The 72089-nt window shown below is 45.5% G+C and overlaps 1 protein-coding gene and 8 non-coding genes across 9 annotated transcripts; 5 read left to right on the top strand and 4 right to left on the bottom strand.

Annotated features, from left to right (window-relative positions):
* The first annotated feature begins 18693 nt into the window (after nt 1–18693).
* Nucleotides 18694–18787, top strand: trnak-cuu (transfer RNA lysine (anticodon CUU)). Its single transcript has 2 exons — nt 18694–18730; nt 18751–18787. It is a non-coding gene; the product is annotated as a tRNA-Lys (tRNA).
* A 4408-nt stretch (nt 18788–23195) lies between these two features.
* trnak-cuu (transfer RNA lysine (anticodon CUU)) lies at nt 23196–23268 on the top strand. Its single transcript has one exon. It is a non-coding gene; the product is annotated as a tRNA-Lys (tRNA).
* Nucleotides 23269–26360: 3092 nt separating this feature from the next.
* On the bottom strand, nt 26361–26434 carry trnan-auu (transfer RNA asparagine (anticodon AUU)). Its single transcript has one exon. It is a non-coding gene; the product is annotated as a tRNA-Asn (tRNA).
* A 2883-nt stretch (nt 26435–29317) lies between these two features.
* On the top strand, nt 29318–29405 carry trnap-cgg (transfer RNA proline (anticodon CGG)). Its single transcript is given in 2 exon segments — nt 29318–29353; nt 29370–29405. It is a non-coding gene; the product is annotated as a tRNA-Pro (tRNA).
* Nucleotides 29406–31313: 1908 nt separating this feature from the next.
* On the top strand, nt 31314–31387 carry trnas-aga (transfer RNA serine (anticodon AGA)). Its single transcript has one exon. It is a non-coding gene; the product is annotated as a tRNA-Ser (tRNA).
* Nucleotides 31388–34065: 2678 nt separating this feature from the next.
* trnal-caa (transfer RNA leucine (anticodon CAA)) lies at nt 34066–34152 on the bottom strand. Its single transcript has one exon. It is a non-coding gene; the product is annotated as a tRNA-Leu (tRNA).
* Nucleotides 34153–35436: 1284 nt separating this feature from the next.
* Nucleotides 35437–35509, top strand: trnav-uac (transfer RNA valine (anticodon UAC)). The gene has a single exon. It is a non-coding gene; the product is annotated as a tRNA-Val (tRNA).
* An 8856-nt stretch (nt 35510–44365) lies between these two features.
* Nucleotides 44366–44462, bottom strand: trnal-cag (transfer RNA leucine (anticodon CAG)). Its single transcript has one exon. It is a non-coding gene; the product is annotated as a tRNA-Leu (tRNA).
* A 9831-nt stretch (nt 44463–54293) lies between these two features.
* LOC137308703 (atypical chemokine receptor 3-like) lies at nt 54294–55148 on the bottom strand. Its single transcript, XM_067977265.1, has one exon. It carries the CDS (start codon nt 55146–55148, stop codon nt 54294–54296), a length of 855 nt encoding a protein of 284 aa, XP_067833366.1.
* Between the last annotated feature and the right edge of the window lie 16941 nt (nt 55149–72089).

The following is a 72089-nucleotide window of genomic DNA, read 5'->3' as shown; positions in this document are numbered from 1 at the left end:
AGAGAGGCGATCGTTTTGTCGGCGTCCATTTGAAAGCTGGTCCGTGTCTGCAGACTGCGTCACCAAAGGGCAGCATGCAAATGAGGAAGGGGAGGGAGCCAAGGATTGAACCTTTAGAAACATCAGAGATAACGGTTATAGGGTGGGAAGAGAAGATTCTCCTGACTCTGATCAGATAGGTGAGTGGAACCAAGTGAGGGTAGTCCCAGCAAAATAGCTCCGTACCGATGAATGAGGAGATCATTGGTAGTTTTACTGTGTGTCTGAAGAGGGGAGCGTTGGGCCATGGGGAGGGTTTTAAACCCAAGGATGAGAATTTTAAATTTAAGTGATATGGAACTGTGAGCCAGTGAGGGTCAGTGAGGCCGAGCAGGACCTGGTGCTGGTTGGACACGGACTACAGAGTTTTGGACGAGCTCACGTTTATGGAAGGTGGATGTTGGGTGGCCGGCCAGGAGTGCATTGCAGGAATGGAGTCTGGGGGAGACAGAGGCATTGATGAGGGTTTCAATGGAAATGGGCTGAGGAAGGAATGAAGGCGGGTAATGGAATCACGCAGCCTTGGTGATGGAGGTCAAATCGGGTCATGAGCTCAGCTCAGTGTTACACGGGACGAATTTTACTGGAGCCGTTAACCAATGTAGAATAAACGGGTAAACATCTGCAGTGAAATAGCGGAGAGAGGAATGTCAATGGGACACGTTCAGTGTCCGTCCCCTAATATCACCCACTGTCATTTCTAGGCTGCAGTCCTCAACCTGCCCTTTAACTGTTCTCGTGTCAGAGACTCACAATTCATATTTTAACTGGAAAACTGCAGGAACAGAGTGAAACGGGTCTGCTTGTGTCCCTGGATTCACTCTACACTGAGGAGAATCGATAACGTTTATAAATGAATCACCATGAGTGAACATGGTCAATACAATTATATAAAAACTGTAAATGGCGCCGCACATTATTATTGGATCAGTCCTGTATGAGAACACATTTAACTTTTATTCCTGAGAGAGGTCTGATCAAGATAATGACCTGGGCTTTGAGATGTTTGTATTATATCCACCACATTATTTACATCGGAGTCAAAGCTGCAGATGTAATATGTTTGTTAAACTGACTGTAACTAAGAGCAATGATCAGGAGTATAACCGTGTCAGTGGAGACTTATCCCCTGTATAAATCAGGGCTTGTTGGAATGGATCAGCTCAGAGTTCCTGCTGGAGCTGCGGTTTCCAGGGTAACAGAAGTCACTGCTTCTCACAGAAATGGGATATCCAGTAATATTTTGGGTGGAAGACATTTATTATCCTGTTCTTGCAGCAGTTGGAGTTCCAGGTAAGCCGTTATCTCAGCTGTTAATGGTGTAAATCAGTGTTGAATCTGCTGCTGTACTTGGGATATGATTTTTTCTCCTACCATGTTTAATACAGTCACCTGTTCCGTTCTATTGGTTGAATGATGGAATGTGTTAAGTCTCTGCTCTTTCTGTCTTGTAGGAGCTGCATTTTATCCATAATGACCCTTTTATATCCAACCCTGGCATTGTTACTGGTTTATTTCCTGTATTGAATCTATTGTTGAATAATGATATCACTTTAACTTCCAAACTTTCGATATTGTAGGAGTTACATTATATCTGTAATGACTTTGTATATACAAAGCTGGCATTGTCACTGGATTATTCTCTGTGTGGAATGTATTGGAATCAGGTGTCTGGACTAAGAGCTGGTATCAGACCATCAGGAGCTGTTAACAGTTTCATTTTGTGGAACTGACCTGTCCTGGAATATGTTTTCATCAATATGTTTTCAGTGATTGTATAAGAAGACAGCTCACGGTCTCAGTGTTACAAGGAGGCAGTGTAGCGTCCTCCCTTCCCAATAACATGCTTCAGTTTAACTGAGATTTCAATGTATTTATTGATTATCACTGTTGTGAAACATTATTTCATCATGTGTGTATCTGACGCCGCTTCAGATGTCTGGTTACTGAACTGAGTTTGCGATTGATTCTTTCACATCTCCTTCTCTGCTTCACTGTGGATGAATTCACTGACTGTCTATTACTGGACTTCATTGTAAAATGAAATGTTTGGTTGTTATGTTGTCTCAATTTGCACCGTATCTGTTGGAACCAGGAGCCCTTCTGTGTATCTGTGGATTATAGGTGTGATTTTGGCGTTTTGTTAACAGAACAATCCTGCCATCTATCACTTTAATTTACAATTACAGGTGAAGGGATCTCAATTATTGTGAGATCTGTCTGGAAGAGGCAATTCATTCTGTTTATTTGATGATTTGTACATGAAGTGTAAGTGAACAGGTGGAGAATGAGACGATCTGTCGAAACATTAACCTGTCCGACAGAGGGTTCACTATTTAACAAACGAACACTGAGAATAGGATCGGTGGAACACGGGGCTGGTGAACAGAATGCAGGCACAGGATGATAGGATTTAATTCGATATGAAACTGGACTTGAGAAAGAGAGTAGATTGAGCGATAGAGAGGGCGACTGAGAGGGAAAGCGAGAGGCTGTGGTGTGAATAATTCTTCAGAATGAACCGCTTAAACTTCCAGTACAATTAAACATAGAAAATGTGATTTGAAGGTGTTATTATGATGTGGTCAGATTGGGTGAGTTTTTATTGTGGGACTCGCTCCTCATGTTTATATCCCTGTCAGGTCCTCAGGCTGTTTTTGTGAATGTTCCTTTTCTTGCAACTTGACACGAAACATAATTACAATTTTCTTCAAGAATAGAATCAGAAATTTCTTGATCATAATGAATTATTCGGATACTGTAGTTTTAAAGCTCGGTTGAGTTCAATAACAACGGATTTGATTTTAATAATACTTTTCAGTTTAAATTTAATTTAATGTTCAACTTAAATTTATTAAAGACATTTTATACCCAACACGGGTTCCCTGACACCAATAACCACAGAAATGATCTGTTGAATGTATACGTTGGATTGTGTTCATGGGACCTCGAGATCAGATTTTCTCTAACACACCGCTGCAGTCTCTCCCTGTGAATCCCAGCCTCTCCTCACACTGCAATGAAACCTCGGTCTCTTTGTCGGTTGCTTCAGTTTGTCCGTTTTCCCAAACCAACTGCTCATGACTCCCCAACAGCTCCGACACGTTCATGTACACTACTCTATTCCTTGACTCCCTCCCAATCTCACTCACTGTCAGCTCTCTTAACCCAGAGCAACACACAAGCTGCTCCTCCCCCTCTCCCCTCTCCCCTCACCTTCCCCATTCTTCGATCTCTTTCTCTGTCCGTCTGGATCCCAAATGCGGCTTTAATCCACTGGATTCCCGATGTGTAAAACCCCTTCTCCCTTCCCCACCGACACTGCTCCCTCACTCAGCCCTTCCAGTGGATCCAGTGCTAACTTTATTCATTTTCTGTATCCATCTCCCAATTCATTATTGATCATTGTGTTTAAAAACATCTCTCTGCCCAAAAGCGCTGCCCAGGTCAATGAAACACATTCCTTGGATGCATCAACAAAGCTGGAAATTTCACCCCAGATCCTCTCAAACTGCTGCTTTGTCTCCAGGTCTGATCAGTAATTTCTCTGCTTCCTTTTCTCTCTCTTACAGTTAACTTGGTGGCGATTGTGATCCTGTCCCGAGGAAAGTGCGGTCTCTCCAAATGTATCAGTCGCTACCTGGTGGGAATGGCAGTGGCCGATCTCATGGTCGTTATTCTTCGTGTCATACTGGTGTGGATTAATGCGACGTATAAGCCATGGCCATTCCTGGACATGACTCCTGTGTGTAGTTCTATTATCGTCTTGAGTGGTGCAGGCATCGTGGTTTCGGTCTGGCTCACCGTCGCTTTCACCTTTGATCGATTTGTGGCCATTTGTTGTGAGAAGCTGAAAACTAAATATTGCACCGAGAGAACGGCGGCTGTGGTTCTGGGAACAGTGAGTGTGCTGGGCTGTTTGGTGAATGTCCCCTGGTACTTTACATTGAAACCTGAATATATAATTGATAATGTTCCCTGGGGTTGTGAGACGATACTGAGCTTCCGCACTTCCCCCGCATGGGCCGCATTTGAGATGTTTGACGTCATTTTAACACCTTGTGTCCCGTTCTGTCTGATTTTGCTGCTCAATGTTCTGACGGTCAGGCGTATTTTAATGTCCAGTCGAGTCCGCAGGGGACTCCGGGGCCTCAGCAATGGAGAGAATCAGAGTGATCCAGAGATGGAGAACCGAAAGAAATCCATCATTTTACTCTTCAGTATATCGGGCAGTTTTATACTGTTGTGGCTGACATATGTTGTATTTTACATTTATGTGCGAATTGCAGACATTCGGTCTTTTTACTCCTACACTGACCCTGGTTATATTACAGATCACACAGCAAAGATGCTGCAGCTTCTCAGTTCCTGCACAAACACGTGTATTTATGTCCTGACCCAAAATAAATTCAGAGAGGAGCTGAAGAACGCGGTGAAATACCCATTCAATCTAATTGTTAAATTAGTGAAAACATAGAAAGCGCTGAAGGGTTTCAAGCACTAGAACTAAATCCCATTTCATACTCCATCCCCTACACTTCCCAGGGGATGGAAAGTACATTTTATATTAACAGCACAGAGCCCTGAAATGATCTTAAATCTGATTCTGAGATTATATTTTATTGATAATCTGACCTATTGAGGCAGCATTTGCTTTGCAGACAACAATTGAATTTATTGCTCAAAATGGCGGCACTAAAGAGCTCAGCTGGACTTTAATTAACTGACCGCAAGACAAAATGGTCAAAGCTGGAAATCAAAGTCACTTCTGTGGACCTGATCAGGATGTGTGTACTTCACATAACTGGTGGGAGAGAGGGAGAGAGGAAGGGAGAGAGGGAGAGAGAGAGGGGAGACAGAGAGAGGGACAGAGAGAGAGAGGGGAGGGGGAGAACGGGAGACAGAGAGAGAGTGAGAAAGAGGGAGTGAGGGAGCGAGAAAGAGGAAGAGAAAGGGAGAGGAAATTAGAGAGAGACAGAGACAGAGAGAGGGAGACAGAGAGAATGAGAGAGGGAGAGTCAGAGACAAAGAGAGAGTTGGAGAGAGTCAGAGAGAGAGAGACAGAGAAAGAGAGACAAAGGGGAAGAGAGAGGGAAAGTGCGAGAGAGGGAGAGAGAGTGGGATAGAGAGAGGGAGAGAAAGAAGGAGAGGCAGAGAGACAGAGAGGGAGATATAGAGATGGGAAAGCGAGGGGTAGAGAGAGACAGAGAGAGAGAGACAGCGAAAGTGGGACATAGAGAGACCAAGTGAGAGACAGAGAGAGAGACCAGGAGAAAGACAAAGAGAGAGGCAGGGAGAGAGAGACACAGAGAGATTGAGAGACAGAGAGGGTAGAGAGAGGGGGAGAAAGAGATAGATAGAGAGGCAGAGGGAGAGAGACGAGAGACAGAGAGAAGGACAGACAGAGAGAGAACATAAGGACAAAATAAATGTACCAATTAGAAAAGTGCAGAAATAAAGAAGGGTAGAGACAGAGTTATTCAGAGACGGAGAGATATAAAGAGTAAGTTATTAAGACAAGAGAGGAACATAAAGTGAGAAACAATTCAATATATATATACATATATATATATATATATATATATATATATATATATGTATATATGTGTGCATATATACATAAAAAAGAGAGAGAGACACTGCCAAATAATTACAAAGTGAGAGGAGAGGAGAGGTAAACAGACAGAAGAAATCAATTCAAAATAACGAGAGACTGAGAGAGAGTCAGAGCAGGAGAGTGTCAGAAATAAAACGACAAAGAGAAAGAGAAAAAGAGGAACAGAAAGCAGGGAGAAAATAGAAAACAAAGACTGAGTGAGATGGAATGAAATACAGAAACAGATGCAAAGAAGAGTTCGAGAAGTCAAATAGAAACAGAGAGAAAGAAGTGGACAGAAGTAAAGCTGGAGAGAGTGAGAAGCAAACAGAATGAAATAAAGACAGATGGAAAGGGAAGGAACAAGAGACAGATAGAAAGAAGGAAAAGGGAAAAGTAGATCCACAGAGGGAAACAGAGAGGTGATTCCTGGAGGCTGCACAATAAAGTCACTCAGCCTTGTGTACCTGACCCTGACCATTACATACTGCAGGGGTTTCCCAGCTTCTCTGTGTAGTAAACATTCATCTGATAAACGAAAGCCTGAGACTAAATCGGCTTCAGCATGTCTGAAGTAAAAGGACGATTAAAAGGAGGAAGGGCTGTTAGAAGGAATGTTAATGTCACCTTGTGAAAGACCACACAGCAGAAGATAGATCACCATCGCAATAATAACGATTCCAGGAGGGCTGGAGATGGTTTGAACACCTGCCGGCTTGACTTGGCTACGAAGTGGACACTGAGAGAAATCAAGTGACGTGTCAATCAATCGTGGGTTATATTTGCAGGAACTATTTTTGATAAGCTAACGCCCCGGAGGTGTGGTTCTATGTTACAAAGAAGCTGGGCATAAGTTGAGTGGAGATAGACACAGAACCACCACTGCCGCTCCAAACTCACCTTTCACTTCCTGGCAGCACCATCTCACCTGGAATCATCATGACTGCTCGCTATCTCCCAGCTTGATGCCTCGGTGCTGGTTTACAGATTGTCTGTGAAGCAGATGACCTGGATACAAGAGAAATACAGGCTACACGACAACGGTATCCATCAAAACGCCTGGAATCTTCCAGGCAAGCTTGAGTCAACCATAAGGATATAACTTTCGTTATCAGCTTAGTCGAAGATGGACATTGGATTTCCTAACGGTTATGCATTTTGGGAATTCAGACTGTGTCGTTTTATTGGTGTTAAAGCAATTCTAAATCGGGTATAATCCCAAGATGTTGATTAAATTCTAATGTAAATTTTTCTAATGTATTAAGAATAATAAATGCTTGTTTTGTTCATAAAGCCATGGTTTGTGCCTCAGGTTTCTTTTGGATAAAGAGCCCATTATTTAAACATAAATTTTAACCTTTTGGAGATAAAAAGTCATTGCCCCAAATTAAAGTGTAAAATCACTTTGCACCTTTTTGCTCCTCCATCTAGACCATGTGTAACTTTCCCAGTGAGCTGCTGGATTCTGTAATAAATCACAATGTACTCTTACCCCTTCTGCTGTGTTACTAAACTGGAGAGGGTCCCGCAGCACTCTCCTGTTCTGTTACTGTTACAAATACTGTTATTGTTTCAGATTAACGAAAAATATGATTAATAGAGAAATGAACCAAATCCGAGATCAGAACTACATTCAGATTGAGTCCAATTTTACTCTGATTTATTTAATAGAAGCTATAATTGTAAACACTACACAAAATGGCTCATTTGACATTTCCTCCGAATGTCTGTTCTTTCCTTCTCCAGGAGCATTCCGTCCAAATAACCAAATGTTAATCGATTTTTTTGCAGATGTTCACATTTTGGTCCTTGATTTCCGTTTGTATCTTTAACTATAGTTCAACAGTGGTTTAACAGGAACAGCAAATGAACCCTCTCCGTATCTCACACCACAACAAGCTTCATCTTGCCCCTCAGTAAGATGGCTGCCTTCATGGTGGCCGTTGGGTTTCAGGATCAAGGCGGCTATTTTGTTTAAGCTTCATGGCGGCCAATTTGTTCAATATGACCATCTTGTCCCCCAGTAATTTGGCCGCCTTGCCCCTCAGTTAAATGGCAGCCTTGTCCCTCAGTAAGATGACTGCCTTACTAGTGTCCATTTTGTTTCAGGTTCATGACATTGAAGTTGTTGTTCATGGATTTAAGGTTTCATGGTAACTATGGCAAAAGAGGAGGCCTTTCGCCCCACTATGCCTGTGCGAGCTCTTTGAAAGGGCTGTCGAATTCGTCCCATTTCCCCCTTTGCTTTTCCCCACATCCTTTATGGAGGCTTTGTAATAGTAGTTGTATTATGCAAGTACATATATATATATGTATATATGCAAATTGATGTTGTCGTATGTTGCTGTAAGATTTCAATACAAGTTGTTGTCGATAAAGATTGTCTCTCAATCTTTTACCACTTAGATTCTTCTCCTTTATAAACTGGGCTTTGTTTCTGTGTAAATTAATGTTGCTGAGAGATTGTCCCTGTAACGGATGAGGGATCTTGCTGTGTGTTAGGTTTTTTAAAAAAACTTTTTGCTTTGGCTCTTTTAAATGTCAGGATTTTTTAAAAATCTTTTGCTGATTGGATAAAGCCACAAATTGTAAGTTGACCACAAACTACAGGCTTTCTCTCCACAGGGCACTGACCGAGGCCTTTAACAGAGGCTGCACAGAATGGGACTCACGTGAGATTTGTCTGGGTCACTGTGGGATCAATGGAAGCACTGTGGGGTCACAGGTTGCTGTGGGATCACTGGGACACTGCAGGTTCACTGGGATATTTTGGGATCACGGGGACACTGTGGGATCAGTGGGACACTGTGGAATCATTGGGTTAATGTGGGAGCACTGGGACACTGGCGACCACTTTATTTAAGATGACCGCCTTAATGGCCGCCATTTCGTTACAGGAGGAATTTCATTACCCATTCCATGTAATATGTTATGTATATATATATATATATATATATATATATATATATATATATATATAAAACACGTTATTTTATATGCACAAATTGTTCAGTAAAAAGAAAGTCTCTCAAACGTTTACACAAATGCAGTTTGGATACTGGTACCTCTGGGTGCACCGTGGAATCACCAGGTGCATGGTGGGAACACTGGTGGCACTGTGGGATCACTGGGATCACTTTGAGAGAACTGGGACACTTTGGGATCACTGAGACACTTTGGATCACTGCGGCAATATCACTCGGTCACGCTGCGATTACTGTGGGAACACTGGGTGCACTGTGGATCATTGGGACACTGTGCATGACTGGGGCATTATCACGAATGCATTGTGGCATCAATGGTTCACTCTGCAATCATTGTGGGATCACTGGGTGCACTGTGGATCACTGGGACACTGTGGATCAATGGGGCACTCTCACTGGGTGCACTGTGGGATCACTTGGTCACTGTGGGAACACTGTGGGATATTTAATTACCCAGATGGGCCGAATGGCCTGTTTCTGTGACGTGCTGAATTCTATGTAATATTTATACCAAGATATATTGTATTGTAGTTTACATAAAAGAAGTAGCTGTTGTAAAACAGAAATAGTAGTCGGGCCGAATGGACACTGTACTGTGCTGTACTATACATTCGATGTTAAATATATATAAATATATTATTAAATTACATATTGTATTCTTTTTTCTACTTCAGAAGTTGTTGTCAAATAAGAAATTCAGGGGAACTTCTTTACACGGATGGGCTGAATGGCCTGCTGTATTCTATGTAAATATATGTAAACATATGTACGGGATTAAATTCGATAACCCCCGAATCCGGGCGCGGGGGTCGATTAGGCCCACGTGATTAACCTGCACCCGGTCATTGAGATGCGGACAGCCCGTAAGATTGGTGCTGCCTGGTGATTTACCTGATTCCTGCGAGCAGTTAAGCCTGGCTGCGCTGTTGAGCAGCTTCGCACCAGCGGGAGGGGTGGGGGACGATTTTGCGTGAGTGGTGAGCACCTCTTAAAGGCAGCCTGCGCCTCACAAAGTCAAACATTTGATTCAGATACAAACCTCCGGGGTCATTTCTTCTCGTACAGTTTAGATTGGCAGCTTCTTCTGAATTAAACAGACCATTGCTTAAAATGACTGGCTCCCAGTCACTGGTTTGAAGGCATTTTTCAGCCTGTCTTTTTCAAACTGGTGAGTCTGTTTGGAATCTCTGAGAATGTTAATCAAGTCGACAGCTTCCATAGTTTGTGAGAAAAAGACAACAAAGAACCAGGATGTTCGAAAGTTCGGTCACAGTTTCGTATCGTATTTATGAGTTATTTATTATTTTCTTTTCCAATAAGGATCCGGTTGAGCTTTACAGTAAAACTGTTGTCTTATTGATACTATTTGTTTGTTCTCTTAATATTTCATCAATTTGTTTGGCAGTTAAAGTCTAAAACAAGCTCTCGTTTAGTGTGAATCTGTCACCCTCTGAAGAGCAGGCACTATTAGGCACTGGATAGAACGAGTGGGCTGAGATAATCTGAAGGGGTTTCACTGTTCATTACCTGGAGCCCTTCACATGTTACATTGATATCAGAACAAGTGGAAACACTGAGACAGTGGGAGTGAGGCTTCAGTTAACAGAGGAACTGCTTTTTCAAGCTTATAAATACAGGTGGTTTTAAATCTGCAAAATTTCACTTCATTAAAGTGGGCAAAAAGGCAGCTATCTCTGAACTGTCGCAACTATCTGAAAAATACAGACATTTTACTGATCGGGGAATAATGAACTTGTTCAAACTGTAAAAATATAAAAAACAATTGTAATCTTTTTAAAATAACGATCTGATATAAAACATTCTCCAACCAAACAAAAGCAGCAAGCATTCCCAGGACATTGAGAGATTGTGTGAGTGGGCAAAACTATGGCAAATGGAGTTCAATGTGGGAAAATGTGAGGTCATCCACTTCGGATCTAAGAAAGATAGATCAGAGAGTTTTCTAAATGGTGAGGAGCTCGGAACTGTGGAGGAGCAGAGAGATTTAGGGGTCCAAGTACAGAAATCATTAAAAGCTAGTGGACAGTTACAAAAATAATTTTAAAAGGCTAATAGAATTTCGGCCTTTATTTGAAGAGGGCTAGAATATAAAGGGGTGGAAGTTATGTTCCAGCTGTACAGAGCTCTGGTTAGAACCCACCTGGAGGATTGGATTCAGTTCTGGGCACTGCACCTCAGGAAGGATATATTGGCCTTGGAAGGGCTGCAGCGCAGATTCACCAGAATGATATGTGGACTAAAAGGGTTAAATGATGAGGACAGGTTGAATTGCCAAGGCTTGTATTCCCCTGAATATAGAAGATTAAGGCGTGATTGAATTGAGGTGTTTAAGATGATGAAAGGAGTTGATAGGGTAGATAGAGAGAAACTACTTCCTCTGTTGGGGGAGTCTGGAACAAAGGGGCATAACCTTAAAATTATCGCTCGGCCGTCCATGAGTGATGTCACGAATGACTTCTACACAAAAAGGGTCGTGGAAATCTGGAACTCTCTCCCACAAAAGTCTGTTGAGTCGGGTGGTCAATCCGAAATTTCAAAACTGAGATTGATAGACTTTTGTTAGGCAAGGGTATTAAGGATTATGGAACCAAGGCGGGTAGATGGAGTTAAGATACAGATCAGCCATGATCTAATTGAATAGCGGAACAGGTTGAGGAGCTGAATTGTCTACTCCTGTTCCTATATAACAGGCTCGTGTGGCTGAATGGACTTCCCTTGTTCCTATGTAACATGCTCGAGGGGCTGAATGGACTCATCTTGTTCCTTTGTAACATGCGTGATTGGCTGAATGGCGTCCAGATCCTGTATAACAGTCTCGAAGGGCTGAATGGCCTCCTCCTGTTCCAGTGCAACAAGCTCGAGGGGCTTAATGGCCGAGTCTTATTCCAGTGTAATAGGATCGAGGTGCTGAATGGCCTTCAGTTCCAGTATAACACGCTTGACGGGCTGAATTGCCTGCTGCTGTTCCGATGTAACAGGCTTAAGGGGCTGATTGGCCTCCAGGTCTTGTGTAACGGGCTCGAGGGGCTGAATGGCCTTCAGTTCCAGTATAACGAGCTCGAGGATCTGAGTGGCCTCCTCCTGTTCCTATGTAACAGGCTTGAGGGGCTGATTGGCCACCAGATCTGGTGTAGAGGGCTCGAGGGGCTGGATGGCCTCCTCCTGTTGCTATCTGACAGGCTTGAAGGGTTGATTGGCGTCCAGTTCTTGTATAACATGCTCGAAGTGCTCAATGGCCTTCAATTCCCAGATAACAGGCTCGAGGGGTTGAATGGCCTCCTCTTTTTGCTATTTGACAGGCTTGAGGGGTTGATTGGCCTCAAGTTCCTGTATAATAGGCTCGAAGGGCTGAATGGCCTCCTCCTGACTTTTTGTAACACGCTTGAGGAGATGATCGGCCTCCAGTAACGATGTAACGGGCTTGAGGGGCTGAATGGCCAACTCCTTTTCCTGTGCAACAGCCTTCAGAGGCTGAATGGCCTTCAGTTCCCATATAAGAGGCTTGAGGAGCTCAATGGCCTCCTTCTATTCCTGTCGAACACCCGTGAAGGGCTTGCTGCCATTTTGTCCAAGATGATCGCCTCACTTGCCGCCATTTTGAACAAGATGTCGGGCGAACTTGCCACCATTTTGTCTAAAAATTAGAGCCGGACCTTTCAGGATCGAGATTAGAAAACATTTCTCCACACAAAGGGTGGTAGAAGTTTGAAACTCTCTTCCAGAAACGGCAATTGATACCAGCTCAATTGCTAAATTCAGATCTGAGATAGATAGCTTTTTGGCAATCAAATGATTTAAGGGATATGGGCCAAAGGCGAATATATTGAGTTAGATCACAGATCAGCCATAATCTTATCAAATGGCGGAGCAGGGACGAGGGGCTGAATGGCCTACTCCTGTTCCGATGTTCCTACGATATTATTTATATGGAATTCCGACAGGCATTTGATAAGGTTCCACACAAGAGACTTTTGGCAAAAATGAAAGCGCATGGAACTTGAGGCAATGTATTGACATGTGTAGAGAATTGGTTCGGAGATGGGAGACAGAGAGTAGGGATAATGGATACATACTCCAATTGGCAGGATGCGACTAGTGGTGTCCCCCAGGGATCTGTAACTAGGGTCTCAGCTGTCACCATATTTATCATTGACTTAGATGAAGGAACAGAGAGTCGTATATCCAAGTTTGCTGATGACACGAAGTTAGGTGGTACAGTAAGTAGTGTGGATGCGAGTGGAAAGTTGCAAAGGGACATTGATAGATTAAGTGAGTGGGCAAAACTATGGCAGATGGAGTTCAATTTGGGGTAATCCACTTTGTACCTATGGTCAGGGTATTATGCAAAAGGTAAGAAGCTAGGAACTGTGGAGAAGCAGAGAGAATTAACGGTTCATTTCCATAAATCAGTAAAAGCTAACGGATGGGTGCAAAAACGGAGTGTTAGCCTTTATCTCAGGGGGCTGGAATATAAAGAAGTGGAAGTTATGTTCCAGTTATATAAAGCTCTGGTTGGACTGCGTCTGGAGTAACTGCGTTCAGTTTTGGACACTGCACCTCAGGAAGGATAGATTGGCCTTGGAGGGGGTGCAGAGCAGATTCACCAGAATGTTACCGGGGCTAAGAAGGTTAAATTATGAGGACAGGCTGCAGAGACTGGGCTCATATTCGCTCGAGTACAGAAGATTGAGTGTCGGTCTGAGCGAAGTGTTTAACATGTTTAAATGATTCGATAGAATAGAGAGAGAGAATCAATTTCCTCTGGGGAATCAAGAACGAGGGGGGAAAAACCTTAAAATTAGAACCATGCCATTCAGATTCGAAATCAGGGAGCACTTTTTCACACAAAGGGCAGTAGAAGTCTGAAACTCTGTCCCCCAAAAGGCTGTGGATGCTGGGGGTCAATTGAAGCTTTCAAGACAGAGATCGATAGAGTTTTGTTGGGTAAGGGTATCGAGGGATATGGAGCAAAGGCGGGTAAATGGATTTGAGGTCCAGATAATCTCTGATCTAATTGAAGGGTGGAACAGGTTCAAGGGGCTGAATGGCCTCCTCCTGTTCCCAATCGAAATGTTGAGAATACGTTTTGTTGAGGCTGTGACGTCAGGGTCAACCCCTGTCCAAACAAGGCAGGTCACATTTGGGAGTTTAATAACTTTGAAATGAACATTTTTCTTTTGTGATTCGTGCAACTTCGATCAATTGAATAGTTATGAAAGAGAGTCAATGCAGTCATTCGAACTTCTGGCTGACGATTAGAGCAGAAGTTTCTTTCGTGTTGCGGTTATCATGTTTTCTTTCCACGTGAAAGGTCCCTGGTTCAATCCCAGGCAGAAACATTATGTTGGGCAAATTTATTTTTTCTCTGTGAAATAGCCGGTCCTGTTAAATTTAACACAAATTCGTGGTCTCACGAGCACTGAACATTTTAAACCGAGCCCTTAAAAATACAGTGTGTAAAATGAGAAGGGATAAAAAGTTCATCGCACAAAAGAAATTATTAAAGTTTTCCAACTTCCCTCAGTTGCCTTTCATTCTGCAAAATAACGTTATCGGTTAATTAATGGTGATGAAAACAATGATTGTTTTTTTTCCTTCCCATAGAGTTTGAGTAAGTTCATGCGATTAATATCACAAGGGTTCAAAAGTTGCTTCTCTGACTTGGAATCCAACCCGCGCCGCGGCAATGAGAGCGCCGAATCCTAACCACTGGACCACCAGGGAACGCTGTTTGCATGATTATCAGGTGTAACGTGGATTTCCCTTTCTCTGTGATTCAGCTTTTTATTCTGTTTAGCTCCTGATTGCGGATATTGCCGAGATTAAATAGGAATAATGCACAATAGGCTCAGGAAAACCCGGGGAGGTGGCATCCCGCTCACCGAGCCTTTCCAGCAGCATTTATCTTACCAAGCACTGGAGTGAGTGAAACTTTCTCCGGGGGGGTCTCAGTGTGGAAAGGATGGCGAGTGAACGAGACATTTGTCAGTCAGGGTAGCCGAGCGGTCTAAGGAGCTGCGTTCAGGTCCCCTGAATATCGGAGATTAAGGGGTGATCTAATTGAGCTGTTTAAGATGAATAAGGGAGTTGATTGGGTCGATAGCGAGAAACTACTTCCTCTGGTGGGGAGAGTCCAGAACAAGGGGGCACAACCTTAAAATTAGAGCTCGGCCGTTCAGGGTGATGTCTGGAAGCACTTCTTCACACAAAGGGTCGTGGGAATCTGGAACTCTCTCCCACAAAAGTCAGTTGAGGCGGTGGGTCAATACGAAATTTCAAAACGGACATTGATCGATTTTTGTTCGGCAAGGGTATTAAGGATTCTGGAACCAAGGCGGATAGATGGAGTTAAGATACAGATCAGCCATGATCTAATTGAATGGCGGAACAGGTTGAGGAACTGAATTGTCTACTCCTGTTCCTATGCAACAGGTTCGTGTAGCTGAATGGACTTCTCTTGTTCCTATGTAACATGCTCGAGGGGCTGAATGGACTTCTCTTGTTCCTATGTAACATGCTCGAGAGGCTGAATGGACTCCTCTTGTTCCTTGGTAACATGCGCGAGGGGCTTATTGGCGTCCAGATCCTTTATAACAGTCTCGAATGGCAAAATGGCCTCCTCCTGTTCTCAGTGCAACAAGCTCGAGGGGCTTAATGGCCGAGTCCTGTTCCAGTGTAATAGGATCGAGGTGCTGAATGGCCTTCAGTTCCGGTATAACACGCTCGAGGGGCTGAGTGGCCTCCTCCTGTTCCTATGTAACAGGCTTGAGGAGCTGATTGGCCACCAGATCTGGTGTAAGGTGCTCCAGGTGCTGAATGGCATCCTCCTGTTGCTATCTGACAGGCTTGAAGGGTTGAATGGCGTCTAGTTCCTGTATAACAGGCTCAAAGGGCTGAATGGCCTTCAGTTCAAAGATAACAGGCTCGAGGGGCTGAATGACCTCTTCCATTTGATATTTGACAGGCTTGAGGGGTTGATTGGCCTACAGTAGCTGTATAACAGGCTCGAAGGGCTGAATGGCCTCCTCCTGATTATATGTAACAGGCTTGAGGGAATGATCGGCCTCCAGTAACAATGAAACGGGCTGGAGGGGCTGAATGGCCTCCTCCTTTTCCCGTGTAACAGCCTTCAGAGGCTGAATGGCCTTCAGTTTCCATATAAGAGGCTTGAGGAGCTCAATGGCCTCCTTCTGTTCCTGTCGAACAGCCGTGAAGGACTTGCCGCCATTTTGTCCAAGATGGCCGCCGTGCTTACAGCAATTTTGTCCAAAATGTCCGGCGAACTTGCCACCATTTTGTCTAAAAACTAGAGCCGGACCTTTCAGGAGAAAGATTAGAAAACATTTCTACAAACAAAGGGTGGTAGAAGTTTGGAACTCTCTTCTACAAACGGCAATTGATACTAGCTCAATTGCTAAATTTAGATCTGAGATAGATAGCTTTTTGGCAATCAAATGTATTAAGGGATATGGGCCAAAGGCGGGTATATGGAGTTAGTTCACAGATCTTATCAAATGGCGGAGCAGGCACGAGGGGCTGAATGGCCTACTCCTGTTCCTATGTTCCTCTGGTATTATTAATATGGAACTCCGACAGGCATTTGATAAGGTTCCACACAAGAGACCGTTGGAAAAAATGAAAGCGCATGGAACTTGAGGCAATGTATTGACATGGGTAGAGAATTGGTTCGGAGATAGGAGACAGAGAGTAGGGATAATGGGTACATACTCCAATTGGCAGCATGGGACAAGTGGTGTCCCCCAGGGATCTGTAACTGGGGTCTCAGCTTGTCACTATATTTATCAATGACTTAGATGAAGGAACAGAGAGTCGTATATCCAAGTTTGCTGATGACACTAAGTTAGGTGTTACAGTAAGTAGTGTGGATGCGAGTGGAAAGTTGCAAAGGGACATTGATAGATTAAGTGAGTGGGCAAAACTATGGCAGATGGAGTTCAATGTGGGGTAATCCACTTTGGACCGATGGTCAGGGTATTTTCCAAATGGTAAGCAGCGAGGAACTGTGGAGAAGCAGAGAGAATTAACGGTTCATTCACATAAATCAGTGAAAGCAAACGGGCGGGTCCAAAAATAATTTAAAAGGCTAACGGAATGTTAGCCTTTATCTCAGGGGGCTGGAATATAATGAAGTGGAAGTTATGTTCCAGTTATATAAAGCTCTGGTTAGGCTGAGTCTGGAGTAACTGCAGTCAGTTTTGGACACTGCACCTCAGGAAGGATAGATTGGCCTTGGAGGGGGTGCAGGGCAGATTCACCAGAATGTTACCGGGGCTAAAAAGGTTAAATTATGAGGACAGGCTGCATAGACTGGGCTCGTATTCCCTCGAGTACAGAAGATTGAGGGGCGGTCTGAGCGAGCTGTTTAACATGTTTAAATGATTCGATAGAATAGAGAGAGAGTATCAATTTCCTCTGGGGAATCAAGAACGAGGGGAACAGGACCTTAAAATTAGAACCATGCCATTCAAGTTCGAAATCAGGAAGCACTTTTTTACACAAAGGGCAGTAGAAGTCTCGAACTCTCTCCCCCAAAAGGCTGTGGATGCTGGGGGTCAATTGAAGCTTTCAAGACTGAGCTCGATAGATTTTTGTTGGGTCAGGGTATCGCGGGATAGGAAGCAAAGACGGGTCAATGGATTTGAGGTACAGATCATCTGTGATCTAATTGAAAGGCGGAACAGGTTCAAGGGGCTGAATGGCCTCCTCCTGTTCCCAATGGACATCTTGAGAATATGCTTTGTTGAGGCTGTGACGTCTGGATCAACCCCTGTCCAAACAAGGCAGGTTACATTTGGGAGTTTAATAACTTTGAAATGAACATTTTTCTTTTGTGACTTGTGCAACTTCGATCAATTGAATAGTTATGAAAGAGAATCAATGCAGTCATTCTAATTTCTGTCTGGTTAGCAGCGCAGAGGTTTCCGGAGTGTTGTGGTTATCACGTAAACCTCACACGCGAAAAGTTCCCGGTTTAATGCCGGCTGGAAACATTATGTTGCAGCAAAAAAAAATCTCTGTGAATTTGCCGGTCCTGTTAAATTTAACACAAATTCGTGGTCTCACGAGCACTGAACATTTTAACCCGAGTCCTTAAAAATACAGTGTGTAAAATGAGAAGGGACAAAAAGTTCATCACACAAAAGAAATTATTAAAGTTTTCCAACTTCCCTCAGTGGCCTTTCATTGTGCAAAATAACGTTATCGGTTAATTAATGGTGATTCAAACAATGATTGTTTTTCCCCCCACAGAGTTTGAGTAAGTTCATGCGATTAAAAAAAAACAAGAGTTCAAAAGTTGCTCTCCTAACCGGGAATCGAACCTAGGCCGCAGCGGTGAGAGCGCCGAATCCGAACCACGAGGGAGTAAGATTTGGAACATTACCAAATGTAACATGGATTTCCCTTTCTCTGTGATTCATCTTTTGATTCGATTTTGCTCCTGATTGCGGATATTCCCGTGATTAAATAGGAAGAAAGTACAATAGGCTCCAGATCAGAAGGCTGCGTATTCAAATCACGTCGGGGTCACACTTGCATTTAGCGCTGGTCGGAGTCTGAATAATTCCGGAATTCATATTGCATTCCCTTTTTCACAATAAACAGAACCCTGCTCTGAATTCTGCCTCACTAGTTCCCCAGTGTTATTGAGAGAAGCGTCTGATTCACTCATTTATTTATTGCAAGAAACATACACAAACACACTTATGAATTCAAAATCAACCTGCAGCTCCACACGCAAAGAGATAAACACAGCCAGAGAGATAGGCAAACACCGGGAAATAGACAAACCGGTTTCTCAGAGAATTGCCTGTACCTCCACGGTCGAATGGAAGGGCTTTTGTTGTTCGCTTTCGTTCCACACCTTGAAATTCAGGATAATCTGGTTCATGGTTTATTGGACAAGGCACGGACGCAATGGCCCGAATGGCCTGCTTCTGAGCTGTGTCCTTCCACGATTCGAAACTCAGCCCCTGGGGCGGAGCCAGCAGCTGCCTCGCTGCAATAACAGACCAAATGGAGACATTTCTACAGGTCCGGCTAGCTCAGTCGGTAGAGCATGAGCCTCTTAGTTTCAGGGTCGTGTGTTCGAGTCTCAGGGTCGTGGGTTCGAGCCCCAAGTTGGACGACTTCTGCTTTAAACTTTACACTGCTTTCTCAAGTGAACCCTCCGCCTTGCTTGACTGTCAGTGCAAGAGACGAGTCTGTCAGTGCCGCGTCGTGTGCAATGATCACAAGTTTAAAAGGAGCAGAAGGTTATTCGGGGTTCAGATACACAAACGTCTCTGATGAGCCTGAGATTTTGTCAGAGGTTGCTGCCTCCCGGACATCTCTTGCTCTCTGACGAGGCAATTGCTCCGGTTTCAATTTACAAACTGGGTGAGTTGGTGATCGGGTGTCGGAGAGCTGGTTTGTGATCTGAGTCGGCCTGGTCCCAATCTGAGAATGTGGAAGAAAACACGGTAGGAGGTCCCTGTCAAACCAACTGCCCGAACAAAGCTGGCCACAGTCACAGAATCAGAATGGCTACTTCCTGAGGGGGGAGGCCGGTTCATGTGGAAAAGGATCCGGACGAGAATGATCTGATTCATAAGGTTAGGAGAGGGAAATTAGGGAGCCCCTTCGGAACGTTAATTACTTGAAAAAGAAGTATTTTTCCTCTGTAACTTGTGTGGTTTTGATGAATGAAATGTTTGTAAAAAGGCATCCGTGGGGAAGGATTGAGAGCTTTTAGGACTAGAGGGGAAATGAGGAGATTTTTTTTCACACAGAGGGTTGTTACGATCTGATAGCCACTCCCTGAAAGGCTGGTGGAAGAAGCTTTCATAGGAACTTTCAAAAGGCAATTGCACAGGTACTTGAAGAGGACTGATTTGCAAGGTTACGGGGAAAAGGCTGGGTTTTTTGGATTAAATTGGACAGCTCTTTCAAAGAGTAGGCCGGGCAACACGGCCGAATGGCCTCCTTCTGTCCTGCAACAGTCTATGATTCTATTCCATGACTTTAGTGTGGGACAGGAGAGAAGTTGTTTAAAGAGAGGTAAAACTGTCCCAATCAGAGCAGAGAGAGATGACTGGTCAGTTCCCCTCTGTCCAGTATAAGTCACCAGCGGTTTTTTTGTGGTGTCGTGGTTACCAGTTCGCTTTACACGCGAACGGCCCTGCTTTCGATCCTCGGTGGACAATTTATGTTGCAATTGCTGTTTACATTCTATATTAATGACTTGGATGAGGGGACCGAGTGTAATGTATCCAAGTTTGCTAAGGATACAAAGGTAGGTGGGAAAGTAAGCCATGAGCAGGACGCAAAGGGAGGTGGACAGGTTAAGTTATTGGGTAAGAAGGTGGCAGTGGGAGTATAAGGTGGGAAAATGTGAAATTGTCCACTTTGGTCGGAAGAACAGAAAAGCAGAATAGTTTTTAAAAGGTGAGAGTCCAATAAATGTTGATATTCAGAGGGAGTTGGGTGTCCTTGTAAACAAATCACAGAAATTTAACATGCAGGTACAGCAAGCAATTAGGAAGAAAAATGGTATGTTGGCCTTTTTGAAAGGAGGTTGGAGTATAAGAGTAAGGAAGTCTTGCTGCAATTAAATAGGGCTTTGGTGAGAACACACCTGGAGTACTTTGATGTCGTCAACATGGATTTTAGCAAGACTTTTTGACAAGGTCCCAATTGGCAGACTGGCCAAAAAAGCTGTGGAGAATTTTTTTCACCCAGAGGGTGGTTGGGGTCTGTAACTCACTGCGTGAAAAGATGGCAGAGGCAGAAACCCTTGTTATATATAAATAATGCTTGGATATGCACCTGAAGTGGTGTCACCAGCAAGGCGACGGAGCGATTGCTGGAAAGTGGGATGAGGCTGGGTGGCTCATTTTCGGCCGTCAATTTGCGATGATTCTGCAAAAATGACAAGTGCTTTTTGTAAGAGCAAATTCCCTGACCGGGAATCGAAGCCACGCCGCAGCGGTGAGAGCGCCGAATCCTAACCACGAGACCACCAGGGAAGGCGTGGAAAGTTTCTAAATATATCTGGGAGTGTTTGTATTAGGTACAAATACTATTTATGGTTTAGTGACTCTGTTAGTTGCAAATGTATTTACATGAATCTGTATTATTTATTTATTTATTGGGGTGTATATATTGTAAATCTACTTCTGGCGCTGATAAGAGTCCATATAATTCCGCAATTAATGTTTCATTTGCGTTTTCACAATAACAGGTCTGTCTCACTGGTTCCCCAGTGTCAGGGAGGGAAGTGTCTGATGCCCTCTTTTATTTGATGTTACAAACAGAAGACAAACACTCGTATTCGTTCAAAATCAACCTGAAGGTGGACACACACACAGAGATGAACACAGCCAATGATATGGTCGTAATGTTGGGACTGCTGCACATGCATACCCAGGGGCGAGTTTACTGCAATGATAGACAAGAGCGGTTGAGTTTTTCAGGCCCGGTTAGCTCAGTCGCTAGAGTGTGAGACTCTCAATCTTAGGGGCGTGGGCTCAAGCCTCATGTTGGGCGTATTCTGATTTAAACTTGTGATGTTTCTTTCAGGGGTGACCCCAAGCTCTGACTCCCCCCGACATCCCTTGCAGTGTCACCGCGCACATTGTGGCCGCGCCCGGGCTGATTTCTCTCTCTCTCTCACCCGGGACCGCTGAGTCTGGTGTACCGTGATCACCAACTCACCCAGTTTGTAAATTTAAACCGGAACAGGTGTCTCCCAAAGGGCAAGAGAAGTAGGGAAGGCTGCAACCTCTGACAAAATCTCATTCCCATTAAAGGTTTGTGAAACTGAATCCCGAACACTTTTAAAAGTTTTGACATTCACTGTACAGGACGCGGCACCGAGAGACTCGTCTCTGACACTCACAGTGATGCGTTGGGCTGTTTTCACTCGTAAAACAGCTTTTGTTTATATTGTGATATTGTCTTTGACTCCCTCACCAGCGGAAAGGGTTTTTCTATCTCCCTTTCAAAATCCTAAAAAGCCTTCTATATTCCAGGCAATACAAGTATGTAACCGCTCCTCATAATTTAACCCTTCGAGCCCTGCTAACATTCTGGTAAATCTGGGCTGCGCTCCTTCCAAGGCCAAAAAACCCTTTTGGAGTAAAAGGGAATAAAATTTAAAATGAGCGTCACTGAGGATCAGTTTTCTCTCACTCAAAGTTATCTGCTTAATGAAGTAAAAGATGCAGCTTACAAAGAATAATGGAACAGCCACTGTCTCCCTTTTTGGCAGGAGAAACAAATCAACCTGGATGTTTGTGGAGACCAAGTTCCAACATAATGTTTCCGCCCGGGATCGAATCGAGGACTTTTCGCGTGTAAAGCAAATGTGATAACCGCTCCACTACAAAAACCGATGGCACCCTAGTCAACACAATGGGCAACTGAATGCTGTCCTCTCTCTGCTTGTACTTGGAATGTGTTGTTTCAAGTACAGCAAGAGATTCAGACAGTGGCTGCTCCCCCTTTCCTTTAAAAACTCTCAGGGTAGTGGGTTTGAGCCCCACGTTGGGCGAGTACCGTTTTAAACTTTTATGCTGCATCCAACGGTGAGCCCCAGCTCTGACACTTCCCCAACCCCCTCCGTCTCACCGCGCACGATGGGGCCAAGCCCGGGCTGAATCTCTCCAATTTGGTTTCCGCCCCAGTCGCAGCATGAAATGGTCCTTATCAAAGTCACAAATGATACTCCATGTGACTACCACCATGATAAACTATCCCTCCTCATCCTTCTCAAATACAATATCTCACCGTGCTGTTATGCTGTTGGACTAGTTTCCTCTCTCTGCTCTTATTTGCAATGTGTTGCTTTTCCGACTGATAACACTTAGTATCATCGTATTATGTTAGTCCACAAGAGGAGATCATTCGGCCCATCGTGCCTGTGCTGGGTCAAACACACGTATTCGTTCAAAATTCGTTCAGGGATGGATTGAGTGCCTTGTTATCAGAAAATTGCCTGAACCCCCACAGTCTGCAGCTTTTCTCCTCGCTATCAACCACACGGCCTATTTTTGTGTCACCCGCAAATTTCTTAATCATGCCCCCTAAGTTTAAGTCCAAATCGTTAATGTATACCACAAAAAGCAAAGGACCAAGTACCGAGCCCTGCAGCACCCCACTGGAAACAGCCTTCCAACCACAAAAACACCCGTCGACCATTACCCTTTGCTTCCTGCCACTGAGCCAATTTTGGATCCAATAAGCCACATTCCCTTGGATCCCATGGGCCTTTACTTTTTCGACCAATCTGCCAAGTGGGAACTTTTCAAAAGCCTTGCTAAAATCGATGTAGACTACATCAATTACTCTACGCTCATCGATCGTCCTTGTCACCTCCTCGAAAGATTCAATCAGGTTAGTCAGACACGACCTCCCCTTAACAAATCCATGCTGACTGTCCTTGATCAGTCCGTGCCTTTCGAAGTGACAGTCCCTCAGAATTGATTCCAATAATTTGAAATGGAGTCCGTCTCCTGCTTGCTGCAATAACAGATAAGGCGATTAAAAAAACCCAGGCTCGGCTCACTCAGTCGGTCGAGCATGAGACTCTTAATCTCAGGGTCGTGGGTTCGAGCCCCACGTTGAGCGAGTATCATTTTAAACTTTTATGTTGCTTTCACTGGCCAACAGTGCAGAAATTATGCAGAATGAAATGGGAAATCGGTCGTCAGCGTGGCCGAGTGGTCTGAGACGCTCCGTTCAGATCGCAGTTTCTTCTCGAGGCGTGGGTTAGAATCCCACTTCTGACATAACGTATTTTTACTAAGACGTGGAAATATTTTATTTGTGGATTGGGCTGCAGCTGATTATTCTGCCAAGTTGATTCAGTCCTCCCACAAAAGCAACTGGCTTTGTCATGGATACGTGACTTGAGAAGTTTCCAACGGTGAAATGTTTGACATATTAATGACCTGGACAAAGAAATAGAACAGCAGTGGGAAACATTTAAAACGGTGATCAATAGAGTCCAGGAGAAATATATCCCACTAAAAAGCAAGAACAGACTAGCCAGAAATGACACACCAGGGGTGAATAAAGAAATAAGGGCAAAATTGAAACTAAAGAAAAAGGCACACACTGGACAATAAAGGGGAGAGGGGAATGTGAAAAGACTGGGAAAGAAGTCTAAAGAACTATTAGAAAGGCAAAAAGGAATATAAAAAAACAAAGAATTCTAGACACATCAACAGCCAAAGAAAGTTTAGGATAGGAATAGGGTCACTAAGGGATACACACGACAAACTCACAGGCAATGACAGCGAAATGGCAGAAATATTAAATAATCACTTTGCTTCAGTATTTACCAGGGAGACTGGTATTGTGGGCGTGAGAGTAGAAGAAGAGATCAAAAAATATGTAAAGACATTTAAGATGGAAAGGGGGGAGATAATGGATAAGCTAATCAAACTTAGAGAGGAAATTTCCTGTTCGGAGCCTAACCAGAGTTTCAAACCGCTCAGCCACGCTAATTTCCGTATTACTGTTCAGGAGCTCATTTCACAGGGACACGATTACTGTGCTCCATTTCGGGAGGCTCAGTGAAAGGCACAAATTGACCTATTAATTGAATCATAGAATAAGACAGCGCCATTCGGATGCCATTCGGCCCATCGTGCCTGTGCCAGCTCTCTGAAAGTGCTGTCCAGTTCGTCCCACTCGCCTGCTGTTTCCCCATAGACCAGAAAAAGTTTCCATCCAAGCGTTTATCCAATTCCCTTTTGAAAACTGTGAGTTAAGAAAAACAATATTGAAAGTGGTGCTGGGGCCTCTGCAGCGTCGATGTAGAGTGTGTGATGATTGAAGTTATCAAGATGGTTGCTTTACACATGGTATGTTGTGCAATCATCCTGAAATATCTTCAATATCCAATACAAATTGAATTGCAAACCTGACGGACAAACACTGGAAAACAAGTCACGAGTGAATGCAAATCATCTGGGACCCGTTTTCAGCCTCGCGGCACTTCAAATAAAGTGAAATAACTTTGCATTGAAAAGATTTGGAACTTGCATCTTTGCCTTTATCTGTTCCATTTCTTAAAGTTGCTGGCGTCTGATGATGTACACGCCTCTGCTCCCTCGATTGAACAAGAAAGGAGGTGTTTGACGTGGACGGGACCTGTTGGTTATGAGCTCATCCTACACATTGAGTGGGTTCGCGTTCTATAAACGTCAACTTTAGCCCAGCGGTGAACCTCGCAGCAAACAAGTTCGTCACCGTCTCACCGCGGGCGCTGACTGCCATGTTTATTGTTATTTCTTTCAGACCTAAATAAATAGTAACCGTGATTTTAAATTTGCGCTAAGTGATTTTTAGGTCGTCGCCTTTCAATGTTTCAAAGGCGACCCCTAATTTATGATAGTCCGGCCATTTCACCAGCCGTGTTGAAAACAAAACATGTCTCTGCTTTTCGCGTCTTTTTTCTAAAGGCAAAAAATATATTTCCCGTGACCTCTGAAGGATGGACAAGTACATTTCAGAAAGCTGAAGCAAGTTCACCGAGCTTAAATCGTCTGACCACGTTAAAGGCGCTATGCACAGATATATATATATATGTATATATATATATATGCATGTAGTTGCTGTCTGTTTCTGTGGTTGTCTTTTTTCTGTGTGTGTCCATCTGCAGGTCGATTGTGAATCAACACCAGTGTTCGTGTCAGTTTGTTGCATGAAATAAATGAGGTTATCAGGCGCTCCCCTCCCTGCCACTGGGTAGGTACTGAGTCAGGGTTTAGACCCAACTTCTGTTTTTTTTGTGAAAAAGCAATTAAAATCTTCATTCGGGAATTATCCAGTCTCATGTGAGTGGTGAAAGAAACAGTGACCCCGATGTGATGTGAACACGCAGCCTTTTGATCTGGAGTCAGACCTTTGCGCCACGCACTCTGAAGACAGGGTCCTGGATGTTATTATGCATATGAATGTTTCTCAAACACCGTTTCATTTATTGGTTGAATAGATAGGGCTTATCAAATCTCCGCCAGGTCCCACCGGGTGTGAGACAGTATTGGAAGCAGCCTTCACCCCCAATATCACCCTCGCTTCCATCGCCTGCTCCCAGCGGACTTCAACAACAGGGCTGGGAGATATGGACTTTGTTCACATTGAATCAGCTGTGTGAATCATTAAATATTTACTCATTGTTAATGGGAGCAACGTTTCAAAATGTTTTTCGCCGGTTTTGGACCGGGGACTTCTCGCGTGTTATGTGAACATGATAACCACTACACTCCGGAAACCGAACACCTGATACTCCGTGTTCGGGACAGAACCCCTCAGCCAAACTAATTTCCTTATTGCTGTCCAGGAGCTCATTTCACAGTGATACTTTTACTGCGCTGTATTTCGGAAGGCTGCAGAGAAGGACAGGTGGCGATGGTCAGGCAGGGAATCCCAGAGCATCGCGCCGAAACAAACATTTCACTGTGTTTTTTCATGTGCCTGATATCCGACGGCAGTGTAAATTATGGCGAATCAGGCATGCTCAGATCACATTGTTCACAGAGTGTTTTCTTGCAGCCAAATCACACATTAGAAAACTTGAAAAGAGATTCGGAGATCGGAGTCATATAAAGTGCTCCCATTTACTGCAGATCAGGAATTAAAACCTGACACCGGCTTGAGGGCTTCCAGAATGAGGCAATGAATCCGAAAGTGGGAAAAAAAGATGCAATTTTCGTCTTTGGGTGGGCTCGAACTACCAACTTTTCGGTTAATAACCGAACGCGCTGACCGATTGCGCCACAGAGACCATGCGGTTCTTTTTCTTGCAAGATACACTAAAGCAGCGTGTCACCGAGCCAAAGTTACATGTTGCAGCCACAGAAATGAAATTGACCACGATCAGTGTTACTTTCCCAGAAATAAAGGATGGGACATTGTTTGTGGAAACATGGAAACGGTCTGGTCTCACTCACAGCATCGATATCACCGCCAACCAGCTCTCCTGCAACCGGCGCGCCCACCGGTGCTTTGTCTGTTACTGAGTAGCACTGTGGGAGAACCTTCGTCACACTGACTGCAGCGGTTCAAGGAGGCGGCTCACCACCACCTTCTCAAGGGCAATTAGGGATGGGCAATAAATGCCGGCCTCGCCAGCGACGCCCACATCCCATGAACAAATAAAGAAAAATCATTCTGAGCGTCCGGACGCTGATGTCAGGTTTTGATCGTTGATGTCAGGTTTTGATCCCTGATCTGCAGTAACTGGGAGCGCTTTAAATGGCTCCGACCTCTTAATTTCACCCAGAACATCAGAGTAACTGTTCCAGGGGGACATGCCGACTCAGCTGCGTCTTGGCCGCCTGTCTGGTCAGTCTTTTATTCGCCTCCAATTCCGTTTCCCAAAGCGTATCTATAGATTCACAAAGCTGTTTGTCATTTCGGTTCCTTTCGATTTGTCCAGCTCCCGACTGGCAATAATTTGCAAACCTGGTTGCAAACCTCCGCCTTGCATCGTGTCCAGGGATGGGTTATGTGGAGAGACTGGACAATCTGGGATTGTTCTCCTTCGAGCAAAAAAATGTTAAGGGGAGATTTAATGGAGGTATTCAAAATTATGAGGGGATTTTGATAGAATGGATGGGGAGAAGCTGTTTCCATTGGCAGGAGGGTCGATAACCAGAGGACACAGCCTGCATTTGTCTAGCGCCTTTAACGTAGTAAAACGTCACAAGGTGCTTCACGGGAGCGTTATTAAACACAATTTGACACTAAGCCACATAAGGAGATATTGGGACAGGTGACCAAAAGCTTAGTCGAAGAGGTAGGTTTTAAGGTATGTGTTAAAGGAGAGTGAGGCGGAGAGGTTTAAGGAGGCATTTCCAGAGCTTAGGTAGCTGAAGGCACAGCCGCCAATGGTGGAGCGATTTAAATCGGGGATGCGCAAGAGGCCAGAATTGGAGGAGCACAGAGATTTTTTTTATTCGTTCATGGGATGTGGGTGTCGCTGGCAAGGCCAGAATTTATTGCCCAAACCTAATTGCCCTTGAGAAGGTGGTGGTGAGCCGTCTTCTTGAACCGCTGCAGTCCGTGTGGTGAAGGTTCTCCCTCAGTGTTGTTAGGTAGGGAGTTCCAGGATCCAACGGCGATGAAGGAACGGCCGATATATTTCCAAGTCGGGATGGTGTGTGACTTGGAGGGGAACGTGCAGGTGGTGTTATTCCCATGTACTTGCTGCCTTTGTCCTTCGAGGTGGTTGAGGTCACGGGTTTGTGAGGTGCTGTGCAAGAAGGCAATCGAGTAACAAGTCGAGCAATGTATTCCGCTCAATCATTGATCATTCCATTCAGATCTTCTGCTTTTCAGCTGCACTTCCCCCCAAACATTGCAAATAATTTTGCACAGTATTTGTTTCGCTTGTTTAATATTTTGTTCTCCGGCTTAGCTAGATTAATATTTCATTTCAATTATCAATGACAGAGAGCAATGAACAATGAACTAGTGAGCAAAGTTTCGTTTATTATTAAAAAGCAGTGATTCCGAAATTATCCAGGCTGATATGAATGGTATAAGAAGTAGTGATTTCGACATGATTTAAATACGCAGCCTTCAGAATCCAGAGTCAGACGCGCTACCGTTTCACCACGAGGTCTACTGATGGCATAGATTATATATATATATATATATATATTATATATACTTATTATATACTTAAATATATATGTTTGATGCAGTGTTCCCTTGTGGTTGGGAATAGTTCATTGCACAAAAATAATTCAAGTCTGTGAGACATTTAATGTTTTTTTAATCGCCATTAATACGTTCTGTTGCACACTGAAGGAAATGCCAACTTGTTTGCCAAGTGACAATTAAAACGTCAATAAATCTTTGTGTTTTGTATGTCATGAACTTTTATCCCTTCCCGTTTTACATACTGTATTTTAGGAGTCTGCTTAAAAGTGTTTTGTGCTTATTATACCAGGAATCTGGTGTAGCCGTTGTTAAATTTAAAAAGGTTTGTAGCCCCTTTCATGCATGAACAAACTCGACCCTGGAGGTTTATGGGGAGCAAGTCCCAACAACATGCTTCCCTCCGAGGTTAAATCGGGGACTTTCTGCGTGTAACTGGTGAACATGATAACCGCTGCACTATGGAAATGAGAAACTTTTCGTTCTTAGCTCTGAAGGAAGTGTCTCGGGAAAACATGAACTGTTGACTCTCTTTGCACTGACTCTTTTCACGAATATTTCATCGATCGAAACTGTCCAAGTCACAGGGAAAAAATGTCAAAGTCATTAAACTCCCGAATTAGCCCCAAAATCTATCAATCTCAGTTTTTAAATTTTCAATTGACCCCCAGCCTCAACTGCTTTTTGAGGGAGAGAGTTCCAGAATTCCACTCCCCTTTGTGTGAAGAAGTGCTTCCTGACATCACCCCTGAACGGCCCAGCTCTAATTTTAAGGTTATGCCCCCTTGTTCTGGACTCTCCCCACCAGAGGAAATAGTCTCTATCTGCCCTGTCAAATCCTTTAATAATCCAAACACCTCAATTAGACCACCCCTTAATATTCTGCACTCAAGGGAATGCAAGTCTGGTCTTTGCAACCTGTCCTCATAATTGCTGATCAAGGATAGCCAACAAAAAGGGTTTTACGACGGCTGGCTCTTGAATGCATTGGGTTTTGTCAACGGGCTCGTTGGTCTAGGGGTATGATTCTCGCTTCGGGGTTGTTTATCCAAATATGTGAGAGGTCCCGGGTTCAAATCCCGGACGAGCCCTTATTTTACTCTTCAACTTCCAAAGACAGAAAAGTACCCAAATCACCCCACATGAGTGAAACAATTCCAATGTTTCATACTATTACCAAACACAACTGCCCAACGTGGTTCTGATGAAAGGTCATTGACCTGAAACATTCACTCTGTTCCTCTCTCCACAGATTCTGCCTGACCTGCTGAGGGTTTCCAGCATTTCCGATGTTCTCAGAGTATCACTTCCCTCATCACCTAACTTCACTCCTCCACTAGATGTCGCCTTGTGGTGAAAACAGGCTCCTTCCGCACAGCCAGGTGTTCTGCTTTAGGCATTAATTATAACTATAACTTTTGAACTTGTTAGTTGAAACATATGGCCTTGCCCATTGACCAGAGAGCAGAATGGTGTTTATCTCTCACCAGTACAGCCCTTTCCCGCTGCGTCAGCTTGGAATGATACGGATCAATCATACATATCTCACACCTCTCCTGCTTCCCTGTGAAGCTGGTAAGACGAATAGCACACAATGCTGTCTGACACACATACACACCAGCTCTGAATGATTTAAAGGCCTTGTTATGATTGTCAGAGAATTGTTTATATCAAAAGGATAAATAAACTTATGAGTATTATGGTATCAGCTCCGATCCAAGAGTTTCTGGACTTCAGAATCTACTCGTCTCTATATTAAACATATGCATGCATATAAAATGAAGCAAATCTGACTTATGATTGTAGTTTCATTATCCCAACAGAGATTTATACTTCCTTACTTAAGAGGCAAATGGTAAAGGTTAATATTAATTCAATATAAAGACTAACTCTTTCCTTACAATACAGATACCCCAAACTAATATAACACCTCCAACTGATAGAGCTTCTCAAATTAAAACAGTACCTCAAACTAATACGCTACCTCAAGCTAAAACAATACCTGAAACGGATAGAGAATCTAAAACTAATATAATACCTCAAGCTAATACATCATCTCAAACTAATAAAGTACCTCAAACTAATACAGTACCTCAATCAAATACAACACCTTAAACTAATACAGTACCTCAAACCGATACAGAACCTGAAACATAAATTAATACCTCAAACTCATACAGCATCTCAATCTAATACAGTATCTCAAAGCAATAAAGTACCTCAAACAAATACAACAGCTTAATCCAATACAGCACCTCAAACTGATGCAGAATCTGAAATTAATATTTTTTTTAATTCGTTAATGGGATGTGGGTGTCGCTGGCGAGGCCGGTATTTATTGCCCATCCCTAATTACCCTTGAGAAGGTGGTGGTGAGCCGCCTTGTTGAACCGCTGCAATCCGTGTGACGAAGGCTCTCCCGCAGTGCTAATAAGTAACAGACAAAGCAGCGATTAGCGCGCCGGTTGCAGGAGAGCTGGTTGGCGGTGATATCGATGCTGTGAGCGAGATCAGACCGTTTCCATGTTTCCACAAACAATGTTCCTTCCTTTATTTCTGGAAAAGTAACACTGATAATGGACAACGACATTTCTGTGGCTGCAACATGAAACTTTGGCCAGGTGACACGCTGCTTTCGTGTATCTTGCAAGAAACCGCACCGGTTGGTCTCTGTGGCGCAATCGGTTAGCGCGTTCGGCTGTTAACCGTAAAGGCTGATGTTTCGAGCAAGAAAACACTCAATGAACAATATCATCTGCGCATGCCATTCGCAATAGTTAAACTGCGGTCGGATAACAGGTACATGAAAAAAACAGTGAAATGTTTGTGTGGGCGCGATGCTCTGGGATTCCCTGCCTGACCATCTCCACCGATCCTTCTCTGCAGCCTTCCTGAATACAGCGCAGTAAATGTATCTCTGTGAAATGAGCTCCTGGACAGTAATACGGAAATTAGTTTGGCTGAGGGGTGATATCCATATCACAGAGCTTGAAGTATCAGTTTTCTGTAGTGTAGTGGTTATCACGTTTGCCGAGAAAGCGAAAGGTCCCCGGTTCGAAACCGGGCGGAAGCATTTTGAAACCTTGTCCCCATTAAAAATGATGAAATATTTAACGATTCACACTGCTGAATAATGTGAACAAAGTCCACATCTCCCAGCCCTGTTCATGCAGTCCGTTGGGAGCAGGCAATGAATGCCAGCGTGATATTGGGGGTGAAGGCTGCTTCCAAGACTGTCTCACACCCGGTGGGATCTGGCGGAGATTTGATAAGCCCGATCCATTTAACCAATATATGAAACGGTGTTTGAGAAACATTCAAAAAATATAATAACATCCAGGATCCTGTCTTCAGAGTGCGTGGCGCAAAGGTCTGACTCCAGATCAAAAGGCTGCGTGTTCACCTCACATCGGGGTCACTGTTTCTTTCACCGCTCACATGAGACTGGATAATTCCCGAATGAAGGTTTCAATTGCTTTTTCACACAAAACAAAACAGAAGTTTAGTCTAAACCCTGACTCAGTACCGACCCAGTGGCAGGGAGGGGAGCGCCTGATACCCTCATTTATTTCATGCAACAAACTGACACGAATACTGGTATTGATTCAAAATCGACCTGCAGATGGACACACACAGAAAAAAGACAACCACAGAAACAGACAGCAACTACTTGTATATATATATATATATATATATATATATGTATATATCGCCTTGAACGTGGTCAGACGATTTAAGCTCGGTGAACTTGCTTCTGCTTTCTGAACTGTACTTGTCCATCCTTCAGAGGTCACGGGAAATATATTTTTTGCCTTTGGAAAAAAGACGCGAAAAGCAGAGACATGTTTGTTTTCAACACGGCTGGTGAAATGGCCGGACTATCATAAATTAGGGGTCGCCTTTGAAACACTGAAAGGAGACTACCTAAAAATCACTGAGTGCAAATTATTTAAAATCACGGTCACTATTTATTTAGGTCTGAAAGAAATAACAATCAACATGGCATGATGTGGAGATGCCGGTGATGGACTGGGGTTGACAATTGTAAACAATTTTACAACACCAAGTTATAGTCCAGCAATTTTATTTTAAATTCACAAGCTTTCGGAGGCTTCTTCCTTCCTCAGGTGAACGTTTGTTGGAAACGTTTGTCATTTCCAACAAACGTTCACGTGAGGAAGGAGGAAGCCTCCGAAAGCTTGTGAATTTAAAATAAAATTGCTGGACTATAACTTGGTGTTGTAAAATTGTTTACAATGAACATGGCAGTCAGCGTCCGCGGTGAGACGGTGTCGAACTTGTTTGCTGCGAAGTTCACCGCTGGGCTAAAGTTGAAGGACGCGAACCCACTCAATGTAAAGAATGAGCTCAGAACCAACAGGTCCCGTCAACGTCAAACACCTCCTTTCTTGTTCAATGGAGGGAGTAGAGGCGTGTTCATCATCAGACGCCAGCAACTTTAAGAACTGGAACAGATAAAGGCACAGATGCAAGTTCCAAATCTTTTCAATGCAAAGTTATTTCACTTTATTTAAAGTGCGGTGAGGCTGAAAACGGGTCCCAGATGATTTGCGTTCACTCGTGACTTGTTTTCCAGTGTTTGTCCGTCAGATTTGCAATTCAATTTGTATTGGATATTGAAGATATTTCAGGATGATTGCACAACATACCATGTGTAAAGCAACCATCTTGATAACTTCAATCATCACACACTCTACATCGACGCTGCAGAGGCCCCAGCACCCCTTTCAATATTGTTTTTCTTAACTCACAGTTTTCAAAAGGGAATTGGATAAACGCTTGGATGGAAACATTTTCAGGGCTATGGGGAAACAGCAGGCGAGTGGGACTAACTGGACTGCACTTTCAGAGAGCAGGCACAGGCACGATGGGCCGAATGGCATCCGAATGGCGCTGTCCTATTCTATGATTCTATTAATAGGTCAATTTCCACCTGTCACTGAGCCTCTCGAAATGGAGCGCAGTAATCGTGTCCCTGTGAAATGAGCTCCTGAACAGTAATACGGAAATTAGCGTGGCTGAGCGGTTTGAAACTGTGGTTCGGCTCCTAACAGGAAATTTCCTCTCTAGCTTTGATTAGTTTATGAATTATCTCCCCCCTTTCGATCTTAAATCTCTTTATATTTTTTTTGATCTCTTCTTCTCCTGTCATGCCCACAATATTAGTCTCCCTGGTAAATACTGAAGCAAAGTGATGATTTAATATTTCTGCCATTTCGCTGTCATTGCCTGTGAGTTTGTCATGTGTATCCCTTCGTGGCCCTATTCCAATCCTAAATTTTCTTTGGCTGTTAATGTGTCCAGAATACTTCGCTTTTTTGATATTCCTTTTTGCCTTTCTAATAGTTCTTTAGACTTCTTTCCCATTCTTTTCACATTCCCCTCTCTCCTTTATTGTCTCGTGTGTGCCTTTTTCTTTAGTTTCAATTTTGTCCTTATTTCTTTATTCATCCCTGTTGTATCATTTCTGGCTAGTTTTTTCTTGGTTTGTCGTGGGATATATTTCTCCTGGACTCTGTCGATCATCGTTTTAAATGTTTCCCACTGCTGTTCTGTTTCTTTGTCCCGGTCATTAATATGTCAAACATTTCACCATTCAAAACTTCTCAAGTCACATCTGCACGACAAAGCCAGTTGCTTTTGTGGGAGGAGCAAATCAACTTCGCAGAAAAATCAGCTGCAGCCCAATCCACAAATAAAATATTTCCAGGTCTTGGTAAAAATCAGCAATGTCAGAAGTGGGACTCGAACCCACGCCGAGCGGTCGAAGGCGCTGCGACTTGAACGCAGCGCCTTCGACCGCTCGGCCATTCTGACTACCGATACCATACTTTATTCTGCATTATTTCTGCACTGTTGGCCAGTGATAGCAGCATGAAACTTAAAAATGGTCCTCGCCGACTGTGGGGCTCGCACCCACGATCCTGAGATTAATAGTCTCATGTTCTACCAACTGAGCTAGCCAGGCCTGAGTACTAATAACCGCCTTATCTGTTATTGCAGCAAGCAGGAGAAAGACTCCATTTCAAATGAGGGACAGGATCAACTGTCACTTCGAAAGGCACGGACCAATCAAGGGCAGTCAGCATGGATTTGTTGAGGGGAGGTCGTGTCCAACTCACCTGATTGAATTTTTCGAGGAGATGACAAGGAGGATCGATGAGGGTAGCGCAATTGATGTCGTCTACATGGATTGCAGCAAGGCTTTTGAAAAATTCCCACATGGCAGATTGGTCGAAAAAGTAAAGGCCCATGGGATCCAAGGGAATGTGGCTTATTGGATCCAAAATTAGCTGATTGGTAGAAAGCAAAGGTTAATGGTCAACGGGTGTTTTTGCGGCTGGAAGGCTGTTTCCAGTGGGGTGTCGCAGGGCTCGGTACTTGGTCCTTTGCTTTTTGTGGTATACATTAACGGTTTGGACTGAAGCGTAGGGGGCATGATTGAGAAATTTGCGGTTGACATAAAAGTAGGCCGTGTGGTTGATAGCGGGGAGGAAAGCTGTGGACTGTGGGGGTTCAGGCAATTTTCTGATAAAAAAAAACATTCAATCTGTCTCTGAACTTATTTTGAACGAATACGTGTGTTTGACCCGGCACAGGCACGATGGGCCGAATGATCTCCTCTTGTGGACTAACATAATACCATGATACTAAGTGTTGTCAGATGGAAAAGCAACACATTCCAAATAAGAGCAGAGAGAGGAAACTAGTCTAACAGCATAACAGCACGGTGAGATATTGTATTTGAGAAGGATGAGGAGGGATAGTTTATCATGGTGGTAGTCACATTGGGTATCATTTGTGACTTTGATAAGGACCATTTCATGCTGCGACAGGGGTGGAAACCTGATCGGAGCGATTCAGCCCGGGCGCGGCCCCATCGTGTGCGGTGAGACGGAGGGGGGCGGGTGGAAGCAGCATGAAAGTTTAAAACGGTACTCTCCCAACGTGGGGCTCAAACCCACTACCCTGAGAGTTTTTAAAGATGAGGGGGAGCAGCCACTGTCTGTGTCTCCAGCTGCAATGGAAAGAACACATTCCAAGTCCGAGCAGAGAGAGCACACCATTCAGCTACCCATTGTGTTACATACCATGCTATCGGTTTCCGTAGTGTAGTGGTTATCACGTTCGCTTTACACGCGAAAGGTCCCCAGTTCGATCCCGGGCGGAAACATTATGTTGGAACTTGGTCTCCACAAACAGACAGATCGATTTTCTTCTCCTGCCAAAAAGGGAGACAGTGGCTGTTGCCGTATTCTTTGTCACCTGCATATTTTACTTCATTAAACAGATAATTTTGAGTGAGAGAAAACTGATCCACAGTGACGCTCTTTTCAAGTTTTATTCCCTTCTCATCTGGAAGGATATATTGGCTTTGGACAGAGTGGCTTTTGAAAGGAGTTCGTCCGGTGGGATGGACAAACCTTTTCCAATGGTGGGGGACAAGGGAATACGAACCAACCATCCACCAAGTTCTCCCGAATTCTCCGGTTCAATGGGAAACCGACCAACAAAAGCCCTTTCATTGACCGTGGAGGTTCAGACAATTTTCTGATAACAAAGCGCTCAATCTATTTCTCTTGTCTATTTCCCTATGTTTCCGGATACTGTCTGCATCTCTGCCCTGTGTTTCTCTCACTATGTGTCCACCTGCAGGGTGGTTTTTGAACGAAGATGTGTGTTTATCTTCTGTTATTTGCATTAAATAAATGAGGTCATCAGGTGCTTCCCTCCCGGCTCGAGGCAGACTTTCGAGCAGGGTTCTGTTAATTGTGAAGATGCAAAGAAAAATTGAATTGCAGAATTGTTCAAACCGGCTCTCAGGGAAAAAACTGTGACCCCGACGTGATTTGAACACACAATCTTCTGATCTGGAGTCAGACACCCTACCGTTGCTCTACGATGCTTGGGTGTTTCAAAGGTGATTGTTTCTATCAATGTTTGTCAAGCACCGCTTTTGAGCTCCGAGATTGGTCGAATGGGTTGGCTTTCAAATCCCCGCCCACTCCCACCGGATGTCAGGCAGCATCAGAAGCATCCTTCACCTGTCAGGGGCAGCATGGCGCTCGCTTCCATCGCCTGCTGTCAGCGGACTGCAGCAAATCCAATTACATTCATCCTGCACCCAGAATTATCACATCACAGGAAATGGATGTGGGAAACTGCTCAAGTTACAGAACAGGAGGGGAAACTTCTAAAAAACACTTAGACTTTCGGTGTTTAGACTTCGATTAGAACTGCAAAAAAGAACGTGTGAAAATATAAACTGTGGGTGTGATGTTTCTGTCTGTCGGAAACTGCTCAAAATACATAACAGGACGGGAAACTTCTGAAAAACACGTGGACTTTCGATGTTTGGACTTTGGTTAGAACTGCAAAAGAGAACGTGTGAAAATATAAACTATGGGTGTGATGTTTATATATAAAGTGAATGTTAGCGGATTTCTCCCGTTACTGTGGCAACTATGGGTTGTTAATTCATCAACAATAACTTCCGCTAGATTTTAGCCCGAGTGGTTACAAAATAGCAAGTTTAGTAGATTGACTTACAACAGAATTGTACCTCAGCTGTCTTCAACATTACATTCAACAGGATTATTATTATAATATAACTGTCTACAGATTACATTAATGTCAAGCAATCAACACAACCTGACCTGTCTGCGAATCCAGATATATCAGACCTGACCTTTGCGGACTGCCTGTGGCAATGGACTTCTGACTGACCCCTATTGAGAGGTCTAACATTTGAGAAGGGAGCATGCCCTATCTTTATACGATTCGGTTACATTGTTCTGTACGTAAGCACCACTGATCTTAACTCATGATCGTAAACCATCCGACTTTGCTGACTCTCAGAAACCACCAATGATTGTTTCATGTCTTCGTGCTTATTTAGCCTTTCTCCGTCATCAGGTTTTATATGCTTATACTAGGTTAGTACAACCTGGAGATCAGGTGTCCAGGACACCCAAGTTTCTGTGGACATCAACATTTAATAGTTTCTCACCATTTCAAAAATATACTGTTTTTCTGTTCTTCCTACCAAAGTGAATAACCTCACATTTCCCCACATTATGCTCCATCTGCCACCTTCTTGCCCACACACTAAAACTGTCTATATCCCTTTGCAGACTCTTTGTGTCCTCCTCACAGCTTACTTTCCCACCTAGCTTTGTATCATCAGCAAACTTGGATACGTTGAACTCGATCCCTTCATCAAGTCATTAAAAGTCTTCTATAGGCATATAAATAGTAAACAGGTAGTAAGAGGAGGGGTAAGACCGATTAGGGACCAAAAAGGAGATCTACACATGAAGGCATAGGGCATTGCTTAGGTACTAAATGAGTATTCTGCATCCGTCTTTACCAAGGAAGAAAATGCTGCCTAATTGACAGTAAAAGGGGAGGTAGTTGGGATACTGGATGGGGTGAAAATTGATAAAGAGGAGATACTAGAAAGGCTGGCTGTACTTAAAGTAGATAAGTCACCTGGTCCGAATAGAATGCATCCTTGGTTGCTGAGGGAAGTAAGGGTGTAAATTGCAGAGGTCCTGGCCATAACCTTTCAATCCTCCTTAGATACAGGGTTTGGTGCCAGAGAACTGGAGAATTGCAGATTTTACACCCTTGCTCAAAAAGGAGTGAAAGGATAAACGCAGCAATTACAGGCCAGTCAGTTTAACCACGGTAGTGGGAAGCTTTTAGAAATGATAATCCGGGACAAAATCAATTGTCATTTGGACAAGAAAGCCACTGTGGATTTGTTAAATGCAAATCGTGATTGAGTTTTCTGATTAGTTAACAGAGACGGCTGATGAGGGCAATGTGGTTGATGTTTTGTATATGGCCTTTCAAAAGGCGTTTGATAAAGTGCCACAAAATAGGCTTGTCAAAAGGGGGGATAGTGGCTGCTTCCTTATTCTTTAAAAGCGCTTTCTTTTATTTCACTCAACAGATAACTTTGAGTGAGCGAAAACTGATCCACAGTGACGCTTATTTCAAGTTTATACCCTTTGAATCTGAAAGGATATATTGGCCTTGGAAGGAGTGCAGCACAGATTCACCAGATTGTTACCAGGGTGCGATGCCTTAAATTATGAGAAGATGTTCTATAAACTCGGCTTAAAGTCACACAAGTCACACTGCAAAAAGTTTTCATTTTTCTTACATACATTAATGACCTGCACTTGGGTGTACAGGGTATAATTTCAAAGTTTGCAGATGGCACGAAACTCGGAAATCGATCAAACAATGTGATGGATACTATCAGACTTCAGGAGGACATAGACAGCCTTGTGAAATGGACTTTATTAATAGGGGCATAGAGTAAAAAAGCAACAAAGTTATGACAAACGTTTACAAAACACTGATTAAGCTGCAGCTGGAGTATTGTGTTCAATTCTGGGCACCGCACTTTCGGAAAGATGTCAAGGCCTTGGAGAGGGTGCAGAGGAGATTTACTAGAATGGTAACAGGGATGAGGGACTTCAGTTATATGGCGAGAATGGAGAAGCTGGGATTACCCCATAGAGCAGAGAAGGTTAAGCGGAGATTTGACAGAGGTGTTCAAAATAATGAAATGTTTTGATAGAGCAAATAAGGAGAAACTGTTTTCAGTGGCAGAAGGGTCGGTATCCAGAGGACACAGATTTAAGGTAATTGGCAAAAGAGCCAGAGGCGACATGAGGGAACATAATTTACACAGCGAGTTGTTATGATCTGGAATGCGCTGCCTGAAAGGCCGGTGGAAGCAGATTCAATAGTAACTTTCAAAAGGGGATTGGATAAATACTTGAAAAGGAAAACAAATTGCAGGAATTCTGAGGAAAGAGCTTATGGGTGGTGAGACCATTGGATCGCACTTTCAAAGGGCTAGCACAGGCACGATGGGCCGAATGATCTCCTTCTGTTTTGTAACATGTTAAGTGTTGCTGGACGGAGAAGCAACACATTCCAAATCAGAACAGAGACAGGAGAGTAAGTCAGTTCACCATTGTTGTTAATGAAATAGTAGCAGTTTCCGTAGTGTAGTGGTTATCGCGTTTGCTTTAACACACGAAAGGTTCCCGAGCATAAACATCCAGGGAGGAGTTTTTTTATCCTGCCAAAAAAGGCAAAACCTTTCTGCTGGTGAGGGAGTCTAAGTCAATATCACAATATCAGAATCTCTGTTTGACGAGTGAAAACGGCCATACGCATCACTGTGAGTGTCAGAGACGAGTCTCAAGGTGCCGCGTCCTGTACAGTGAATGTCAAAACTTTTAAAAGTTGCAGAAAGTGTTAGGGATTCATTTACACAAACCTAATGGGAATGAGATTTTGTCAGAGGTTGCAGCCTTCTCAACTTCTCTTGCCCTTTGTGAGGCGACTGCTCCGGTTTAAATTCACAAACTGGATGAGTTGGTGATCACGGTGCACCAGACTCAGCGGTCCCGGGTGAGACAGTGAGAGAAATCAGCCCGGGGGCGGAAACAATGTGCGCGGTGACACTGCACGGGAGGTCGGGGGGAGTCAGAGCTGGGGTTCACCCCTGAAAGCAACAGAAACAGTTTAAAAGAGAATTCGCCCAACGTGGGGCTCGAACCTACGACCCTGAGTTCAAGAGGCTCATGTTCTACCAACTGAGTTCGCCGGGCCTGGAATGCACAGCTCCTCTTAACTCGGCCCTGGCTGTGCAGGGACAGCAATCCCAACATAACGTCCATATCATTGGCTGTGTTTATCTCATTGTCTGTGTCGACCTGCAGGTTGATATTGAACGAATCCGAGTGTTTGTCTTCTGTTTTTAACATTAAATAAAAGAGGGCATCAGACACTTCCCTCCCTGACACTGGGGAACAAGTGAGACAGACTTGTTATTGTGAAAACGCAAATAAAGCATTAATTGCGGAATTTTACAGACTCTTATCAGCGCCAAAAGTAGCTTTACACCCCAATAAATAAATAAATGATACAAATAATACAATAATACATTTGTAAATAACAGAGTCACGAAACCAAAAATATTATTTGTACCTAATGTAAACACTCCCAGATATATTTGAAAATCTGCCATGCCTTCCCTGGTGGTCTTGTTGTTCGGATTCGGGACCTTCACAGCTGTGGCCTGGGTTCGATTCCCGGTTTGGGAATTTTGCTCTGACAAAAAACAAACGCAAATTTTGTCGAATCATGGCAAATTCACCGCACAGAAGGAGGCCATTCTGCCCATCGCGTCCGCGCCGGACGAAAATAAGCCACCCAGTCTAATCCCACTTTCCAGCACTCGGTCCGTAGCATTTTACGTTACGCCACTTCAGGTGCATATCCAAGTATTATTTAAATGTAACGAGGGATTCTGCCTCTCCCACCCTTTCAGGCAGTGCGTTCCAGACACCCACCACCCTCTGGGTGAAAGAAATTCTCCTCAGCTCCCCTCCAATCCTTCCACCAATCACTTTTAATCTCTGCTCCCTGGTTATTGACCTCCCTGCTAAGGTAAATAGGTCCTTCCAATCGCCTCTATCAAGGCCCTTCATAATTTTGTACAACTCAATTAAATCACCCCTCAGCCTCCTCCGTTGCAAAGAAATCAACCCCAGCCGATCCAATCTTTCTTCACAGCCAAAATTCTCCAGCCCTGGCAACCTCCTCGTAAATCTCCTCTGTACCCTCTTTAGTGCAATCACATCTTTTTTGACCAGTCTGCCAATTGGGACCTTGTCAAAAGCCTTGCTAAAATCCATGTCGACTACATCAAAGTACTCCAGGTGTGTTCTCACCCAAACCCTATTTAATTGCAGCAAGACTTCCTTATACTCCAACCTCCTTGCAATAAGGCCAACATACCATTTTTCTTCCTAATTGCTTGCTGTACCTGCATGTTAAATTTCTGTGATTTGTTTACAAGTAAACCCAACTCCCTCTGAATACCAACATTTATTGGACTCTCACCTTTTGAAAAATATTCTGCTTTTCTATTCTTCCTACCAAAGTGGACAATTTCACATTTTCCCACCTTATACTCCAACTGCCACTTTCTTACCCAATCACTTAACCGTCCACCTCTCTTTGCGTCCTCCTCAAGGTTACTTTCCCACCTACCTTTGTATCATCAGCAAACTTGGATCCATTACACTCGGTCCCCTCATCTAAGTCATTAATATAGAATGTGAACAGTAACTGCAATATAAATTGTCCAGGATCGAAAGCAGGGCCGTTCGTGTGTAATGCGAACTGGTAACCACGACACCACAAAAAAACCGCTGGTGACTTATACTGGACAGAGGGGAACTGACCAGTCACCTCTCTCTGCTCTGATTGGGACAATTTTACTTCTCTTTAAACAACATCTCTCCTGTCCCACACTAAAATCATGGAATAGAATCATAGAATATTACAGCACAGAAGGAGGCCATTCGGCCGTGTTGTCCTGCCTACTCTTTGAAAGAGCTGTCCAATTTAGTCCCAAAAAACTCAGCCTTTTCCCTGTCACCTTGCAAATCAGTCCTCTTCAAGTACCTGTCCAATTGCCTTTTGAAAGTTCCTATGAAAGCTGCTTCCACCACCCTTTCAGGGAGTGGCTACCAGATCGTAACAACCCTCTGTGTGAAAAACAAAATCTCCTAATTTCCCCTCTAGTCCTGAAAGCTCTCAATCCTTCTCCACGGATGCCTTTTTACAACCATTTCATTCATCAAAACCACACAAGTTACACAGGAAAAAGGCTTCATTTTCAAGTAATTAACGTTCCGAAGGAGCTCCCTAATTTCCCTCCCCTAACCTTATGAATCAGAGCATTCTCGTCCGGATCCTTTTCCAAATGAACCGGCCTCCCCCCGCCTCAGGAAGTAGCCATTCTGATTCTGTGAATGTGGCCAGTTTTGTTCGGGCAGTTGGTTTGACAGGGACCTCACACTGCACCCTCCTCCCGCGTTTTCTTCCACATCCGCAGATTGGAGCCGGGGCCTGGACTGATTTTTTTCTCTGTCTCACCCGGGGCCGCTGAATCTCCTACTCAGATCACAAACCAGCTCTCCTACACCCGATCACCAACTCACCCAGTTTGTAAATTGAAACCGGAGCAAGTGCCTCGTCAGAGGGTAAGAGATGGAGGGGAGGCAGCAACCTCTGACAAAATCTCAGGCTCATCAGAGAGGTTTGTGTATCTGAACTCCGAAAAAACTTCTGCTCCTTTTAAAGTTTTGAACATTGCACACGATGCGGCACTTACAGACTCGTCTCTTGTACTGACAGTCAAGCAAGCGGAGGGTTCACTCGCGAAAGCAGAGTAATAGTTTAAAACAGAATTTGCCCAAGGTGGAGCTTGAACCCACGACCCTAACAGTCTCATAAGCTACCAACTGAGCTAGCTGGGCCTGCTTAAGGTTTTCCATTTGGTCTGTTATTGCAGCGAGGCGGCTGCTGGCTCCGCCCCAGGGGCTGAGTTCAGAATCACAGAAGGATGCAGCTCAGAAGCAGGCCATTGGGGCCATCGCGCCCTTCCATTCGACCGTGGAGGTACAGGCAATTCTCTGAGAAACCGGTTTGTCTATTTCCCGGTGTTTGCCTGTCTCTCTGGCTGTGTTTATCTCTGTGCGTGTGGAGCTGCAGGCTGATTTTGAATTAATAAGTGTGTTTGTGTCTGTTTCTTGCAATAAATAAATGAGGGAATCAGACGCTTCTCTCCCTGACGCTGGAGAACTAGTGAGGCAGAATTCAGAGCATCGTTCTGTTTATTGTTGAAAAGGGAATGCAAAATGATTTCCGGAATTACTCAGACTCCTACCAGCGCTAAATACATGGAAAACCCCGACGTGACTTAAACACGTTACCTCCCGATGTGGAATCAGACGCGCTATCGTTGCGCTTCGAAGTCTGATGGCAGGGACGTGGATGTTTACCTTTATGTAATTTTCTCATACACCGTTTCATTTATTTCAGATTACCAAATCCCCGCCCACTCCCACCGGGTGTCAGGCAGCCTCAGAAGCAGCCTTCACCTGTCCGCGGCAGCATGACTGCAGCAAATCTAATTGCACACACCCGGCACCCAGAATCATCACATCACAGGAAAGGAACTGCTCAAAATCATAACAGGACAGGCAGCATCTGAAAAAACGCTGAGACTTTCGATGTGTGAACTTTGTTCAGGACTGCTAACAAGACGTTGTGAAAATTTAAACAATGGATGTGTATAAATGGATGTCATGCTTCTGCATAAAATGAGTGTTTATGTTATGTGTGTCATTTATAAATTTATTTTGATTATTTTTACAATATGATATATCTCGTTATAAATACATATGATTGCATCTGTGACACTTATAAATACATTTGGGTGTACCTGTTTGGTGATTATCAATATATCTCTGTGTATCTGTGTTATGTATTAGTGTGTAATGAAAAATAAGACATCGAGGACTGAAACCGATGGTTTCATTCTTCCCGTCGTTTAGCAGGATGAAATTACTCGGCCATGCAGGCGACCTTTTTTGTCTTCATTCATGGGATGTGTGTGTCAATGGCAAGGTCAGCATTTATTGCCCATCCCTAATTGCTCTTGAGAAGGTGCTGGTGAGTCGCCTTCGTGAACTGCACCTTTCATTGACTGTGTCATTGACATTTTCTGGATAGGGAGAAACTATTTCCGCTGGTTGGGAATTCTAGGACGAGGGGGCGCAGTCTAAAAATTAAATCTGAGATCGATAGCTTTTTGCCAACCGAAGGTATGAAGGGATATGGGCCAAAGGCAGGGATATGGAGTTAGATCACAGATCAGCCATGATCTAATCAAATGGCGGAGTGGGCTCGAGGGGCGAAACAGCCCACTTCTTGTTCTGATGGTACATTTCCCCAAGTGTCTGTTCTCTGTAGTTTTTGAATGACCACCTTGTGTTTCCAGCATATTTTCGTTAAAGCTCGGTTTCGGGATGAGCCGGTGGGCTTCAAAACGTGCCATGGATGGAGACCGGATTGGTTATTGCGGGAAGAGCAAATCAACTGGGCCGAAAAATCAACTGCAGCTCAAGCTACAAATAAAATAGGATGTCAGAAGTGGGAGTCGAACCCACGCCTCCAAAGGAGACTGCGACCTGAACGCAGGTCGCAGTCTTAGACGCCTTAGACCGCTCGGCCATCCTGACTGATAAATCTCTTTTTCACTCGCCACTCTTTCCACATTGAGAGCCCCCCGCCACCCGGAGAAAGTTTCACTCACTCCAGTGCTTGGTCAGATAAATGCTGCTGGAGAGGCTCGGTGAGCGCGATGCCACCTCCCCGGGTTTTCCTGAACCTATTGTACTTTATTCCTATTTAATCACGGGAATATCCGCAATCAGGAACTCAACAGAATTAAAAGCTGAATCACAGAGAAAGAGAAATCCATGTTACATCTGATAAAATTCAAAACAGTGCTCCCTGATGGTCTAGTGGTTAGGATTTAGCGCACTTATAACCGCGGTCGGGGTTCAATTCCCAGTCAGGATACTAACGTTTGAACAGTTGTTATATTAATCGCATGAAAGTACTCAAACTCAGTTGGAAGAAAAAAAAAACAATCATTGTTTTCATCGCCATTAATTAACCAATAACGTTATTTTGCAGAATGAAAGGCTACTGAGGGAAGTTGAAAAACTTTAATAATTTCTTTTGTGCGATGAACTTTTTATCCCTTCTCATTTTTCACACTGTATTTTTAAGGGCTCGGTTTAAAATGTTCAGTGCTCGTGAGACCACGGATTTGTGATAAATTTAACAGGACTGGCTATTTCACAGAGGGAAAAAAACTTGCCCCGACATAATGTTCCGGCCCAGGATCCATTTGCGTGTAAGGCAAACGTGATAACCACGACACTACGGAAACCTCTGCTTTGATTATCAGCCATAAATTAGAATGACTGCAATGATTCTCTTTCATAACTATTCAATTGATCGAAGTTGCACAAGTCACAAAAGAAAAATGTTCATTTCAAAGTTATTAAACTCCCAAATGTGACCTGCCTTGTTTGGACAGGGATTAACCCTGACGTCACAGCCTCAACAAAACATATTCTCAACATTTCCATTGGGAACAGGAGGAGGCCATTCAGCCCCGAACACCTGCTCCGCCCTTCAATTAGATCAGAGATGATCTGTACCTCAAATCCATTTATCCGCCTTTGCTCCCGATCCCTCGATACCCTCACCCAACAAAACTCTATCGATCTCAGTCTTGAAAGCTTCAATTGACCCCCAGCATCCACAACCTTTTGGGGGACAGAGTTCCAGACTTCTCCTGCCCATTGTGTAAAAAAGTGCTTCCTGATTTCGAACCTGAATGGCATGGTTCTAATTTTAAGGTTATGTCCCCCTCGTTCTTGATTCCGCAGATGAAATTGATTCTCTCTCTCTCTATTCTATCGACTCATTTAAACATGTTAAACACCTCGCTCAGACCCCCCCTCAATCTTCCATACTCGAGGGAATACGAGCCCAGTCCATGCAGCCTGTCCTCATAATTTAACCTTTTTAGCCCCGGTAACATTCTGGTGAATCTGCTCTGCACCCCCTCCAAGGCCAATCTATCCTTCCTGAGGTGCAGTGTCCAAAACTGAACGCAGTTACTCCAGACGCAGTCTAACCAGAGCTTTACATAACTGTAATAAAACTTCCACTTCGTAATATTCCAGCCCCCTCAGATAAAGCCTAACATTCCGTTCGCCTTTTAAATTATTTTTGTATCCGTCCGTTAGCTTTTACTGATTTATGTAAATGAACCGTTAATTCTCTCTGCTTCTCCACAGTTCCTCGCTGCTTACCATTTGGAAAATACCCTGACCATAGGTCCAAAGTGGATTACCCCACATTGAACTCCATCTGCCAGAGTTTTGCCCACTCACTTGATCTATCAATGTCCCTTTTCAACTTTCCACTCGCATCCACACTACTTACTGTACCACCTAACTTAGTGTCATCAGCAAACTTGGATACACCACTCTCTGTTCTTTCATCTAAGTCATTCATAAATATGGTAACAAGCTGAGACCCCAGTTACAGATCCCTGGGGGACACCACTAGTCACATCCTGCCAATTGGAGTATGTACCCATTATCCCTACTCTCTGTCTCCCATCTCCGAACCAATTCTCTACCCATGTCAACACATTGCCTCAAGTTCCATGCGCTTTCATTTTTGCCAACAGTCTCTTGTGTGGAACCTTATCAAATGCCTGTCGGAATTCCATATAAATAATATGATAGGATCATAGGAACAGGAGTAGGCCATTCAGCCCCTCGTTCCTGCTCCGCCATTTGATGAGATCATGGCTGATCTGTGATCTAACTCCATAAACCCGCCTTTGGCCCATGTCCCTTAATACCTTTGATTGCCAAAAAGCTATCTATCTCAGATCTAAACTTAGCAATTGAGCTGGTATCAATTGCCGTTTGTAGAAGAGAGTTCCAAACTTCTACCACCCTTTGTGTGTAGAAATGTTTTCTAATCTCACTCCTGAAAGGTCCGGCTCAAATTTTGAGACAAAATGGTGGCAAGTTCGCCGGACATCTTGGACAAAATGGCTGTAATCATGGCGGCAATCTTGGACAAAATGACGGCAAGTCCTTCACGGCTTTTCGACAGGAACAGAAGGAGGCCTTGAGCTCCTCTAGCCTTTAATATGGGAACTGAAGGCCATTCAGCCCTTCGAGCCTGTTATACAGGAACTAGACGCCAATCAACCCTTCAAGCCTGTCAGATAGCAACAGGAGCATGCCATTCAGCCACTCGAGCCCCTTACACCATATCTAGTGGCCAATCAGCCCCTCGAGCCTGTTACATAGGAACAGGAGGAGGCCACTCAGCCCATCGAGCGTGTTATACGGGAACTGAAGGCTATTCAGCCCCTCAAGCCCATTACACCGGAACTGGAGGCCATTCAGACCCTCAAGCCTGTTACACAGGGATAGGAGGAGGCCATTCAGCCATTCGAGCCTGTTATACAGGAACTTGACGTCAATCGATCCTTCCTGCCTGTCAGGTAGCAACAGGAGGAGGCCTTTCAGCCCCCGAGCCCGTTACACCAGACCAGGAGGCCAATCAGCCCCTCAAGGCTGTTACGTAGGAACAGCAGCAGGCCACTCAGCCCCTCAGGCGTGTTATACGGGAACAGAAGGCCATTCAGCAACTCGAGACGATTACAATGGAATAGGACACGGCTATTCAGCTCCTCGAGCTTGTTGCACTGGAACAGGAGGAGGCCATTCAGCCCTTCGAGACTGTTATACAGGATCTGGATGCAATTCAGCCCCTCGCGCATGATACATCGGAACAAGATGAGTCCATTCAGCCCCTCGAGCATGTTACATAGGAACAAGAGAAGTCCATTCAGCCACATGAGCTTGTTACATAGAACAGGAGTAGACAATTCAGCTCCTCAACCTGTTCCGCCATTCAATTAGATCACGGCTGATCTGTATCTTAAGTCCATCGACCCGCCTTGGTTCCTTAATCCTCAATACCCTTGCCGAACAAAAGTTTATCAATCTCCGTTTTGAAATTTCGTATTGACCCCCCGCCTCAGCAGATTTTGTGGGAGAGAGTTACAGATTTCCACTACCCTTTGTGTGAAGAAGTGCTTCCTGACATCACCCCGGACGGCCTAGCTCTAATTTTAAGGTTATGCCCCTTTGTTTTAGACTCCCCCAACAGAGGAAGTAGTTTCTCTCTTTGCACCCTATCAAATCCTTCAATCATCTTAAACACCTCAATTCAATCACGCCTTAATCTTCTATATTCAGGGGAATACTAGCCTTGTCTATGCAACCTGTCCTCATAATTTAACCCTTTTAGCCCGGCTTTAATTCTGGTGAATCTGCGCTGCAGCCCTTCCAAGGGCAATATATCCTTCCTGAGGTGCAGTGCCCAGAACTGAATGCAATCCTCCAGATGGGCTCTAACCAGAGCTCTGTACAGCTGGAACATAACTTCCACCCCTTTATATTCCAGCCCTCTTGAAATAAAGGCCGACATTCTATTAGCCTTTTAAATTATTTTTGTAACTGTCCACGAGCGTTTAATGATTTCTGTACTTGGACCCCTAAATCTCTCTGCTCCTCCACAGTTCCTAGCTCCTCATTATTCAGAAAACTCTCTGATCTATCTTTCTTAGATCCGAAATGGATGACCTCACATTTCCGCACTTTGAACTCCATTTGCCACAGTTTTACCCACTCATATAATCTCTCAATGTCCTGGGGTTTGTTGGTGCTTTTGTTTGGTTGGAGAATGCTTTAAATCAGTTCGTTATTTTAAAAAGATTAGAATTGATTTTTAATTTGTATTTTTTGAACAAGATCATTATTCCCCGATCAGTAAAATGTCTGTGTTTTTCAGATAGTGGAGACAGTTCAGAGATAGTTGCCTTTTTGTCTACTTAAATGAAGTGAAATTTTGCTGATTTAAAATCAGCTGTATTTCTCAGCTTGAAAAAGCAGCTCCTCTGTTCGGTGAGGCTTCACTCTCAATGTCTCAGTGTTTCCGCTTGTCCTGATATCAATGTAACATTTGAAGGGCTCCAGGTAATGAACAGTGAAACCCCTTCAGATTATCTCAGCCACTCGTTCTATCCAGTGCCGAATAGTGCCTGCTCTTCAGAGGGTGACAGATTCACACTACACTAGACCTTGTTTTAGACTTTAACTGCCAAACAAATTGATGAAACAGTAAGAGAACAAACAAATAGTAGCAGTAAGACAACAATTTTACTGTAAAGCTCAACCAGATCCTTATTGGAAAAGAAAATAATAAAAAATTCACAAACACTATACGAAACTGTGACCGAACTTTCGAACATCCTGGTTCTTTGTTGTCTTTTTCTCACAAACTATGGAAACTGTCGACTTGATGAACATTCTCAGAGATTCCAAACAGACTCACCAGTTTGAAAAAGACAGGCTGATAAATGCCTTCAAAACAGTGACTGGGAGCCAGTCATTTTAAGCATTAGTCTGTTTAATTCAAAAGCAGCTGCCAATCAAAACTGTACGAGAAGAAATGACCCCGGGGGTTTGTATCTGAATCAAATGTTTAACTTTGTGAGATGCACGCTGTCTTTGAGAGGTGCAGCCTGCCTTTCAGAGGTGCGAACCACTCACGCAATATCGGGCCCCCCTGCTGGTGAGAATCTGCTCAACAGCGCAGCCAGGCCTGACTGCTCGCAGGAATCAGGAAAATCACCAGGCAGCACCAATCTCACGGGCTGTCCGCATCTCAACGACCGGGTGCAGGCTAATCACGTGGGGGTTAATCGCCCCCTGCGCCCGGATTCGGAGGTTATCGAATTTAACCCCGTACATATCGTTATATATATATATATATATATATATTGCATAGAATACAGCACGACACATAAACAGGCCATTCAGCCCATCTGGATAAAGAAGTTCCCCTGAATTTCTTATTTGACAACAACTTCTGGAGCAGAAAATATAATATAATACATAATCTAATATTCTACGTATATATATTTAACAACGAATGTACAGTACAGCACAGTACAGTGTCCATTCGGCCCGACTACTATTTCTGCTTCACAACAGCTACTTTTTTAATATAAAATACAATACAATATATATTTATATAAATATTACAGAGAATTCAGCACGTCACCGAAACAGGCCATTCGGCCCATCTGGATAATTAAATATCCCACAGCGTTCCCACAGTGACCAAGTGATCCCACAGTGCACCCAGTGATAGTGCCCCATTGATCCACAGTGTCCCAGTGATCTAAAGTGCAGCCAGTGATCCCACAGTGATTGCCGAGTGACCCATTGATACCACAGTGCATTTGTGATAGTGCCTCAGTCATGCACAGTGTCCCAATGATCCACAGTGCACCCAGTGATCCCACAGTGAACACAGCGTGACCCAGTGATCCGACAGTGCACCCAGTGATATTGCCGCAGTGATCCAAAGTGTCTCAGTGATCCCAAAGTGCCCCAGTTCTCTCAAAGTGATCCCACTGATCCCACAGTGTCCCAGTGATCCTAAAATACCCCAGTGAACCTGCAGTGTCCCAGTGATCCCACAACAACCTGTGACACCACAGTGCTCCCATTGATCCCACAGTGACCCAGACAAAACTCACGTGAGTCCCATTGGGCGCAGCCTGTGTTAAAGGCCTCGGTCAGTGCCCTGTGGAGAGAAAGCCTGTAGTTTGTGGTCAACTTACAGTTTGTGGCCTTTTCCAATCAGCCAAAGAGTTCAAACAAATTCATGACATTCAAAAGAGTCAAAGCAAAAAGCTTTTTAAAAAACCTAACACACAGCATGATCCCTCACTCAGTTACAGGGACAATCTCTCAGCAACACTCATTTACACAGAAACAAAGCCCAGTTTATAAAGGAGAAGAATCTAAGTAGTAAAAGATTGAGAGACAATCTTAATCGATAACAACTTGTATTTATTTCTTACAGCAACCACTACAACATAAATTTGCATTATTACATATATATGTATTTGCATAATACAACTACTATTACAAAGCCTCCATAAAGAATGTGGGGAAAGAGCAAAGGGGGAAATGGGACGAATTCGACAGCCCTTTCAAAGAGCTGGCACAGGAACAGTGGGGCGAAAGGCCTCCTCTTGTGCCATAGTTACCATGAAACCTTAAAACTATGAACAAAAACTTCAATATCATGAACCTGAAACAAAATGGACACCAGTAAGGCAGTCATCTTACTGAGGGGCAAGCTGGACATCTTACTGAGGGGCAAGGCGGCCATTTAACTGAGGGGCAAGGCGGCCAAATTGCAGGGGGACAAGATGGTCATATTGCACAAATTGGCCGCCATGAAGCTTAAACAAATTGGGCGCCTTGATCCTGAAACCTAATGGCCACCAATAACGCAGCCATCTTATGAGGGGCCAGATGAAGCTAGCTGTGGTGTGAGATATGGAGAAAGTTCATTTGCTGTTCCTGTTAAATCACCGTTGAACTATAGTTAAAAATTCAAACGGAGTGAGACTGGCACTATCTGGTGTTTAACACAAAGACAGCGGAGCAGTGAGGAAATCAAGGACCAAAATGTGAACTTCTGCAAAAAAAAAGGATTAACATTTGATTATTTGGGCGGAATGCTTATGGAGAAGGTGAGACCAGACATTCGGAGGAAAAGTCAAATGAGCCATTTTGTGTAGAGTTTGAAATTTTTTGCTTCTATTAAATAAATCAGAGTAAAATTGGACTCAATCTGAATGCAGGTCTGATCGAGCATTTGGTTCATTTCTCTATTATTCATATTTTTCTTTAATCTGAAACAATAACAGTATTTGTAACAGTAACAGATCAGGAGAGTGCTGCGGGACACTGTCCAGTTTAGTAACACAGCAGAAGGGGTAAGAGTACATTGTGAATTAATACAGAATCCAGCAGCTCACTGGGAAAGTTACACATGGTCCAGATGGAGGAATAAAAAGGTGCAAAGTGATTTTACACTTTAATTTGGGGCAGTGCCTTTTTATCTCTAAAAAGGTTAAAATTTATATTTAAATAATGGGCTCTTTCTCCTAAAGAAACTTCAGGCACAAACCATGGCTTTATGAACAAAACAATCATTTATTATTCTTAATGTACTAGAAAATTTCACATTTGAATTTAATCAACATCTTGGGATTATACCCGATTTAGAATTGCTTCAACACCAACAAAACTACACATTCTGAATTCCCAAAATGCATAACCGTTTGGAAATCCAATATCTATCTTCCACTAAGCTGATAACGAAAGTTATATCCTTATGGTTGACTCAAGCTTGCCTGGAAGATTCCAGGCCTTTTGATTGATACTGTTGTAGTGTCGCCTGTCTTACTCTGACATCCAGGTGATCTGCTTCACAGGCAACCTGTAAACCAGCATCGAGGCATCAAGCTGGGAGGTAGCGAGCAGTCATGAAGATTCCAGGTGAGGTGGTGCTGCGAGGAAGCGAAAGGTGAGTTTGGAGCAGCATTGGTGGATCTGCGTCTCTCCCCACTCAACTTCTGCCCAGCTTCTTTGTAACATAGAACCACCCCTCTGGGGCGTTAGCTCATCAAAAATAGTTTCCTACAAATACAACCCACGATTGATTGACACTTCACTTGTTTTCTCTCAGTGTCCACAACGTAACCAAGTCAAGCCGGCAGGAGTTCAAACCATCTCCAGCCCTCCTGGAATCGTTATTATTGCTCGGGTGATCTATCCTCTGCTGTGTGGTCTTTCACAACGTGTCATTAACAATCCTTCTAACAGTCCTTCCTTCTTTTGTTCGTCCCTTTCCTTCAGACATGCTGAAGCCGATTTAGTCTCAGGCTTTCGTTTATCAGATGAATTTTTACCACACAGAGCAGCTGGGAAACTCCTGCAGTAAGTAATGGTCAGGGTCAGGTACACAAGGCTGAGTGACTTAATTGTGCAGCCTCCAGGCATCACCTCTCTCTTTGTTTCTGTCTGTGGATCTACTTTTCCCTTTTCCTTCTCTCTATCTGTCTCTTCCTCCTTCCCTTTCCATCTGTCTTTATTTCATTCTGTTTGCTTCTCACTCTCTCCAGCTCTACTTCTGTCTACTTCTTTCTCTATGTTTCTATTTGACTTCTCGATCTCTTCTTTGAATCTGTTTCAGTATTTCATTCCATCTCTCTCAGTCTCTGTTTTAATCTTCGTATTTCTCATCCTCTCTCCTGTTTTCTATTTTCTCCCTGCTTTCTGTTCCTCCTTTTCTCTTTCTCTTTGTCGTTTTATGTCTGACACTCTTCTGCTCTGACTCTCTCTCAGTGTCTAGTTATTTTGAATTGATTTCATCTGTCTATTTACCTCTCGTTTCCTATCACTTTGTAATTATTTGGCAGTGTCTCTCTCTCTCATTATATATATATATATATATATATATATATATATATATATATAGATAGATAGATATGCTTTCTTTCTCTCTTTATTTTTCTCTCTTGTCTTAATAATTTACTCTTTATTTCTCTCCGTCTCTGAGTAACTCTCTCTGCCCTTCTTTATTTCTGCACTTTTCTAATTTGTACATATATTTGTCCTTATGTTCTCTCTCTGTCTGTCACTCTCTCTGGCTCTCGTCTCTCTCCCTCTGCCTCTCTATCTATCTCTTTCTCTCCCTCTCTCTGCCCTCTCTGTCTCTCACTCTCTCTGTGTCTCTCTCTCCCTGCCTCTCTCTTTGTCTTTCTCCTGTTCTCTATCTCTATCTCTCTCTGTGCCACTCTCTCTGTCTCTCTCTTTCCCTCGCTTCCCTCTCTCTATATCTCCCTCTCTGTCTCTCTGCCTCTCCTTCTTTCTCTCCCTCTCTTTCCCACCCTCTCTCCCTCTCTCGCCCTTTCCCTCTCTCTTCCCCTTTGTCTCTCTTTCTCTGTCTCTCTTTCTCTGTCTCTCTCCAACTCTCTCTTTGTCTCTGACTCTCCCTCTCTCATTCTCTCTGTCTCCCTCTCTCTGTCTCTGTCTCTGTCTCTCTCTAATTGCATCTCCCTTCCTCTCCCTCTTTCTCGCTCCCTCACTCCCTCTTTCTCACTCTCTCCGTCTCCCGTTCTCCCCCTCCCCTCTCTCTCTCTGTCCCTCTCTCTGTCTCCCCTCTCTCTCTCCATCTCTCTGTCTCCCCTCTCTCTCTCCCTCTCTCTCTCTCCCTCTCTCTCACCATTTATGTGAAGTACACACATCCTGATCAGTTCCACAGAAGTTCCTTTGATTTCCAGCTTTTCCCATTTTGCCTTGCGGTCAGTTAATTAAGATCAAGCTGAGCTCTTTAGTGCCGCCATTTTGAGCAACAATTCATGTGTTGTCTGCAAAGCAAATGCTGCCTTAATAGGTGAGATTATCAATAAAATATCATCTCAGAATTAGATTTATGATCATTTCATGGGTCTGTGCTGCTAATATAAAATGTACTTTCCATCCCCTGGGAAGTGTAGGGGATGGAGTATGAAATGGGATTTAGTTCTAGTGCTTGACACCCTTCAGCTCTTTCTGTGATTTCACAAATTTAACAATTAGATTGAGTGGGTATTTCACCGCGTTCTTCAGCTCCTCTCTGAATTTAGTCTGGGTCAGGACATAAATACACGTGTTTGTACAGCAACTGAGAAGCTGCAACATCTTTGATGTTTGATCTGTGAGAAAAACAGGGTCAGAGTAGGAGTAATAAAACGGAATGTCTGCAATTCGCACATAAATGTTAAATACAACATATGTCAGCCACAACAGTATAAAACTGCCCGATATACTGAAGAGTAAAATGATGGATTTCTTTCGGTTCTCCATCTCTGGGTCCTTGTTATTCTCTCCATTACTGCGGCCCCGTAATCCGCTGCGGACTCGACTGGACATTAAAATACGCCTGACCGTCAGAATATTGAACAGTAAGATCAGACAGAACGGGATAAAAGGTGTTAAAATGAGGTCAAACATGTCAAACGCGGCCCATGCGGGAGAAGAACGGAAGCTCAGTATAGTCTCACAACCCCAGGGAACATTATCAATTATATATTCAGGTTCAAATGAAAAGTACCAGGGGATATTCACCAAACAGCCCAGCACACTCACTGTTCCCAGAACCACAGCCGCCGTTCTCTCGGTGCAATATTTAGTTTTCAGCTTCTCACAACAAATGGCCACAAATCGATCAAAGGTGAACGCGACTGTGAGCCAGACAGAAACCACGAAGGCTGCACCACTCAAGAACATAATAGAACTACACACAGGAGTAATGTGCAGGAATGGCCATGGGCTATACATCGCATTAATCCACACCAGTATCACACGAATGATAACGACCATGAGATCGGCCACTGCCATTCCCACCAGGTAGCGACTGATGCATTTGGAGAGACCGCACTTTCCTCGGGACAGGATCACAATCGCCACCAAGTTAACTGTAAGAGAGAGAAAAGGAAGCTGAGAAATTACTGATCAGACCTGGAGTCAAAGCAGCAGATTGAGAGGATCTGGCGTGAAATTTCCAGCTTTGTTCCTGCATCGAAGGGTGGAAAGTGATTGATTGACCTGGGCAGCGCTTTCGGGCAGAGAGATGTTTTTAAACACAGTGATCAATAATGAATTGGGAGATGGCGACAGGAAGTGAATAAATTGAGCACCGGATCTAGTGGAAGGGCTGAGTGAGGGCGCAGTGCCGGTGGGGAAGGGAGAAGGGTTTTTACACACCGGGAATCCAGCGGATAAAAGCCGGATTTGGGCCCCAGACGGACGAGGAAAGAGAGCGGAGGGTCAGGAAGGTGAGGGGACAGGGAGAGGTGCAGCTGGTTTGTTGCTCTGGTTCAAGTGAGCCGACAGGGGCTGGCACGAAATGGGAAAGGCAGCTGGCGACCGAGCCAGTGAATGAGATTGGGAGGGAGACAAAGAAAAGGACATCGAGGAGCTGAAGGGGAGTCAGGAGCAGATAGTTTGGGAAAGTAGATAAACTGAAGCTTGGGATGAGGAGACAAAGGATTCAATGCAGTGGGAAGAGAGGCTGGGATTCACAGGGAGAGACTGTAGCAGAGTGTTAGAGGAAATCTAATCTATCGGTCCCACTAACACAATCCAAATATTACATTCAACAGTTCATTTCTGTGGTTATTGGTGTCAGGAAATCTGTGTGGGTATAAAATATGTTTAATAAATTTACTTTGTACATTCAATTAAAATTAAATTTATACATATTAATTAAAACAACCTCATTGTTTATTGAATTCAGCTGAGCTTTAACGTACAGTATCCGAACAAATGATGAAGACATTTCGCATTCTATTCTTTAAGCAAATTCTAATTATGTTAAGTTGGAACACAAGGAACATTCACAAAAACAGACTGAGGACCTGACAGGGATAAAAACATGAGGAGCGAGTCCCACAATAAAAACTCACCCAATCTGACCACATCATAATAACACCTTCAAATCACATTTTCTATATTTAATTGTACTGGAAGTTTCAGCAGTTCATTCTAATGAATTATTCACATTACAGCCTCTCGCTTTCCCTTTCGGTCGCTCTCTCCATCACTCACTCCAATCATTTTCTCAAGTCACATTTTCTGTGTTTAATTGTACTGGAAGTTTCAGCAGTTCATTCTGATGAATTATTCACACCACAGCCTCTCGCTTTCCCTCTCAGTCGCCCTCTCTTTCACTCACTCGACTCTCTTTCTCAAGTCCATTTTCATATCTGATTGAATCCTATCATCCTGTGCCTGCATTCTGTTCACCAGCCCCGTGTCCACCGATCCTATTCTCAGTCAATTTGTTAAATAGTGAAGCCTCTGTGGAATAGTTTAATGTTTCTACAGATCATCTAATTCTCCACCTGTTCACCTACACTGTTCACTTCATTTGCAAATCATGGAATGAACAGAATCGAATGCCTCTTCCAGACAGATCTCTCAATAATTGGGATTCCTTTTCCTGCAATTATGAAGTAAAGGGATAGATGGCGGGACTTTTCAATTAACAAGACGCCAACATCAGACTTATCATCTGCAGATGAATAGAAGAGCTCCTGATTCCAGCAGACACAGTGCACACGACAAACATACGAATTAAGAGAAGGATTAAACCATTCGGCACCTCGAGCCTGCTCTGCCATTTGATAAGATCATGGCTGATCTGATTGAGACCTCAACCCTACTTTCCCGTTTACCCACTATAACCTTTGACTCCCTTGTTAATCAGGAATCGATCTAACTCAGCATTAAAAATATTCAATCATCCTGCCTCCAGCGCTTTCTGGGGAAAGGAGTTCCACAGACTCACGACCCTCTCACAGAAAAAAATTCTCCTCACCTCTGTCTTAAATGGGAGACCCTTATTTTTAAACTGTGGTCCCTAGTTCTAGTCTCTCCCACAAGGGGAAACATCCTCTCAGCATCTACCCCTTCTAGCCCCCTAAGAACCTTAAATGTTTCAATTTGGCGAACTCTCATTCCACTAAACTCCAGTGTATACAGACCCAACTTGTCCAACCTTTCCTCATCAGATCACCCCCTCATTCCAGGAATCAGTCGAATGAACCTTCTCTGAGCGCCTCTAAAGCAATTATGTCCTTTCTTAAATAAGGAAACCAAAACTGCACACATTATTCTAGAAGTGGTCTGACCAATGCCCTGTACAACTGGAGCAAAACATCTCTACTTTTATTTTCCATTCCCCTTGCAATAAATGACAACATTCCATTTGCCTTCCAAATCACTTGCTGTACCTGCATACTAACTTTTTGTGATTCATGTACTAGGACACCCAGATCTCTCTGTACCTCAGTGTTCTGCAGTCTCTCTCCATTTAAATAATATACTGCTCTTCTATTCCTCCTGCCAAAGTGGACAAGTTCACATTTTCCCACATTATACTCCATCTGCCAAATATTTTGCCCACTCACTTAACCTACCTATATCCCTTTGCAGACACCTTACTCCTCTTCACAACTTACTTTACTACCTTCATTTGTGTCATCAGCAAATTTCGCAACCATACATTCGGACCCTTCATCCAAGTCATTAATACAACATAATATCAAAACATTTAATTTTACAGTGAAGTCCAGTGACAGTCAGTGAATTCATCCACAGTGAAGCAGAGAAGGAGATGTGAAAGAGTCAGCAGAAAACTCAGTTCAGTTGCCAGACATCTGAAGCGGCGTCAGATACATAGATAATGAAATGATATTTCATGACAGTGATCACCAATAAATACATTGAAATCCCAGATAAACTGAAGCATGTTATTGGGGAGGGGGATACTGCGTTGCCTCCTTGTAAACACTGAGACCTTGAGCTGTCTCATTATTAAACACTGAAAACACATTGATGAAAGTATATTGCAGGGCAGGTTAGTTCCAAAACAAGAAATTGTTATCAACTCCTGATGGTCTGATACCAGTTCTTAGCCCAGACACCTGATTCCAATACATTCAGTACAGAGAATAATCCAGTAACAATGTCAATGTTGGATATGCAAAGTTCATACAGATATAATGCAGCTCCTACAAGACCGAAAGAGCAGAGACTTAACACATTCCATCATTCAACCAATAGAACAGAACAGGTGACTGTGTGAAACATGCAGGGAGAAAAAACAATTTTCCAAATACAGCAGCAGAGTTAACACTGATTTACACCATTAACAGATGAGATAACGGCTTACCCGGAACACCAATGGCTGCAAGAACAGGATAATAAATGCGTATTGTCTGAATCATTACTGGATATTCCATTTCTGTGAGAAGCACTGACTTCTGTTACCCTCGAAACCGCAGTTCTGGCAGGCACTCTGAGCTGATCCATTCCAACAAGCCCTGATTTATACAGGGGATAAGTCTCCACTGACACGGTTTTACCCCTGACCATTGATATTAGTTACAGTCAGTTTAACAAACACATTACATCAGCAGCTTTGACTCCGATGTAAATAATGCGGTGAATGAAACACAAACATCGCGAAGTCCAGGTTATTATCTTAATCAGATCTCTCTCAGGAATAAAGGTTAAATCTGTTCTCATACAGGACTGATCCAATAATAATGATCAGGTCCATTTACAGTTTTTATATAATTGTATTGACCATGTTCACTCCTGGTGATTCATTTATTAATGTTACCGATTTCTCCGCAGTGTACACTGAATCCAGGGACACAAGCAGACCCGTTTCATTCTGATCCTGCAGTTTCCCAGTTAAAATATGAATTGTGAGTCTCTGACACGAGGACAGTCAAAGGGCAGTTTGAGAATTGCAGCCTAGAAATGCCTGTGGGTGTTATTAGGGGACGGACACTGAACGTGTCCCATTGACATTCCTCTCTCCGCTATTTTACTGCAGATGTTTACCCGTTTATTCTGCATTGGTTCACGGCTCCAGTAAAATTGGTCCCGTGTAACACTGAGCTCAGCTCATGACGCGATCCGACCTCCATCATAAAGGCCCCGTGATTCCCTCATCCGCCTTCATTCCTTCCTCAGCCCATTGCCATTGAAACCCTCATCAATGCCTCTGTCCCCTCCAGACTCCATTCCTCCAATGCACTCCTGCCCGGCCATCCAGCCTCCACCTTCCATAAACGTGAGCTCGTCCAAAACTGTGCAGTCCGTGTCCAACCAGCACCAGGTCCTGCTCGGCCTCACTGACCCTCACTGGCTCCCAGTTCCATATCACTTAAATTTAAAATTCTCATCCATGGGTTTAAAACCCCCCTGGCCCACCCCTCCCCATCTTCGGACACTGGCCTCTTTTGCTGGGACTACCCTCACTTGGTTCCACTCACCTCTCTGATCAGAGCCAGGAGAAGCTTCTCTTCCCACCCTATCACCGTAATCTCTGATGTTTCTAAAAGTTCAATCCTTGGCTCCCTCCTCTTCCTCATCTACATGCTGCCCTTTGGTAACATACTCCACAGACATGGACCAGCTTTCAAATGGACGCAGACAAAACGATCGCCTCCCTTGACCCTTCGTGCAGGAACAGAGAGATCTGGGGTTATATGTGCACAAATCGTTGAATGTGGCAGGGCAAGTTGAGAAAGCGGTTAAAAAAGCGTACAGAATCCTGGGCTTTATAAATAGAGGCAAACAGCACAAAAACTGGGATGACATGCTGAACCTTTAGAAAACACTGGTTCGGCCACAATTGTAGTATTGTGTCAAGTTCTGGGCCCGGCACTTTAGGAAAAATGTGAAGGCCTGAGAGAAGATACAAAACAGATTTACTAGAATGTTTCTCGTGATGAGACACTTTAGTTACGTGGATAGACTGGAGAAGTTGGGGTTGTTCTCCTTGGAACAGAGAAGGTTGCAATGAGATTTGATAGAGGTGTTCAAAATCATTAAGGGTCGAGATAGAGCGGAGATAGAGAGAAACTGTTCCCATTGGCGGAACGGTCAAGAATCAGATGACATCAATTTAAGGAGATTGGCAAAAGAACCAACGATGACACGAGTAAAAACTTTTTTACACAGCGAGTGGTTAGGATCTGGAATGCATTGCCCGATGGGGTGGGGGAGGCAGATTCAATTATGGCCTTCAAAAGGGAACTGGATAAGTACTTGAAAGGAAAAAACAATGCAGGACAACGGGGATAAGGCGGAGGAGTGGGACGAGCTGGATTGCTCTTGCATAGAGCCGGCACGGACTCGATGCACCGAATGGCCTCCTTCTGGCAACAACCTTTCTATGATTCTATGACTCCAATGTCTTTGTGTTTGTCAGACCCACATTCTGTTTTAGATGAGACACAATTTCCTCCAGTTAAAAGTTGGGAAGTCCTAACGACGGATTCCATCCCACCCCTGGCTTTTTGATTAGTGAGTCGCTCATCACTCCGGTCCTCCACCTCTGGCAACTTGTGCATCCACAGTTCATTTGTCCTACTTTTGACAGCTGTGCCTTCAGCCATATCCACGCTCCAGTGTGGTCTGCGTAAGCCCCTCCATCTCCCTCTTCCCATTTCAGGTGCCAGCCGTGGCTCAATGGTCGGACTATCACCTCTCAGTCAGAAATTTGTGAGTTCAAGCCCCACTCCAGAGACCGAAACACATAATCCAGGCTGACACTGCACTGCAGTACTGAGGGAGCACAGTGCTGTCGGATGGTCAGCAATGTGGGAGCACTGTGGTTTCGGACGGTCAGTATTGAGGGTGCACTGTGCTGTCGGATGGTCAGTACTGAGGGAGCACTGTGCTGTCGGATAGTCAGTACTGAGGGAGCACTGTGCTGTCGGATGGTCAGTACTGAGGGAGCACTGTGCTGTCGGATGGTCAGTACTGTGGGAGCACTGTGGTGTCGGATGGTCATACTGAGGGAGCACTGTGCTGTCGGATGGTCATTACTGAGGGAGCACTGTGCTGTCGGATGGTCATAAGAACGTGAGGAATAAGGAGCAGGAGTAGGCTATACGGAACCTCGAGCCTGCTCCGACATTCTATCAGATCATGCCTGATCTTCGACTTCACCTCCACTTTCCGGGCCTATCCACATATCCCTTCATTCCTTTAGAGTGCAAATGTTCATCGATCTCAGCCTTGAATATACTCAACGACTCAGCATCCACACTCGTCTGGGGTTGGGAATTCCAACGAATCACAACACTCAGTGAAGAAATTCCTCCTCATCTCTGTCCTCAATCGCACACCCCTTATCCTGAGACAATGACCCCAAGTTCTAGACTCTCCAGCCAGGGGAAACAGCCTCTCAGCATCTACCCTGTCAAGCCCTCTATGAATTTTATAATTTCAATGAGATCACCTCTCATTCTTCTGAACTAGAGAATATGGGTTTATTCTGCTCAATCTACCCAACAATGTGGAAAATTGCCCAGGTATGTCCTGTCCACAAAAAGCAGGACAAATCCAATCCTGCCAATTACCGCCCCATCAGTCTACTCTCAATCATCAGCAAAGTGATGGAAGGTGTCGTCGACAGTGCTATCAAGCGGCACTTACTCACCAATAACCTGTTCACCGATGCTCGGTTTGGGTTCCACCAGGATCATTCGACTCCAGACCTCATTACAGCCTTGGTCCAAACATGGATAAAAGAGCTGAATTCCAGAGGTGAGGTGAGAGTGACTGTCCTTGACATCAAGGCAGCATTTGACTGAGTATGGCAACAAGGAGTCCGAGTAAAATTGAAGTCAATGGGAATCAGGCGGAAAACTCTCCAGTGGCTGGAGTCATACCTGAAACAAAAGAAGATGGTAGTGGTTGTTGGAGGCCAATCATCTCAGCCCCAGGGCATTGCTGCAGGAGTTCCTCAGGGCAGTATTTTAGGCCCAACCACCTTCAGCTGCTTCATCAATGACCTTCCCTCCATCATAAGGTCAGAAATGGGGATGTTAGCTGATGATTGCACAGTGTTCAGTTCCATTCGCAACCTCTCGGATAATGAAGCGTGTCCGCATGCAGCAAGACCTGGACAATATCAGGCTTGGGCTCATAAGTAGCAAGTAATATTCACGCCAGACAAGTGCCAGGCAATGACCATCTCCAAAAAGAGAGAGTCTAACCACCTCCCCTTGGCATTCAACGGCATTACCATCGCCGATTCCCCCACAATCAACGTCCTGGGGGTTACCATTGACCAGAAACTGAACTGGACCAGCCACATAAATACTGTGGCTACAATAGCAGGTCAGAAGCTGGTTATTCTTCGGCGAGTCACTCATCTCCTGACTCCCCAAAGCCTTTCCACCATCGACAAGGCACAAGTCAGGAGTGTGATGGAATACTCTCCACTTGCCTGGATGAGTGCAGCTCCAACAACACTCAAGAAGCTCGACACCATCCAAGATAAAGCAGCCCGCTTGATTGGCACCCCATCCACCACCCTAAACATTCACAGGATGCACTGCAGCAACTCGCCAAGGCTTCTTCGACAGCACCTCCAAAACTCGCGAACTCTACCACCTAGAAGGACAAGAGCAGCAGGTACATGGGAACAACACCATCTGCAAGTTTCCCTCCAAGTCACACACCATCCTGACTTGGAAATATATCGCCGTTGCTTCATTGTCGCTGGGTCAAATCCTGGAACTCGCTTCCGAACAGCACTGTGGGAGAACCTTCACCACACGGACTGCAGCGGTTCAAGAAGGCGGCTCACCATCACCTTCTCAAGGGCAATTAGGGATGGGCACTAAATTCTGACCTCGCCAGCGAAGCCCACATCCCATGAACGAATAAAAAAAATATCTCCCCTTATGACAACCCTCTCATCCCAGGAATCAATCTGGATAACATTCGTTGCACCACCTCGAAGGCAAGCATATCCTTCCTTCGATATGGAGACCAAAAATGTACACAGTACTCCAGGTGTGGTCTCACCAAATCCCTGTACAATTGCAAAAAACTTCCTTACTTTTGTACTCCAACCCTCTTGCAATAAATTCGGACATACCATTTGCCTTCCTAATTGCTTGCTGTACCTACATGTTAACTTTCTGTTTTTTGGAGAAGGTACCCCAAATCTCTCGGAATAACAACATTTAATAGTTTCTCACCATTTAAAATATATTCCGTTTTTCTATTATTTCTACCAAAGTGAATAACCTCACATTTCCCCACATTATACTCCATCTGCCACCTTCTTGCCCACACATTTAATCTTTCTCTATCCCTTTGCAGAATCTTTGTGTCCTCCTCCCAGTTTACCTAACCACCTAGCTTTGCATCATCTGCAAACTTGGTACATTGGTCAGTACTGAGGAGAGCAGTACTGTCGCAGGGTCAGTATTGAGGGATCGCAGTACTGTCGGAGTGGCAGTACTGAGGGAGTGCTGAACGTTCGGAGGGGCAGTAATGGTGGAGCGCGGCAATTTCGGAGGTGCCAACTTTTGTAGGACACGTTAAACCGGGGGCGCATCTGCCCTCTCAGGTAGATGTAAAAGATCCCCCGGCAATATTCAAAATAGTGCAGAGGAGCTCTTCCTGGTGTCCTGGTCAATATTTATCCATCAACCAACATTACTGAAACTGACTTTCCTCTCATTTGTCTCAATAAAATGCGTGGGATCTTGCTGTGTGCAAATTGGCTGCTGCGTTTCCTACTTTACCACAGTGAGGACACTTCACAATGTCCTTCATTGACTGTTTTGGGATGCCCTGAGGCCTTGAAAGGCGCTATATAAAGACAAGTTCTTTCCTTCTTTGACACCTCCCATGAAACCCATCTCTTGCTTCAAGCTTTTGTCATCCCTCCTAATATCTCCTTATTTTGGGCCTTCTTTCGGGAACTATCGGGTCCTGCTCTCCTCTACTAAAACTGCTCACTATTCCAGGATCATCCTGGAATGTAAAGATAACCCCCGGCTTCTCTTCACCACTACAAACCATCTTCTTAAACCCCTCTCCCCTGCTCCCTCCACCCTCACCTCCAACGAAAAGTGCGAGGAGCTCAAGAAATTCTTTGTCAATAAGATTGAGACCATCCGTTCAGCTGCCTCCCTTCCCCCAGCCCACCAAGCCAAACTTCCCGTACGGCTCACCCCTGCCCGAGCCGTGAACTCACATCTTTCTCTTGTTTCTCTCCTGTCTCCCCTCCTACCCTCTCCGAGCTCATCTTGACCATGAGATCCACCTCCTGCACCCTCGAACCGATTACCACTGAACTGCTGACCACCCACCTTCCCTTCCCGGGTCCCATGTTTGCTGATATTGTTAACGGTTCCCTCTCCTCAGGTACTGTCCCCCTCCCCTTCAAATCTGCCGTCATTACCCATTCCTCAAAAAACCCACCATTGACACCCCTGTCCTTGCAAACTATCGCCTCCATCTCCAATCTCCTTTCCTCTCCAAATTCCTTGGAAGTATTGTCTCCCAAATCCGTGCCCATCTTTCCCACAACTCCATGTTTGAATCCCTCCAATTTGGTATCCACTCCTGCCACAGTACTGAAATGGCCCTTATAAAAGTCACAAATGACAACCTATGTGACGGTGACGATAGTAAAATATCCCTCCTAACCCTTCTCGACCTGTCTGCAGCCTTTGACACGGTTGACCACACCATCTTCCTCCAACACCTCTCCTCCATCGTCCAGCTGGGTGGGACTGCGCTCGCCTGATTCCATTCTTATCTATCCAGTCATAGACTGCAAATAACCTGCAATGGCTTCTCTTCCCACTCCCGCACCGTTACCTCTGGAGTACCCGAAGGATCTGTCCTTGACCCCCTCATATTTCTCATCTATACGCAGCCCCTGGCGACATCATCCGAAAACACAACGTCAGATTCCACGTGTACACTGACGACACCCAGCTCTACCGCACCACCACCTCCCTCGTCCCCTCATTTGTCACATTGCTTGGCTGACATTCAGTACTGGATCAGCAAAAATTTCGTGCGACTCAATGTTTGCAAGAGCAAAGCCATTGTGTTTGATCCCTGCCATAAACTCCGTTCCCGAGCCACCAACTCCATCCTCCTCCCTTGCCGTTCGCAACATTGGCGTCCTATTTGTCCATGAGATGAGCTTCTGAACATATATCCGTTCCATCACTAAGACCGCCTACTTCACCTCCCGAACATCAGCCGTCTCTGCCCCTGCCTCAGTTCATCTGATGCTGAAACCCTCATCCACGCCTTTGTTACGTCCAGACTGGAGTATTACAATGGTCTCATGGCCGGCTTCTTTTCTTCCACTCTTCATAATCTTGAGATCATCCAAAACTCTGCTGTCCGCATCCTAACTCGCACCCAGTCCCTTTCTCCCATCACCACGGCCCGCATCCTAACTCGGACCAAGTCCCTTTCTCCCATCACCACGGCCCGCATCCTAACTCGGACCAAGTCCCTTTCTCCCATCACCACGGCCCGCATCCTAACTCAGACCAAGTCCCTTTCTCCCATCACCACGGCCCGCATCCTAACTCGGACCAAGTCCCTTTCTCCCATCACCACGGCCCGCATCCTAACTCGGACCAAGTCCCTTTCTCCCATCACCACGGTCCGCATCCTAACTCGCACCAAGTCCCTTTCTCCATCACCACGGCCCGCATCCTAACTCGCACCCAGTCCCTTTCTCCCATCACCACGGCCCGCATCCTAACTCGCACCAAGTCCCTTTCTCCATCACCACGGCCCGCATCCTAACTCGGACCAAGTCCCTTTCTCCATCACCACGGCCCGCATCCTAACTCGGACCAAGTCCCTTTCTCCCATCACCACGGCCCGCATCCTAACTCGCACCCAGTCCCTTTCTCCCATCACCACGGTCCGCATCCTAACTCGGACCAAGTCCCTTTCTCCATCACCACGGCCCGCATCCTAACTCGGACCAAGTCCCTTTCTCCCATCACCACGGCCCGCATCCTAACTCGGACCAAGTCCCTTTCTCCCATCACCACGGCCCGCATCCTAACTCGGACCAAGTCCCTTTCTCCCATCACCACGGCCCGCATTCTAACTCGGACCAAGTCCCTTTCTCCCATCACCACGGTCCGCATCCTAACTCGGACCAAGTCCCTTTCTCCCATCACCACGGCCCACATCCTAACTCGTACAAAGTCCCTTTCTCCCATCACCACGGCCCGCATCCTAACTCGGACCAAGTCCCTTTCTCCCATCACCACGGCCCACATCCTAACTCGGACCAAGTCCCTTTCTCCCATCACCACGGCCCACATCCTAACTCGGACCAAGTCCCTTTCTCCCATCACCACGGCCCGCATCCTAACTCGGACCAAGTCCCTTTCTCCCATCACCACGGCCCGCATCCTAACTCGGACCAAGTCCCTTTCTCCCATCACCACGGCCCGCATCCTAACTCGGACCAAGTCCCTTTCTCCCATCACCACGGCCCGCATCCTAACTCGGACCAAGTCCCTTTCTCCCATCACCACGGCCCGCATCCTAACTCGGACCAAGTCCCTTTCTCCCATCACCACGGCCCGCATCCTAACTCGCACCAAGTCCCTTTCTCCCATCACCACGGCCCGCATCCTAACTCGGACCAAGTCCCTTTCACCCATCACCACGGCCCGCATCCTAACTCGGACCAAGTCCCTTTCTCCATCACCACGGCCCGCATCCTAACTCGCACCAAGTCCCTTTCTCCATCACCACGGCCCGCATCATAACTCAGACCATGTCCCTTTCTCCCATCACCACGGCCCGCATCCTAACTCGGACCAAGTCCCTTTCTCCCATCACCACGGCCCGCATCCTAACTCGGACCAAGTCCCTTTCTCCCATCACCACGGCCCGCATCCTAACTCAGACCAAGTCCCTTTCTCCATCACCACGGCCCGCATCCTAACTCAGACCAAGTCCCTTTCTCCATCACCACGGCCCGCATCCTAACTCGGACCAAGTCCCTTTCTCCCATCACCACGGTCCGCATCCTAACTCGGACCAAGTCCCTTTCTCCATCACCACGGCCCGCATCCTAACTCGGACCAAGTCCCTTTCTCCCATCACCACGGCCCGCATCCTAACTCGGACCAAGTCCCTTTCTCCATCACCACGGCCCGCATCCTAACTCCCACCAAGTCCCTTTCTCCCATCACCACGGCCCGCATCCTAACTCGGACCAAGTCCCTTTCTCCCATCACCACGGCCCGCATCCTAACTCGCACCAAGTCCCTTTCTCCTATCACCACGGCCCGCATCCTAACTCGGACCAAGTCCCTTTCTCCATCACCACGGCCCGCATCCTAACTCGGACCAAGTCCCTTTCTCCCATCACCACGGCCCGCATCCTAACTCAGACCAAGTCCCTTTCTCCCATCACCACGGTCCGCATCCTAACTCAGACCAAGTCCCTTTCTCCATCACCACGGCCCGCATCCTAACTCGGACCAAGTCCCTTTCTCCAATCACCACGGCCCGCATCCTAACTCGCACCAAGTCCCTTTCTCCCATCACCACGGCCCGCATCCTAACTCGGACCAAGTCCCTTTCTCCAATCACCACGGCCCGCATCCTAACTCGCACCAAGTCCCTTTCTCCCATCACCACGGCCCGCATCCTAACTCGGACCAATTCCCTTTCTCCCATCACTACGGCCCGCATCCTAACTCGGACCAAGTCCCTTTCTCCCATCACCACGGCCCGCATCCTAACTCGGACCAAGTCCCTTTCTCCATCACCACGTCCCGCATCCTAACTCGGACCAAGTCCCTTTCTCCATCACCACGGCCCGCATCCTAACTCGGACCAAGTCCCTTTCTCCAATCACCACGGCCCGCATCCTAACTCGGACCAAGTCCCTTTCTCCATCACCACGGCCCGCATCCTAACTCGGACCAAGTCCCTTTCTCCATCACCACGGCCCGCATCCTAACTCGGACCAAGTCCCTTTCTCCAATCACCACGGCCCGCATCCTAACTCGGACCAAGTCCCTTTCTCCCATCACCACGGCCCGCATCCTAACTCGGACCAAGTCCCTTTCTCCAATCACCACGGCCCGCATCCTAACTCGGACCAAGTCCCTTTCTCCCATCACCACGGCCCGCATCCTAACTCGGACCAAGTCCCTTTCTCCCATCACCACGGTCCGCATCCTAACTCGGACCAAGTCCCTTTCTCCCATCACCACGGCCTGCATCCTAACTCGGACCAAGTCCCTTTCTCCCATCACCACGGTCCGCATCCTAACTCAGACCAAGACCCTTTCTCCCATCACCACGGCCCGCATCCTAACTCGGACCAAGTCCCTTTCTCCCATCACCACGGCCCGCATCCTAACTCGGACCAAGTCCCTTTCTCCCATCACCACGGCCCGCATCCTAACTCGGACCAAGTCCCTTTCTCCCATCACCACGGCCCGCATCCTAACTCGGACCAAGTCCCTTTCTCCCATCACCACGGCCCGCATCCTAACTCGGACCAAGTCCCTTTCTCCCATCACCACGGCCCGCATCATAACTCAGACCAAGTCCCTTTCTCCCATCACCACGGCCCGCATCCTAACTCGGACCAAGTCCCTTTCTCCCATCTCCACGGCCCGCATCCTAACTCGGACCAAGTCCCTTTCTCCCATCACCACGGCCCGCATCATAACTCAGACCAAGTCCCTTTCTCCCATCACCACGGCCCGCATCATAACTCAGACCAAGTCCCTTTCCCCCATCACCACGGCCCGCATCCTAACTCGGACCAAGTCCCTTTCTCCCATCACCACGGCCCGCATCCTAACTCGGACCAAGTCCCTTTCTCCCATCACCACGGCCCGCATCCTAACTCGCACCAAGTCCCTTTCTCCTATCACCACGGCCCGCATCCTAACTCGGACCAAGTCCCTTTCTCCATCACCACGGCCCGTATCCTAACTCGGACCAAGTCCCTTTCTCCCATCACCACGGCCCGCATCCTAACTCGGACCAAGTCCCTTTCTCCCATCACCACGGCCCGCATCCTAACTCGGACCAAGTCCCTTTCTCCATCACCACGTCCCGCATCCTAACTCGGACCAAGTCCCTTTCTCCCATCACCACGGCCCGCATCCTAACTCGGACCAAGTCCCTTTCTCCAATCACCACGGCCCGCATCCTAACTCGCACCAAGTCCCTTTCTCCCATCACCACGGCCCGCATCCTAACTCGGACCAAGTCCCTTTCTCCCATCACCACGGCCCGCATCCTAACTCAGACCAAGTCCCTTTTTCCCATCACCACGGCCCGCATCCTAACTCGGACCAAGTCCCTTTCTCCCATCACCACGGCCCGCATCCTAACTCGGACCAAGTCCCTTTCTCCCATCACCACGGCCCGCATCCTAACTCAGACCAAGTCCCTTTCTCCCATCACCACGGCCCGCATCCTAACTCGCACCAAGTCCCTTTCTCCCATCACCACGGCCCGCATCCTAACTCGGACCAAGTCCCTTTCTCCCATCACCACGGCCCGCATCCTAACTCGGACCAAGTCCCTTTCTCCCATCACCACGGCCCGCATCCTAACTCGCACCAAGTCCCTTTCTCCCATCACCACGGCCCGCATCCTAACTCGGACCAAGTCCCTTTCTCCAATCACCACGGCCCGCATCCTAACTCGCACCAAGTCCCTTTCTCCCATCACCACGGCCCGCATCCTAACTCGCACCAAGTCCCTTTCTCCCATCACCACGGCCCGCATCCTAACTCGCACCAAGTCCCTTTCTCCCATCACCACGGCCCGCATCCTAACTCGGACCAAGTCCCTTTCTCCAATCATCACGGCCCGCATCCTAACTCGGACCAAGTCCCTTTCTCCCATCACCACGGCCCGCATCCTAACTCGGACCAAGTCCATTTCTCCATCACCACGGCCCGCATCCTAACTCGGAACAAGTCCCTTTCTCCCATCACCACGGCCCGCATCCGAACTCGGACCAAGTCCCTTTCTCCCATCACCACGGCCCGCATCCTAACTCGGACCAAGTCCCTTTCTCCCATCACCACGGCCCGCATCATAACTCAGACCAAGTCCCTTTCTCCCATCACCACGGCCCGCATCCTAACTCGGACCAAGTCCCTTTCTCCAATCACCACGGCCCGCATCCTAACTCGGACTAAGTCCCTTTCTCCCATCACCACGGCCCGCATCCTAACTCGGACCAAGTCCCTTTCTCCATCACCACGGCCCGCATCCTAACTCGGACCAAGTCCCTTTCTCCCATCACCACGGCCCGCATCCTAACTCGGACCAAGTCCCTTTCTCCCTCACCACGGCCCGCATCCTAACTCGGACCAAGTCCCTTTCTCCATCACCACGGCCCGCATCCTAACTCGGACCAAGTCCCTTTCTCCAATCACCACGGCCCGCATCCTAACTCGGACCAAGTCCCTTTCTCCCATCACCACGGCCCGCATCCTAACTCGGACCAAGTCCCTTTCTCCCATTACCACGGCCCGCATCCTAACTCGGACCAAGTCCCTTTCTCCCATCACCACGGCCCGCATCCTAACTCGGACCAAGTCCCTTTCTCCCATCACCACGGCCCGCATCCTAACTCGGACCAAGTCCCTTTCTCCCATCACCACGGCCCGCATCCTAACTCAGACCAAGTCCCTTTCTCCCATCACCACGGCCCGCATCCTAACTCGGACCAAGTCCCTTTCTCCCATCACCACGGCCCGCATCCTAACTCGGACCAAGTCCCTTTCTCTCATCACCACGGCCCGCATCCTAACTCGGACCAAGTCCCTTTCTCCCATCACCACGGCCCGCATCCTAACTCAGACCCAGTCCCTTTCTCCATCACCACTGCCCGCATCCTAACTCAGACCAAGTCCCTTTCTCCCATCACCACTGCCCGCATCCTAACTCGCACCAAGTCCCTTTCTCCATCACCACGGCCCGCATCCTAACTCGGACCAAGTCCCTTTCTCCCATCACCACGGCCCGCATCCTAACTCGGACCAAGTCCCTTTCTCCCATCACCACGGCCCGCATCCTAACTCAGACCAAGTCCCTTTCTCCCATCACCACGGCCCGCATCCTAACTCGGACCAAGTCCCTTTCTCCAATCACCACGGCCCGCATCCTAACTCAGACCAAGTCCCTTTCTCCCATCACCACGGCCCGCATCCCAACTCGCACCAAGTCCCTTTCTCCCATCACCACGGCCCACATCCTAACTCGGACCAAGTCCCTTTCTCCCATCACCACGGTCCGCATCCTAACTCGGACCAAGTCCCTTTCTCCCATCACCACGGCCCGCATCCTAACTCGCACCAAGTCCCTTTCTCCCATCACCACGGCCCGCATCCTAACTCGCACCAAGTCCCTTTCTCCCATCACCACGGGCCGCATCCTAACTCGCCCCAAGTCCCTTTCTCCCATCACCACGTTCCGCATCCTAACTCAGACCAAGTCCCTTTCTCCCATCACCACGGCCCGCATCCTAACTCAGACCAAGTCCCTTTCTCCCATCACCACGGCCTGCATCCTAACTCGGACCAAGTCCCTTTCTCCCATCACCACAGCCCGCATCCTAACTCGGACCAAGTCCCTTTCTCCCATCACCACGGCCCGCATCCTAACTCGGACCAAGTCCCTTTCTCCCATCACCACGGCCCGCATCCTAACTCGGACCAAGTCCCTTTCTCCAATCATCACGGCCCGCATCCTAACTCGGACCAAGTCCCTTTCTCCCATCACCACGGCCCGCATCCTAACTCGGACCAAGTCCCTTTCTCCCATCACCACGGCCCGCATCCTAACTCGGACCAAGTCCATTTCTCCATCACCACGGCCCGCATCCTAACTCGGAACAAGTCCCTTTCTCCCATCACCACGGCCCGCATCCGAACTCGGACCAAGTCCCTTTCTCCCATCACC

Source organism: Heptranchias perlo, unplaced genomic scaffold (genome assembly GCF_035084215.1).
Source record: "Heptranchias perlo isolate sHepPer1 unplaced genomic scaffold, sHepPer1.hap1 HAP1_SCAFFOLD_138, whole genome shotgun sequence".
NCBI lineage: Eukaryota > Metazoa > Chordata > Chondrichthyes > Hexanchiformes > Hexanchidae > Heptranchias > Heptranchias perlo.
The sequence above is the reverse complement of the archived record's forward strand: the minus strand, read 5'-3'. Positions and strand labels throughout refer to the sequence as shown.

Coding starts and splice junctions, on each gene's coding strand:
- LOC137308703 (XM_067977265.1), bottom strand. CDS start 55,148: ATGGCAGTGGCCGATCTCATGGTCGTTATCATTCGTGTGATACTGGTG.